The sequence below is a fragment of the Mytilus galloprovincialis genome, chromosome 8, assembly GCF_965363235.1.
Source record: "Mytilus galloprovincialis chromosome 8, xbMytGall1.hap1.1, whole genome shotgun sequence".
In the NCBI taxonomy this organism is placed as follows: Eukaryota; Metazoa; Mollusca; class Bivalvia; order Mytilida; family Mytilidae; genus Mytilus; species Mytilus galloprovincialis.
This window is the reverse complement of record NC_134845.1, coordinates 2,000,298-2,072,386: the sequence shown is the minus strand read 5'-3', so window position 1 is coordinate 2,072,386 and position 72,089 is coordinate 2,000,298. Positions and strand designations below refer to the sequence as shown.

At 34.5% G+C, this 72,089-nt stretch overlaps 1 protein-coding gene across 1 annotated transcript; it reads left to right on the top strand.

Annotated features, from left to right (window-relative positions):
• Nucleotides 1-22,097: 22,097 nt before the first annotated feature.
• Nucleotides 22,098-52,717, top strand: LOC143084848 (uncharacterized). The gene is made up of 4 exons (XM_076260902.1): nt 22,098-22,237; nt 25,952-26,054; nt 28,067-28,129; nt 45,263-52,717. Exons 3-4 carry the CDS (start codon nt 28,087-28,089, stop codon nt 49,066-49,068), a joined length of 3,849 nt encoding a protein of 1,282 aa, XP_076117017.1. The 5' UTR covers nt 22,098-22,237; nt 25,952-26,054; nt 28,067-28,086; the 3' UTR covers nt 49,069-52,717.
• Nucleotides 52,718-72,089: the final 19,372 nt, after the last annotated feature.

Below are 72,089 nucleotides of genomic sequence, written 5' to 3'. Positions count from 1 at the left end.
GACAAAAGGAAAAGTTACAAAAATTATACACAATGTTTATGACTACCAAACACAAATAAAGTTGAATAAGACTGATTTTCACTTTCATCAAACAAGAAACAAAACTGGCCGCAAACATATGGTTATATATGACGATAGTTAAGTTGAGCTTCAACAATCAATCAACCAAATTATATTTCAATCGTGATCAGTAGAGGAGACACAATACGCGTGTCTAATTAAGGTTATTATATAAACATGTATTGTGTAGTAGAAACATATATAAGCTTCAACTATTAATCAATCAATCAATCAAATTATAATTCAATCGTGATCAGTAGAGGAGACACAACATGTTTATCCACTGGTTATATGCGTGTCTGATTACGGTTATTCTTTGAACATGCGTTGTATGTTTAGCGTTTTTGTATCATTGAAAGGGTAACAAATTATCAGTTGGTATCAAATCTAGAAAAGAGTAAAAAAGCAAAAATACCGAACTTCGATTAAAATTCAAAACGGAAAGTACGTCATCAAATGAAAAAATAAAAAGCTCAAACACATCAAACGAATGGATAACAACATTTGTATTCCTGACTTAGTACAGGAATGTGATTGTAATTCGTGAAGGTATGTCTGGCAGGTATCATCTGACCTTGACCTCATATTTATGGTTCATTGGTCAATGTTAATTTATCATGAATAATAATTAAAGGCAACAGTAGTTTACCGGTGTTTTAAGGTCTTTTATCCATTGAGGGAAAAAAAATCCGGGATTCAAACCAAAAACCGATGGAAACACATCAACTGTAAGAGGAAGACAAAAGAACAACAGGAACACAGATATGCAACAAAAACATACACCAACACACATGAAAATGAACTATTTGATAACAATTGCCATATTTCTGACTTTAAACAGGACATTCAAAAACTCTTGGAAAATTGAACCTGGTTTAATGGCTAGCCAAACCTCCCGCTTTATGGCAATGTTAAAAAATATCGTTAAAATGACAAAACTACTTGACAGAAATTCACCACAAACACACACAAGAACATTCATTACATTGAAACGCAAAAACAAATAATATTAAAGTCGACACAACATGCAAACTTTAAAAACAACGCGCATATTCCATCAACGACATACACCATAGGTTATAAAAACAGAAAAAAAACATTTACTGAACTAACATGTAATCTCGGCTTTATACAGATATTTTCACAATACTCGTCCTAAGAATTTTCAGGGTAATGAAAAGGCAATTTTATAATTATTTGAATTACAAACGATAAAACAGAGCAGATTTTCCAACCGAAACCATAACAGAAACATCAAAAATAAATCATGAATGTTGGATGTGCAAAATATCGAGACACGTTTTAATGGCTATTCAAATTCCAAATCGGTAAACATGAGTGATTCCAGAGATTGGAACACTTGTTTACTGTCTTGATATGTTCCTTGAAATTATTTATAATCTACTTAATTTCAATCAATCGCCAAGCTTAAGTATTAATGGTTTAATTCGTTTCTTCTATACTAATAGCAAAATGTCTACTTTTTTTAATGCATAGATTGAATGTAAGATGTAGGTATCTATCTGGCATATATAATCTGACCTTGACCTCATTTCATGGTTCATTGGTAAATCTAAAGTTTTCCTGGTTAAGTTTGATTCTTAGAAACTATATGCAATAGGTCAACTATATTTTGTGTATGGATTGATTGTAAGATGAATATGTACAATGTATTTCCGGTTTAGTTTATCTGACATCGACCTCATTTTCCTGGATCATGTTAAGAAATTATACTTGTAGTGAAACGTTGTATTTAGGACTTTCAAACATAAAATCAATGGTCAGTAAAGCAGGCGAGACATCTCAGCGTGTGCACTCTGATTGCTTCTGCCATCACCATTAGATGAGATTGTAACAAAGAAACTCCCTTTTGGATTCATTAACATAAATATATCAAAACCTTATTTCTATTGATAACTGTAGCTGTGTTATTAGTGTCAGGGGTGATTACAATTTATTCAAGACGTTTACTTTATTTTAATTGCTTTCCAGGAAGCAATTCCCCCGACATATTTTCTGTATGCAAAGTGACCTCAGTGTGACCCATCTCGTAAAAATCCGGTGATCGCAAAACGCATGAATGTCCTTAAAATAAACTATTATCGGAATTTACAAACACGTGCTCAATTTCCATGCTTTTTTGTTGATTTTTTGTCGATTGTTGACAAACACAGATGACAATCGTTAATCTTCGGCTTCAAAACACGAACTTTATTAACCTGCCATATTTTCACAACAACACTGACCGATTTATGATGTTTGTATGCATTGCTTCAAGAATTGGAAGAACATTATTTTTCACCGGTCACTCGTTTCTTATGAATTTAAAATACTATTTAGTATATTTTAATAATCGTTTTCACCTGTATAAGAATGAGGTTTTGTGGATCGAATCAGTCAATCAAATGGTTTTCCTTTGTTTCACTTTAAATTTTGACATTCTTTTTCTATTTATAACTGAACACACGTAATTCATGTGTAATTTATCCCATTGCTAAGGGGTTATCAAGGTCACATGAATACGGATTCAATAAAGTCGAACAATTTACTTTTAATTATTAATTTATTGTTTGAATACAGAAAACATGGATATGTCACAACTCACTGAGCCACATGTGCTGCTTCTCCAATCAGTATACAAGCCAGACAACATAGACCGAGATCAGTCAAGCATCACAGAGTATGAAGAAGAGGCAGATAAGGGTACTTCTCAAAATATTCAACTAGATTTACCCAGTCCTAAGACAAGTATATAATTTTTTCATTTTTTTTCTGCAAATAAAACACCATTATACAATTATTAACTTAAATCAATGAAAAACTTTCAAATATCAGTCTGTGGCTATCTAAAAAATTTCACAAAATGGGTCTTTTTGTTAAAACCATCATTTGTCAGTGTGTAACTGAAGTTAACTTGGAGTTGAGGGTTTTATAACCTTTGTTCCTCTTCATCCCCCTTTCCATTCATCCATGCATCCTCAAATAATAATAAATCTGTATTGCAAAACTACACCCATAAGGGTCAAGCAATACAACCAAACAATTATACATTTTAAATACAATACAATACAATACTATGAAATACAATACAATATAATAGAACATATTTTAAGAGTTCAAATTATAAATTGATGTATAATGACACACCTTTCTAATGTATTCATCCGTTCATCCAACACATAGTTCTGATACAATTTTCTCATCTATTTACTTAACAGAACGACTTCATTGTAGACCCCTACTTATCGTTTTTTGCACAATCTTAGTTTTTCAAGTTGTTATAACTAAACTTAATCTTTAAAAACTTTCATCACACATTTCGCTGATACTATACTACTTCATATTTGGTTTGCAACTTCTTGAGTTTTAATTTTTGGGGGCCTACCATATCTCTCAGATACCTTATTCCAGATTTCAACTACTTTAAATTGTAAGTTGGATATGCTAAGCATAACAATGTGTGCAATATTGTTATCTGAGTTGCGCAATAACTAACAAACCTGACTGTCAAGGCAAAACAAAAATATAGAGGAGTACTAGTCGTGTATCTTGCAAAGAAAGGAAACTGAAGTTATCAAAGGGGTTGTCAAACTCTGAAGAAGAAAATGAACTGTCAATGTCATAGTAAAAAAAGAGAAAAACGACGAAAAGACAAAAAAAACAGTAAATAGTCAAAGGAATAAAATGTTTACAAATTTCTCCTATGTTTGTTTCTATTTTGACCAATAATATATTACTTAATTCGTAACAAAAGTTAAAGCTAGGCAACTCTGTATATCTAAAGATTTTTAATAGTCATGATATGGATGTTTAATTATTTTTAAGCAGAAATTCAAGGAACAGGAACACAACTTGGTTCCATTGTAAGTTGTTTTATTATACAATTTATATAATACATCGGTAACTAGATGTGAATAGTTAACACAAGTTACATAGGTAGTGAAAACCTTCTTTAGTGACGTCACGTCTTGATATATTTTTTTATTCAATGTGCAATTTAATAGATGACAAAGGAGTATGCTCGATAAAGGCCGATTTTGGCCTCAATTTTCAGGTTCATCTGATGAAAGATTTTGAACTCGTTTTAAACACATAAGAGTCGATTCAATTAGTTTGTGTGAACGATTTGAACTGATTTGGTAATTATAGACGCTCATATTCAAGCTTAAATATGAAAAAATCTATCAAATATGCAAAAATATGTCACTTTTCAGATGATCTCTGTCAAAAATGCAAGTGGTCGCATTCGTGTTCAGTCTCAACCTTTATATATGGTATGTTTTATCACCAAATACAAGTTACATTTAAATATAAAGAATGAACACAATTGCGGCAACTTCCATTTAAGACGGAAACCGTCTAAAATTTAACTCAAATGCTAAAATTGTGAAGATTTCAGCAATTTAGTATGACTTGATGATGCTAATACCCGATATATGTGCATTGTATTGTAAAAACAGCCCATATCTACGAAACAGAAGTATTCCACTTTCCAATAAATAGATAAAAGTTTACATTTTTACAATTTGGTAAATCTGCTATATTTTGGGGCCAAAAAGGGAGCTTATATCAATATATAGAAGGATGTCTGTTCGGAGACTCTTAACGAATAACTATGCACCAATAAATGGTAGAAAAACGCTCCTAAATTTATTTACAGTTGGATGTTTGGATTCATAAATATGTTCTAGTCAAAATATACAAATTGTCATCCGCCCTGATGAGGTATTAGTGGGGAGGGGTGTGCGAAACTAAGCCAGCCTCTTTATTGGACAATGGTGGTGTCAACAATTTGTCAACACTTGTAATAACATAAATTTTAGGGAAACCACTCATGATTAGCCAATGATATTTAATATCCAGTTGTATTAGCATATCATGTCAAAAGGGATTATTTGGCCTCAGTCATGGTCTATTGACTTTAAAACTATTGTATACTTTGTGTTTTAAAGCTTGTGGTTAATGTCAGTTTAAGGGGAAGTCAAAGATATGTATAACTACTAGCACATTTTTATTCCAAAAAGATGTTTTGGTCCTTGTTTAAATGTTTGACAAATTTACATGTTATGGTTAATGTGTTGTAACAACTAAAGAAGAACCAAATAAAGTAAGTCAATGACATTTAGTATTAAACTGTTTAAGCAAATGCATATTTTATTGCCAAAGAGGTAAACATTGGTTCTGCACCTTCAGTCATGGTTCATTAGTTTAAACATGTTTATATATGATAGACTGGGAAGAAAGTTATTGCAACTGATATTAATCCCTTTCCACTTTGCGAGTGCTCGTGCTGCCATGTAGCGGCATTAGCCTGCTCTTTTTCGAAATCTACAAGCCTAGGGTGTCTTTTACGTGCAAGAGATATGGCTCTCTCTTAACAAGGCCAGCCATTTATCGTCCCCTACCGATGGACTATCATCGTTTCTCAAGACCATACTCGCAAATGGTTTGTAGAGAGGGCTGAAAATTTAGTCCTTGTTCATTGAATTTGAAGAATTGGGCATACATCAATCAAATATCTATCACTCAATCAATCATTCACTTTAAAGTTTTGTATACTAGTAATCGTCATGTTATAGTGTTGCCATGTTACTTTCATTATTTACATTATACTATCAAAATTACATACACTCGAGACATATTACATGTCTACAGTTTATTATGTCAACCATATAAATTGATAGCAATTCATACAAATCCCTCCACCGTAACCAATACATGTGTTCTCTTTTTACTCCCTTTTGGTAAATTTTTACAGAAATTATAATATTTATTGCATCATTTAACTATATAAAACATGGTGAATATATTGCATTTGAGACAGACATTGAACATCACTGCTAGCTATCAATACAATTGAAATGGACATGATATATTTTATCCTACTAGTTATTACATATATTATGTACTAAATTTTACTATTGTTCGTGGGGTAATTCTCCGATATAATTATGTTTTAGGTAAAGATTGCATGAAATGCATTTAAAACCTTATTGGACTGACTTGATATCTTAATGTTCCATACACAAAATATATTGCATTGACCATAACATTCTATCCATAGTATCAAAGAACATTTCAGAAATTTTCCGATGTAATATATGCTGAGATATTCAAGGCACAAAAATTACACAACTTTTGCAAGGTGATCTGTTCTAAAAATATGAATTATGTCATTGTTTACCTCATCTTAAAAATTATTGCTATCTTCCTTTATCTAGAATAGCTGTTAAATAAACAACAACCAATGTAAAATTTAATTTTACTTCCCACTGACAAATTGAAGCCATCTTTACCATGTTTACCGTTCAGTGCTTTCAAGCCCTTTGATTTGTGGTTATGTGTGAACCACGATATTACATATTCAACAAAGTTCAAATGATCAAAAAGCTTGTGCATACTCCACAAAAACAAATATCCACACTTTTTACCTAAATACACAAAAATAAATGATTCCACATTATATTGAGAACTTCATCAAACTTGTTTTATTTCACTTAAGTCCTACTTTCCCTTTACATACATGCTATTGTGAATATTATATATTATACAGATTACCAGAAGATGAAGACAACCTGTTACACGCAGCCTATACTATTCTGTATACTGTACCTAGGGCTATTGAAAACTACATAGACAGAGAATACAGACTAAGGTGGTTTTCTCCAAGCTATCCGTGATTATAAAGATCAACTGATGGCCAAATTCAGATCTAAGGAATGGGATTTACTCAGCCAACTTATAGGTAAATTATTTACTTGTCTATAGTTTGGGCAATTAAATATTACAGAAATTGAAATATCTGTTAAAATTCGTTCTCCCTAAAAAGTCGAGGACTAAACAAGAATCCGATAAAACAAATTTTCTTTCTGCCCAAAATGCCATAGATATCAAATAAAGGTTCCATGGTATCAATAAATAAATATTTTCTAAAGATATTTTTTGAAGTTCTTCAATTGTACTAAAATTGATATTCATTATACTTATAAATTCTTCTGTAAATTAAAATAGCAAAATGTGATTTCTTTTAATCTTAAAGATTTCAATTCATTGGGAAACAGTTAAAAACATAAATTCGCTACTCTAGAAACAGATTTGAATGAAATGTAAATCCCATTAGAAATACAAACTGATTTTTATAAAGTTTGATACTATAAGCTGGTAGAGGATTTGTTCAGGATAAAAATAAGCTAAAAATATTGATAGGTCATGGATATCCTTTTTCGAGATATTTGAGACTTAAAATATGGCGGACAAAGGCTGACTCGGACTTTTACCTTATTTGCATTGGTATTATTTGGGTCTCAAAACAAAAGAAATAAAAACGAAAATCTTTTTAAATTTTAGAAAATGATCTTTCATGAGCTATTAAGTCTTATATGAAAAAATAAATGGGTGTTATAGGTTGCACTTTGTAAATACAGCTGTTTCTCAAAACACGCCTCTTTTGGGGAGTAATTGAATATTCATAGAAAATTCATTTTGTTTACATACTGGTTCCCAGTTATGCTCTCTGTGTTCCATATAGCAGAGACAGAACTTGGGAATGTTACCAGTAAATAAACACGTGCATATTGTTTACATTGAAATCTGTGGTAACCTTTCACTCGAGGTAGGGGTAGTTAAGAAAATTAGTGTAAGTTTAAACTCTGAGAAGTTCAGGGCATATAAACGTTGAAAATATGCCGCACAGCCCTATATTTTGACCTTTGAAAAAAATTGTGGTGCATATGAACTTTCAATTCTAGGATAAGATTTTTTTCAAAACTTCATAGTAAAAGTGGTACAGTTTTAGCCGTAAAAGGAGTTCCTATGGGAAATTGCATTGTCAATATTTACAGAAATGCAACCTATATAGGGTGAAAAAGGGGAACATTCAGAATTTAACCAAATTTGCTTTATTTCACAGATTTTAAAGAAATTAACTCAAATAAGAAGTTTTATAAATATTTAATGAAGATTGATAGAATCCTGGGCCTTAAATATGATGACTCAGCATAAATTCACAGTTTACAGTATGCATAGTTTACTTAAAGTCCTGGATACAAAATTAAATCATAATATTTGCATATTTGTAAGTTAAATTGTTAAGAAGTGCTTATATTTACTCTTCGCAGTCATTGAAACTCATAGATCCTTCCTGAATATTATTTATGGGGTATTTGTGTCCTTTCGATAACCCAAAAGTAAGCCGCAACACCTAAATCTGCTTTTTTGTCACCACAGCATAATAAATACAAGCTAGAAAAACAAAAATATCTCAAGAAAACTTACAATAGTGTGTTCTATCCTGAATATGTACTAAATATTCCAAATTGCTAGAAACAGCAGAATTATTTAGGAAATTTGAGGCCCCAGGGGCAAGAAACACAGAAAATTGCCTACCCCCTGGGTCATAAAACAAATAATTTAACTTGTAAATGCTATGATTTTATGATTTTAAAGTTCTTGATATAGAAAACAATAACTATGCTTGGAAGTTATGCAAAAATCAAATGTTAGCAGTCATCTCTACAACATTTTAAGTTAATTTATATCTCAGACTGGTATCTGCATATATACAACTATTACAAATATGGCTTTGTTTGAACACTTCTAGTATATATAGTAGCTAAATTGTGTCAGATATATGGTTAAAGATGAAACTGTTGTGACAAGAATTCTAAATTGACCATTTGAGGCAGAAAATGTGTTCTTTAATTGACAAATAGGCATACAGTAAGATGTGGACTGGAGATAGAGGCTGGATTGGATACTTTATATAATCTTGAATGTTGTAATGATTGACTGCTAAACATTACATTTATGATATTCTGATATGCTTTCAATATGTTATCAAAACAGTTTTTAACAGGTTCTAGGCATTTTTTATCAGAAAATATGCAAATAGGGTAAGCTGGCAATAATTAAAGTCTTGTTTTCAAATTCTTTAAAAAATTGAAACAGGGGAGGGGGTATAAAATGTATAGTAAAGAAAAACTTGAGTATACATAGTGATTTCTTTAAGACTTTAATTCTGATAAATGAGTATTAATGTGAGAAAAACTGATTTTAGAGAGTTTTCTATTTGAATAAATGTCTGTATAGGTTGCACTTTGTAAATACAGCTGTTTCTCAAAACACGCCTCTTTTGGGGAGTAATTGAATATTCATAGAAAATTCATTTTGTTTACATACTGGTTCCCAGTTATGCTCTCTGTGTTCCATATAGCAGAGACAGAACTTGGGAATGTTACCAGTAAATAAACACGTGCATATTGTTTACATTGAAATCTGTGGTAACCTTTCACTCGAGGTAGGGGTAGTTAAGAAAATTAGTGTAAGTTTAAACTCTGAGAAGTTCAGGGCATATAAACGTTGAAAATATGCCGCACAGCCCTATATTTTGACCTTTGAAAAAAATTGTGGTGCATATGAACTTTCAATTCTAGGATAAGATTTTTTTCAAAACTTCATAGTAAAAGTGGTACAGTTTTAGCCGTAAAAGGAGTTCCTATGGGAAATTGCATTGTCAATATTTACAGAAATGCAACCTATAGGGCAAAATATTTTACATTGTATTGTAAGGAAAAACGAACATTTAACACGAATTCCAAAACCTTACCCAAGTACATCCTTAACAAGAAAACCAACGGCCTAATTTGTTGATTGAGGCATGTTTTAACTTCCTAATTTTTGAAAAAAAGTAATAGATTTCTTAGTTAAAATGTATATTTAATTAGTCTGTGGTTGATCTGTTAATTAAAACAAACCGATTTAAGATAATATTGTATATAAGGATGATCTGATAATTTGTTAAAATTAATATGTCGTTCGTTTATCTGTTTATTTGTTAAAAGAACAATTTTCAGATAGGGAAATCTTTATTTTTTTTGGATGTATTTAACGGATCATTTCAGTTATTGTTATCTTCGGTTGGTCTGTTAATTAGTTGAAAGGACTATTTCAGATAGTGTTATCTTTAGTTAAATTACGTTTGAACTATAGTCTTCGGAAGTAAATGATAAATTGGGAGAAATCATTCATTATTTATTTGAACTTCACGTGTTAACAGGCTTTGCAAACATAAAAAAAAAGTCATAATCTGATAAATTCTGCAATTAACATGACGTGCATCCGATATTCAGCCGATTTGCAGAAAAATCGAACTCCGATTATTGTATGATGAAAGCTGTCTGCGGTCAGCATCAGGGTTAAAGACTAAATATTTCGATCCATTATTAATTTTATTTTGCCTAACTTGGTTTGATAATTACCCACGGAGAAAAGAAACCCTTATTAGTTTTGAGGTCTTTTGGTCAAAGGTCAAAACAGCTTCATATAGACCGAAATTTGGGCAAAATTTTGCGTTTCCGGCTGATATATCTTTGAACCATACTTTCAATTTTTAACTGACTTGGTTTGGTAATGATCCATATGATGAAGAAGACACTTATTGCAAGATTTTAGGTTTATAAAGTCAAAGGCCAAGATAACGGTGGCATTGATAGACTGAAATTGTGGCACCTTTTTTGTTTTTAGATGATGTTTGTTAAATAACAATGTCAAACTCAAACTTTCATAAGATTAACTTAAGAAGTCCCTTTCATATGAGAAGACTCTCATGAATTAATGGGTCAATAAGTCAAGGGTCAATGTCACTTATAAATATTAAATGACATGTTTGGAAAAGTTTCGTTCAAAATGATATCTGTTGAGTCATATACCATAAGTGAGTTCTCTACAAATCTTTAGTGGATAATTTGCCTTGAAGTGATAAGACCCCTATCGATTGTCTGTCTATGTGTAATGCTGTAGACATCAGGACATAGGCGCATTTTATTATATCGTTTTTTTGTAATTATGTTATTTTTGAAGATGAAACATGTGAAGTTACATAATACAGTATTAGACACAAGTATGAAAAGTTAAATAACACTTGTAAGGTCAATTAAATCATAAAGGTATAATAAGATATAAATATTACAATTGATTTTGTTAATTTAATGCTGCTTCTAACAATTGCCACTTCTGATCCAATTTTATTTTTTGTGTAGGAGTTAAGAAACAAACAGAGTATTTTTCTATTTTGATCCAATACTTTAGATATTCTATCCCACCATATTTTGTGGGCAATACGCTCTTACATCTACATTTGTATATATAGTATTTAAGTAACAACAAAATATGATTAACTGTTTTACTGTTGACAAAATCCTCAGACACACCTAAAATGACCTCTATTGCACTAAAAGGCAAGAAGATGTCATAATTTCTAATCCAATCTATAATGGAAAACCAGAAGTTTTTTGTTACATTACATTCCCAAAAAATGTGAAAAATATTTTCTCTAACTTCTGAACAAAATGTACAAAGTTCAGTTTCTTTTAATTTACATTTATATAAAAAGGAATTACATGGTAAAATTCTATGAACAATCTTAAATTGAAAATTTTGTAAAAACGAATTTCTTGTTATAATGAAGGGCATGGAATAAATAGCATTCCAATCTTCAATCTGTATATTTAAGTCTATTTCCCATTTGTTACGGGAAGATAGTGATAATACTTTATTCTCCTCCAGAAATAAATTATAGAAAAATTTACAAGATTTTGGTTCTTTTTTAACTTTATCTACTAATTTATTTTCAATATTATCAAGTTTAGAACTACCTTCTATCCTACTTTTCCATCTATTTGGAATAGCACTTAAAATACCATAAAACTCTACAAAATTAGTCTTGATATTATACTTTTTCTCAAATTCTTCATATGAGAATAATGTATTATTATCTGACACCAGATCATTGATAAAAAATATACAATTTTCAATATATTTACCCTTCAAAATCATCTTTCCATCCATTTTGATGTTTGGATTTAGCTATATGGACTGGGCCAGAATATCGGTATTGTTTTCAACTTTCAACTTATTTTTCAATTTTGAAAAATTTACCAGGATATCATGTCCAAAAGGGATTGACTTTTTTTTGCTAAATAAAGCAATCCTTCCTTACTTAAATGTAAAATTTTGTCCCCCCCCCCAATTTTTGTATATAACTAAGCAGCAAAACTTTCCATGGAGAATAATTTTGGGGGTCTAGTAATTTATACAGCCAAGACATTTTTACACTATAACAAAAATAGTAAATATTAGGCATCTTAAGACCGCCATCACAGTGTTCGAACATAACCACTGTTCTTTTCACTTTATCTGGTTTTCCTTTCCATAAAAAATTGAAAAATATATTTTGAATCTCCTTCAAAACCCCATCTGGGGGGTTAGGAAGGACAGTCAGAACTTGAACCAAAATGGGAAGTGCTAAAGTTTTAATAACAACCACCCTCCCAATATATGTTAGTTCTCTATAAGCCCAAGTATTAAGAAGTGACTTGATACTGTTTATCTTGGCTGTAAAATTACATAGAGTCTTATCCCTTTTAGCAAGCTCAAACCATATACCTAATAGTTTGAACCTCCCAGAAAGGTTCCACACAAGATTTTTTTCTGGCAAAAGTTTTTCCATACTACCCTTTTTTGACCCAATCCATATGGCCTCAGTTTTGTCAACATTACACCTAAGTCCAGCACATTCTGAAAATTTATCAAACAAATTGAGACATTCATTTAGAGACTTTTGGTCACCATCCAGGACTAAGGAAGAATCATCAGCATATTGACTCAATAAAAATTCCGAGTCATTAATTGATACCCCAGCAACATCAGGGTCATTTTTAATAGCTGCACTAAGTAGTTCCAAAACTAATATAAATAGATAAGGAGACAGAGGATCCCCTCGACGAACCCCTCTTTTCAATGAAAAGAATTCTGAAATATATCCGTTGTTTAACACTGCACTAGAGGCATCACAGTAGCATGCCTTAATCCAACTTATAAATGTATGGTCAAAGCCATAAAACTGCAAAGCCTCTAGTATAAAAGACCATTCGACCGTGTCGAAAGCTTTTTCAAAATCGACTAAAAGTAAAAGTCCAGGAATGTCGTCTTCCTCCATCTTTTCCATCAGATCATAAATAAATCTAGTACATTCGCCTATATACCTACCTTTAAGAAATCCTTTTTGTGTTTGACTAATTATATTTACCAGCACCTTTTTTAGTCTATTTGCTAAACTTGCTGTAGCAATCTTATAGTCTACACACAAAAGTGTGATAGGTCGCCAGTTCTTTAAATAAAATTTTGACTTACCCTCCTTTGGTATACAAGTAATGAGTCCCTGCCTTTGTGTGATTGAGAACTTTCCATATTCTAAAGCCTCATTTAAACATCTTACAAGTGGTATTTTAATATCATTCCAAAAGAATTTATAAAACTCAACAGTAAATCCATCTATACCAGGTGATTTGGAGTTTTTCATAAGTTTAAGAGACGACAAACATTCCTGCATTGTTAAAGGTCCCCCACAGGAACCCACCTCTTCCTCATTCGGTTTTGTAATAAAAGGATTATCATGTTGAAGAAATGTGTCCCTGTGAGTTTTCAGTAACAATGGTTTACAACTAGTATATAACTTTTTATAAAACTGTTTTTGTTCATTTCTAATAGTACTGGGATCTGTTATCTCAGTCTCGTCCTCCAAAATAAGTTTAGGAATAATTTTTTCTGTGTAATGTTTTTTTTCCAAATTACAAAAATAGTTACTTCCCTTCTCCCCCTCTACTTGCCATCTTGCCTTAGCTCTTGTTATTATCCCTTTTACATTTTTTTCCCTCAATATTTTTAATTCTAGTTCGATCCCTTCCCTTTCTTGGTATACTGATGGCAAGTTATTCTCCAAAAGTTTTTCATCTAATAATGATATCTTATATAGTAATTCTTTTTCTTTTTTATTTCCTTCTTTTTTCTGGAAAGACGAAAATGAGATTGCAGATCCACGGACTTTCATCTTAATCATATCCCATAAAAGCTGATAGCTTATATTAAACTGTTTATCCTCTGTCTCAATATCCATAGATGGATCAGACTCGTATTCTTCAATGACAGTTTTGATGTCCCCTTTTACTTTATCAATAAATTCAGTTTCCCTCAAAAGACTGTTATTAAATTTCCATGTACCCTTCCCTCTTATCTGACTAGAAAACCTTAAATTAATCAATACAGGAGAATGATCTGATCTATAACTTATCCCTATATCTGATGAAACTACAAATGCTTCTATATCCGAGGTAATCATGAAATAGTCCAAACGACTTTGTTTGTGATTTGGACCCCGCCATGAGTACCTATTATCAAAAGGGTGCTGCTGGCGCCATATATCTAATAAATCTAGTTCATGCATAATCTCATGAATCTTGGCTTTTGACTGGGGGTTATTTTCACTTCTATAATGTAATGTGTCCATGTCATAATCTTGAACAACATTCCAATCTCCCGCTACTACAATTGACGAATTGCCATAGTGGGATATTTTGTGTTTTATGTTCTCAAAAAAGACTGGGTCATCACTATTCGGTCCATATATAGCTGCCAAAGTTATACGGTAGTCCTGAATGGTGATATCTAGTATAATAAAATTACCCATCAGGTCTATAGTTTCCTCATGGATCTTGAATTCAAAAGTATTTTTGAAAAGAATAGCTACCCCTCTACTTTTACTAGAATAAGAACTAAATTTCCCCACATATCTCCATTCATGAAGCCATTGTTTTTCTTTTTCAGATGTGCTATGGGTGTCTATTAATATAGTTATATCATATAAGTCCTTATATTTTGTAAATATATCAATTCTTTTGACTGTTTCTGATAAACCCCTGCAGTTTACGCTACCAATAGTTATAGTCGACATAATATAATAAAGTGTTTAAAAATGAGTAGCATAAATAATATAAATATCTACAAGCACAATATATCAAAGCAGCATCAACAAAATATATACATATGCATCTATAATACGTAAAAGTTGTTTCACAATGTTTCAATTTTTTACTTAAAGTTACCCCCACCCCCCAAAGATTTTTTGTCGAAAGCACCATGCTTTAAATAGAATGAGCAATTAATTTTGTGCTAAAATAGAGATAAAAAATATATCATAAAAGTTCTGTAAATCTCCAATTTTTTGTTCTTCAATTTGCTCGTTTTAAATTTTAAATTTGTGTATTGTTTGTATAAAGGAGCAGATTTGCAAACTAAGATGAATTAATAATAATAAACATCATAATGGAAAAACTGAAGAAAAAAGTAAGTAACGAAAAAGAAACAACACAGAATATTTAACAACACATAAACATGATAAACTTGTTTTCACACAATGTAAACAAAACACATATAAACATATACACACATGCGCCCCCACATACATTTGCTGAAACCAGAACATACATCTATACATGTACATGTATATATATATATAAAAATATTGCTGACTCCATCTTAACTGTATATATGCAAGTCTCCAATTTTAAGAGTTATCGAGAATCAAAAACAGGTTCATGTATTATAACATTGATTGTTTTATAATAGAATACTTTCAAGTTTGAAATGGATAGCGGGAATCATAGGTTTCCTGCCTGAATCTTAAAGCGGCACAGAGATACTACCTTTCCATGAACATGAACATGTATATTCTCTTTATTTTGCATAAATATTGTAAGAAGAGTGCCAATTTGTAAGTATGAGCATACCCAGATTTCACGAATCTGTATATAGAAGTTATTTTTGCATACACATCAAAGATGATCCGTAATTTTAATAATGAACTATCTAAAAGTACACGTGAACCCATGACCTGTCACCTTTCACCATGTTGAAGTTGTAGCTACATGTACTAGTTCAAAGGGGAATTATAAGGTTAAAAAAACTTTGAACTGCATTTACACAGTCATATACTTATAGTCAGAACTGATTTACCTCTATTTGTTATTAATTACAATGTAATCCTGCTTGTGTACTGGTTATTTTGCTCACTATTTGGAAAGGGAAAAAGAATTCTGTTTGGAGAAAGCCTGTTTCAAATAAAATGCATGCTAGTATGTTTATGCATACATATAAGGTTTATCTCTAACTGGTTCATAATTCCATGTTATCAGACTAGTTTTATCAAAGTATCTAAACGGACCAAGAAAACACAAGTAATAGTGTTCGTTTTTACGTTTAGATGTTGCCGTGTAGAGTAATTAAGATTTTACTTATATTTCATAGAATACGCAATATTGGGTGCACTTTTGCATATCAGTGTAGTGCCATTTAAGTTTTTGAGTTAATAATCACAGTAAAAAACGATTAATTCCTACCAATAATCTTTAAAAAGTGTATTTTCAATGTGTGTTTTGATAAAAAATTGTACACCGGAAGTTTTGAAACGGATAGTAAAAGTATAGACAAACACGGAAATGACTTTTTATATTCCGTAAAAAATAAATTAAATTCAGATAATTCTGGCTACAATACAAATATTCATACTTTCAACTCTTATGTTAAATCAATATTCAATAGTAAAAAACAAAAATACTATAGGAATAACAACAAAAAACTAGTAACAACTTTAAATAGCTTGAAGTGAATGAACATCAAATATTGAATGGACATGACGAATCTATTCTATGATTTGAGTTTCTGCCTTATGTTGTCATAAATGTCAAAACGATGTCGTTCTCCATTATTGTCAGTGCCATATATGTGTCCGTTGAAATACCACGCGCTGGTAACATCCTCATGTAGGTATAACCGATTAAGAAGTCCTTGGTTTAATCTTGTGACATCATCAGAAATCCGAACTTCCAGCTTCTCGTTGATTAGTTTTCTATTTCGGAGTAAAGCAATTTTAGATTCCATGCGGAGAAATTTTACTAGAATTGGCCTAGGTTTGCCCGGTTTTCCAGGAATCCTGTGTGCTGCTACAATTTCTGATGGGTCAATTTTAACGTCCAGTTTACGTATCTCATTAAGAAAATTATGAGGCAATTTTTCCCCCCTTTTTTCTGGAAAGTCAAATATTTTAACGTTTTTCTTCCTTGAATATTGTTCATTCCAATTAGATAATTGCATTGCATCAGTTGCTCGCCTACCCGCATTTTCAATTTCTTCTTTCAGTAGTCTGTTTTCTTTATGAAGACTTGCGTTTTTTTCTAAAATGTTTGCATTGTCAAATTCTACGCTATCAATTCTTGCACTTAGCCTAGATACCTCTGATTTAAAGTGTTGTTCTATTTTCTCTTGGTTAGTTTGAATTTCTACCATCATTTCTTTTTTTAAGTCTTTTTTCATCTCTTTTTTCATTTGGGTAAGTAAGCTTGTTACAGTTTCTGTGACTATCAATTTAACATCTTCTTTTTTCAATATGTTTTTCATGGAATTTCTTATTTCATTTAATTCTGTTTCAATGCATAGACTGTGATCGCCATCGCTAGATAGACATGCATGCGGGCGTTTTGCAGATTTTGGTTTTGCGGGTGTTGAGTCACTAAATACAGAATCGTCATTTTCCTGTGTGGCAGATAGTTTGCCAACATTAGCTGTCGATACAAAGCTTGTAATTTGCTGTTGTAGTGCCATTATCGGAGGACGGAAAATGTTAATGTATAAATACTATAATATACAATATAGATATATGGCTTTGTTTTGTTTTTGTTTACAAAGTTAACGATCTATTTTTGAACTGCTATAATATAGTGAGTTTTGTTTACTCAATTAAGTCACTACCAATGTCTATATTTAGAATGTGTTTTCTATTGTTCCAACTTCAGAAGGCCTTTAAAGTATCTTTCTTTGAAAAATTCACCAAAATTGTTATTTAGAAAGACTCACATATTATTGCTAAAGTTTCCAAAATCCAAGAAAAATCATTTTCAGAACTATAAGACTTCAAACTAGCACAAAAACATCGGAGCGTCACTACCCTCGACTGACCATAGACGCCATATTTTCTGAGTCCCCATTTTATTATATCGTTCAGTGTGGGCAAAATTAGAAGATGTCTTTATCATTTCATTTTGATTTCCAATATTTTAATTTTTACATTTTGGTTTCCTTTAAATTGAGGTGCCCTTACTGAATGCTAAGGAATTAAAAAAAATAAAAATGAAGAAGTTTAAACACATTTTCAAGTCCTCCCTGTGGCCACACCAAATCATTACCTCGTTATAATCAGGGTTTAATTTAAATTTTGTTAAAAGCCAGTACTTCATTTGCCTATTAACATGAGTGTCAGAAAATTTACACATTCATTTTTTTTCGATTACACACATGGTTTATGTGTAGATTCATCTATTTTGTAATAACCAGATGTCTTCATAATCAATTGTATTTTCAAGCAACGGTTGAGATATTCATTAAAAACTTAGAATACGTCAATTTGTTAAAATAGATACCACGACAGAAAAAGCGTGTCCATTTCTTTTTATAAATGGTAATTTCCATTACATTTTTACAAATGTTTTTTGTGGGAAATCACAATTCCATATTTATAATCATCAACTACGCAGCAAAGCAGGATATGAAATTTTTTCATGCTCCAGTGCTTCGTCATCACGAATAAATAGATAGTCGACCATGGTCAAATGATGACTGAAATACGTCAACAGAAAACATCCGGTGTGTATTTTGTAATATCCTAGGATCCTGGCCAAACCTCTACTTTGCGTAAGTTACCTTATTTTGTAATATCTCGGTTTATAACACTGTGGGTGTTTCCGTTCTTACTCGAGTGTATCTGTATCCGTATCTGTAATAAATCTTCACCTCCAGTATAGGAGATGGAGGAGATCCTCATTTAAACCAAAACCCAAATAATATCACACAATACTGTACATGTAACTCTAAAGTATTAACAGTTAAACATAGACGTTGACCATTCATCAGTGTTTCTGGTGAGAATTTTGTAAAGGACCGGTCAGAAATCTATAGTATTTCAACCTTATACAACTACAGAATAGGATGCATAGGACACAAGGATTGACAAAAATGTGATACATCCCATCGTCTCTGTTTAAAAGGGGAAAAAAATATATAACAAATTAAAATAGATAAAAATAAAATGGTGGAAGAGGGAAAATAGGAAAAATGCACCAATTTAAAGTTAAAACTCAATCACCAGATAGAATATTTACAGCAATATATTACACAGAATTATATTTATAAATACACTGTTGTTATGTGACCGTTTGCACCGGGTAACATTTCTCGATATAGGGGTCTATTTCGAATGGTAGATTTATGAAATAAAATATATATAAAAAAAAAAGATTAATAAATTCGAAAATTAAAATGAAAATATGTTGATTTTTATAAATGTATTGGAGTAGCCCATCACTTTCTCGACTTTATCGCTGCCAGCATCTTATATTTATGTGTAATTAGGACAAATTCTCCCTCTGCGACCGAATTGTTGTCAACAAATGAACACCACGGTAACATATTATGTGTAATTATCGTTTTTCGTGCTCTCTCCATCTCATTTAAACTCCTTGGTTGAACAACATATTTTAAAAGATTGAATTTATTTTCTGATGGGGAATATTTTACATTCTTTTTTCTTTGTCAGCAATTAATACTAAATAGAATTACATTTAAATTCTATGTTCTGTCCACTGACCAGAAAACAGGCTATAAAAGCTTGTGTGTGCTACAAAGATATTATTGGCATGAACAATATTGAAAGTGATGTCTTTGTACTTATAGAAACACCTAAAAAAAAGTGGAGGCATAATTTTACAAACTTCCTCTGAAATTTTACATTTAAATTAAAATCCAACAAAAGAAAAATTGTTCAGATTAAAAATTATATCTGATTTCATAACCCTGTTTTACACAAAATCATCACTATTTAACAGCATACAAGTACATCCACACACCCCTCCCCCAAAAAAATAAATAAAATACAACTCAGCCCTTAAAATCAGTGGTGATGATAAATGACTTGTTATTACCATTTAGATATAAAGATGTATGCTAGTTATTAACTCACAACAAAATCAAAATATAGCACCACTGTGCACATCCTACATATTTTTGTTTTTCTACAGGGGGATGAATAGGTACAGTGGAGTGAAACATAGGCTCTGCATAAGTTTTATGCAGATAAACTTGAAAAATAATTTATAAAACGGCACAAACTAGTGAAAACAAACCTATTGCGTACATTTATTATATCAATTTAAAACTTAAAAAATAAATGACCATTACTTTTTCAAATCAAATAGGAATTTCATAACACTTAAAGCTATTTGCATTATATACTGTCCTTACAAATAGCCAAGTCTATTTTCATTAAAAAGATTTGTTGTTGTGAAATGTTATTAACTTAAATAATATGTGAACAAATTTGACTTTTCACTTTTGGGATTATATTCATATATTTCTTTAACAGTTTCAAATCATATGGCATTTTCATAAAACTTTACAGCTATCTCTTTTTAACACCATTCTTACAAATTGCAAAATTTGTTTTTCCTTTAGATTTTAGATTTGTTGCTGTCTTATTTTATGCTTTCAAATAAAAGATGAAAACTCTAATGTGCGTTCGAAGACAGTAACCAACAATGTCACACCAACTCCTGTCTGTAATAATATTCTTTAAGAGGAAATTAAACACAAAAAGTGACAACTAGGTAAAAAAGATAAACAGTTAAAAACCAAAGAAACATTCATTTGTAAACAAGATGCCGAAATCAAATTAATGAAAAAGGAACTGGCCACGAACAGAGCACGCACTTTTAAATGAGAACAATATAAAAGGAACTTAAACATTCTTTATTAATTCAGCAGCAGAAGTTTAACATCATAATCATGAATCATCTTCTTTCAATTGGGATGTAAACTCTAGATCATATGCCATGGAACAACATGTCCGATTACTGGAATCGAACTACTTAAACAGGGCAATGAAATTATAAATTTGGCTGATGCATTTATTGATTTCAAAATAGAAAATGGTCGCAAACAAACGAAAACCAAAAAGAACAAAAAAAAAAAAAAAGAGAATAGTAAACAATCAGCAGACCAGCACATATTTGATAACTCCACAAATGACACATGTACAAATGCATTTTTTGATCCAGAATTCGACTCGCGTGACGAGACGAACACATGCATATTCACAATATCTCTCATACCGAACAGTCTCATTGTTAAGACTATGCTCTAGCACAGAAGTGGCACTAACCACATATGTATAACTCACCACCAAAGAATCCAATGTAACAGCCACTATGCACCATTAAGACCGTGGAATTCGAAAAAAAGTTCGCCATCCACACGCCCAACAACAACAAATGATAAAAAATTACAAGATATTAGAACACTCTCAAATGGCAGAGGGTTGGAGTGGGAGTGACTCCTAGGGAAATAATTACCATGTACAAATGATGTATATCATTCAAATCATCTTGGCATGGCAAGTCCAGAAAAGCGATTCGAACGCATGAAATTTATAAACTGTTTTATTTTTACGATTGACAGATATAGCCGATCTGCATGGTTTGCCATCTACATGCCACCATCTGTAAAATTTTAACGGGAGCTCCATCAGAGGGACAGAAATGGCCGATCTACATGGTATTCCATCTAAATGCCACCATGTATAAAATTTAATGTAAGCTCCATCAAAAGGACAGATAAAGCCAATCTGCAAGGCATTCCATCTACATACCACCATATATGCCATATCTAAAATTTTAATGTTAGCTCCATCATAAGGAGCCAACGGAACATCACAACAAAGGAAAACAAGAATAAACAAAAGAAAATAAGAATACGAAAATGATCAAATATCGTCTGTTTATCAAAAATGTTGTTCTGAGACATTTTAACCCTTTTTTACCTTTTGAATTTGTTTATGTTTTATTTATGATTTATGTGAATATCCGAAAATTCTTTTTTTCAGCTCGACCGCCCGTCTCTACAGATATAACATTCTAGATTAATAGCTTTTGAATCGGCTCTTTATTATTAGAAATGACCAAAAGTACATTATAAGATGCGGTTGATTTTCTAAGGAAGGTTTTCACAACTACCACGGACGTAAACAGGATATTTGTCATTACACCTTGCATCCTATTTGTGGTTTAAACCATTAAATGTTTTTTGTATAATCGTTGTTTAAAAGGAACATTTATGGAAAATGTATTTCATTAGATAATGTTTTACAATCTATTAAAATACTGTACAGTAAACAACTTCCATCGGTGTGTATAAATAAAGACGTCGTGACTAAATACTAAAAAGCGAGGAGAGGTCGTGACAGGTAAGACAACTGAGTTAGTACTATATAGCGAGTAGACGTCGTGGCAGGTAAGACAACTGAGTTAATACTAAATAGCGAGTAGACGTCGTGGCAGACAAGAAACAGTCTGAAACAGTCTTCACCCATTCTCGACCTGTACTCGACCTATTTTTTCAGTCTAAGCCATACTCGACCAAAATTCTGAACAATACTCGACCAGTCTGAACCATACTTGACCAAATAACCTCTACTTGTTTTTATTTTTAACTGTTAAAATAAATTTCTTTTTAACTGACACGACAACAGCCACAATAAAATAAAGATATACTGTGGATCATTATTATTCGTTGGATACCAAATTCGTGGATTTCGTGGGTACAGGTGAACCACGAAATTAAATGTTCAGCGAATAACAATTTTTTATAGGATTGTATGCAGACTTCGCCAAAACCACGAAATTAAACATCCACGAACAATTAGATTTCTATAATCCACGAAAATTGGTACCCACGAAAATAAATGAATCCACAGTACATGTTTATAAAAACAGATTTTTACATCCTTACATGATTCTCAGATTTCTCAAAAAGAAAAAGTTAAATCAAATTATCTTAGATTTAATTTATCTTATTTAATAATTTAATCATATTAATTATAAAGTTTTAGAGTTTTCTTTTGCCTAAAAACCACACTTATACTGAGGGTATAAACCTTATTAAGGTGCTTCTTGTTTGGCATGTGTTTTTTTCGTTTCTGTTTTAAACTTAATTTTCCTAAATTCCTAAATAAAAACTACATAGGTTTCATGGTTACATAAAATAGTTATATAATTATCTTTTTAATGAGGTAATAACAACCAACAAAATCACTAAAAATGTTTAACCTTATATTAGAAATATAAGTATTATTATAATTTGGGATATCAAAAAGGGATAAACAAAATTTCTTCGGATTAGTGGTGAAGTATCAAGTCATACCTCCTGCTTGGAGCAAACTCATTAAAAAGATCACTCATGTTTAAAGATTATTTAATTCTAAATAACATTCATTCAAAATTGCAACATCCTGTTTAACTTAAATCGCAAGGACTTTTGAATTCAGTAGATAAGTAATACACGAGTTTAAATAAGATAGCTTTCTTTTTACCTGTAAAATACACATGTACTGAGGTAATCAAACCTGATTAAAGTGCCTCTTGTATGCCATGTCTTTAATTTTAACAAATATTATTTAAATTTATTTGAAATATATTTTTACTGTAACTTTGGAACACATTTCCTTTTTTAAAAGGTTAGCAAGAATTGCTATGGAAGTTCTATTATCATGATTATATTAAATTCTTGGTTTAACAAAACAAAGGTGTCATTTTTTAAATTTACTTAGTTGCTTTATATACTATTTTTACATGTATTTTAATAAAAATAAATGTTCACTGCATTAATAACTAAACTCAACTGATACCATAAATCTAAACTAGGCTTCAGTTAATGGTGAAAATAGTAAGGTAACCATAAAATATTTCTGAAACATTCAAAAACAATTTGAATAACATTGAAAAAATTAGTCGCAATTCAGTTTTGATATTATTTGATCAGCTTGTCTTATTTTTATTTTAAAGGTGATAAATATATATATATATGAGTAAGTATTGATGAATATAGTGTTGAAGTTATATTATGTTTATTGTGAAATTTTAGTTTCAATGCAATAGTGAATACATTTTTAATTTCAAATTGCTGTTCAAATTTCTAGCCAGGGGGAATAGCTGTTGTTAAAAACAGTTCCTAAATTGATGATATACAATAGTATATACAACAAATAGTTCAAGGTTGGTTGAGACTTGGTCGAGTATGGTTCAGACTATGTCTAGTATGGTTCAGACTAGGTCGAGTATGGTTCAGACTAGGTCGAGCATGGTTCAGACTAGGTCGAGCATGGTTCAGACGCGTAAAAAATGGTTAAGTACTGGATGAGTAAAGGTCGAGTACAAGTTCAGACTGTTAAGTATAGTTCAGACTACAGTCGAGTATTATCAAGTACATATCAGACCAATTCAGACTGGTCGAGTAAAAATCAGTACAGTCGAGGCCATTTCAAACTTTTACTGGTCTATGTGAGGGGTTCAATTTTTCCATGGTAGGGAGTTCAAAATATCATGGCTAAGTAAAAATGTTTAAACATCTTTTCTAACATGTTTTATTTGTACCAAATACTTATTAAAGCATTATTATTATATAAAGTAGTTTAAACATGTTAAATAGCTATGAGAATTTGAAAATCTGAGTTCTATAGGAGGGAGGGTCAATATTCCAAGGTAGGGGATACAAAATACCATTGCTGAGTAAAAATATTTGAAAATCTTTTCTAACATGTTTTATTCCTACCAAATACTTCTTAATGCATTATTACTATATAGTATTGATTACACACATTTTGTTTCTCTATCAATAAGCCTTCAGAATGTAGATTAATTCATCTCTTTAACTAGGGGATGAAGGGTCGCAACAGTCCCTTCAAAAATTCAAGATATGCTATTTTTTATAATTTTTCACGCATATTGTTGTATTTAGGTCCACCGTAAACCCTCAAACTAAACATTTTTAACGAGGATAAATGTGGAGATCGAAATGTTATTTTACCAATGTTTTATGTGGCTACATAAATATAAAATGGTGGAGGCGTAAATAGAATAATTTGTCACTGTATGCTGACATAAGATTTTTACTCTCTAATGGCCATTTTACTCATTTTAGTGTTTTGCTTATCATCATGAAAACTATTATAAATAGATAGACAGACACGTTAAATAACAAAAATGATCAATAAGATTTACAAATAAGTCAACATGGCCAAAATCATCAGTCGACTCCTTATTGGAGTTATTGATCTCTAATAACAATTTTTACCAATTTTGTGGGTTTTTGCCGATTATCTTGTAACATTATATAGATAGATAGACACTTTAAAGTTGATAGAGAGAAAAAGAGGGACGAAAGATACCAAAGGGACAGTCAAAATCATAAATCTAAAACAAACTGACAACGCCATGGCCAAAAATGAAAAAGACAAACAGACAAACAATAGTACACATGACAAAACATAGAGAAACTGCTGACCGAAAAAAAAAAGATCAGCAATACAAGATCAACAAAAAGAGATTATGTCATAAATTCTATTCTTGTCCACAAAGTCCATTGTTGAGGAGCAGATAAGGTAAGCAACACAGGCTCTTAATAGTTTCTAATTCTTATTATTGACTTTACTTTGATAAAAGTGTAACTGTATAAAAAATGTATGAAAAAGGAAAAAAAAAAAGTACAACAAATTAGTAAATGTCTGTTGTGAGACTTCAACAGCCATATCCAGAAAAAGTTTCATGGTTAAAAAAAAAACCTCCGCCCCCTTCCTGCCCACTTCCCCTCCCCTTGAAGCTCTGAAACTACTAAAGATAATGATGTGATATTTGTAGTTTCGATGCTTGGTCGTAAGATTTTCGATGTTCAACGCCACTTTCAGCTCCATTAGCCATTTTATGGCGGCCAGTTTTTATTGGTGGAGGAAGCCTGGTTGTCCTGAGAGAACCAAAGGAAAATGTTTATTTTATACAGTTAAAATTTAATGGAGGACATTTTGTTATAATTTATTTAGACAAGAGCTTACGGGACAAGATGTGTTTTCGTGTTTAAAATAGAAAATTATATCATCAATTCAATGTTTTGTTTGATTTGTAAACAGGTATTGGTAAGAATTGGTGGAAAGAATGATCCTGTTGTTATAGAAACGACATTGAACAATGTGGTGCAAAAACAAGTTCAGAAGATTCTTCATGGTTTAAAAGGTAACCTTAAGTGACATGAAATACATATAGCTGAAGAAAATGAATTATCCATCCTACGAAAGGCAGAGTAAAAGGGTACTATGAAGGGAGCAGCAAAATATGTTCGACAGAAAACTTAAGACTGATCAAGCACCAATCCCAAAACATTCAAAGGAAAGCCTTTCCTATTTTTTTAGTGGCACTCTTCTTTTCACTGATGTCTAAAATCTAATAAGTAGCTATTTGTGATTTATTTTTGATAAAAAAGAATTCATCATATTAGGCATATCCCTCGTCTTCATCAAATTCATTTTCCAGTAATGGAAATATATTTCCAGTAATGGTCAACCAAGTAATTATGGGATCTGTTATATTGGCGAGGCAAATATATACTCTTTTAATATATACATATGTTTTATTCTAATCTAAACTATATACATGTTTTGTCAAGTATAAAACACGCAAGTGATGCTGTTCTAGAAACAGTTCTCATATATAAAAGTGGTAACAGTAAGGATCTGATAAGAACTTTCGATAGTAAACAGATGCTGTGACCCTGGTGTTTCCCAGACTATAGTATTACATATAGGTCATTGACTTAATATGACATCTCCTCTTTTCAGCTGGTGAGAAAGTATAGTACTAATAAATCTTATCATGAATGGAACAGCTGATCTTTGTTTACAAATCTAATTTATCTGGAGGTTTGGATATTCTCCCTGACCTTGTTACATAGAAATCAGATTTATCAGATTGATCTGTTTTGTTCTCTTTCATTTCATTATTATAAATTGGTATTTCATCGGGGATTGTTTCAAAAGTATTTTGAGAAATTTTAGTATCAGGATTTTCAGGCAAATTTGAAAAGTGTCGCCGATTTCTACGAATTTCGCCACTGTCAGTTTCAATTATATAAGATCGCGGTTCATTAGATTCCGCTTTGATAATTCCCTGTTTCTTTTGACCTTTTACCCAAACGCGATCGTTTGTTTCTACCTTAGAATATGGTCGCGCTCGGTGTCAACAGTCATAGTATTGTTTTTGTTTAAATTTACATTCATCTTTTTTTTCAACAACTCACGAGTGTTAGGTAGTTTTGGAACAAGAGTTTTCGGAGCGAGTGGAAGCAACGTTTTTACTTTTTCGTGTTTTTCTATGGCGTTGTCAGTGAGTTTGAATGTCCCTTTGATATCTTTTGCCTCTCTTTAACGATAGTTTGGTCAATTTTGATCAAATAGCTCTTTTTAAACATTCCAGGCTTTCAAATGATTGAGTGTGAGCTTTCCTAATGAAGGTAATCCAGGAAAGCACTTCAGATGCTCAAAATTTATAATATAAAAAGAAGATGTGGTATGATTGCCAATGAGACAACTATCCACAAAAGACCAAAATGACACAAACATTAACAACTATAGGTCACAGTACGGCCTTCAACAATGAGCAAAGCCCATACCGCATAGTCAGCTATAAAAGGCCCGATAAGACAATGTAAAACAATTCAGACGAGAAAACTAACGGCCTTATTTATGTAAAAAAATGAACGAAAAACAAATATGTAACACATAAACAAACGACAACCACTGAATTACAAAATGTTATTTTCATTTTCAGCTTAGCTTAATTTACATGAAATCCAGGAAAATAAAATGATTGAAGATTATGAGGTTCAATTCTAATGTTATTTCCTAACTGTATTGACACCTCATTTTTTGTCCCATATTGAATATCCTACTTTTAACTTCTAATTAACTCATTTTCTGAAAATAAACTGTTAATAAAATAATAAGATTATTCCAGAAACAAAGGTTTTTCTAACCTCAGGCATAAATAGCCTTAGTCAGAGTTTGAACAACATTTTGAAATTTTTTATGCTCTACGTCATAGTCATTGATATGACCTTCTAACTGAACGTTACAGATCTAGATGAGTCTGTAGTAGACTAAACAAATGTCTGGCATGATAATTTCTTATAAATTTAATGAAATTTTCTTTATGAAATAGACCATATAATCAAAAGTATTTTCTAACTTCAGAAAAAGAGAGAATAGTGAAAATGGAAACTGAGCAGGAAGAGGTTATTCCAAGGAATATTAGAGGTATATTATAAGTTCATGTATTTTTACTTTTATAACAAAAATATAAACTGCACCCTTACAATCTCTGGACATGCTTTGCAGCTTTGTATGTTTAAATTTTGGTCAGTCCAAAGGCTTTCACCTTTATGATAATTTTTCAGTCGTGGAAATAAGGTGATAATTGTCCTGCTTAAAGCAATTATAAGACACACGTCGTATGACATTACAGGGACAGCTAAATACACAAGTTAATCAACATTAAAATGTGTTATCATGGTAGAGGGTATACAATCCATATCTTATTTCTTGTTGAATTTGACCTGTGTCAGGTTGGAATTGTGCTTCACTTTTCTTTCTCTTGTTTTTCTTTGGTGGTGGAGGTATATAAATACAAATATTCTGACACCCTATTGGTCCAACATCCAATTAGTCCAACACCCAAATAATCCGACAAAGATTTTATAGTTTCGTAATAAAATTAAATAACGTCGCATAATTGATGTTGACGTGATATATGATCTTCTTTTTCTTCTTATTATATTAACGAAACAATAATATCACACTATTTATCTGGTATCTTAGAAGCCAAACGAATCTAACACACATTTAATACAATCAAAAACATTCCAACATATTGGTTAACAAATACAAGGTGTGGTCTATGGGATAACATCACTCCACTCAAAAGTAAAATTTGAGGACCAATCCTCAGAAGTACAGTCCCCATGTAAATGTAAATGTTCAGATTGACAAACTACTGTCTGAAACGGTCCAAACTGATACAGTAGTATTGTATCATGAAAAGAAACTAGTTTAATCCAAACGTTTTAGTTTTTTCCATCTACACTGAAATGACTAATATAGAAAATGAAAATCTCAAATTGCTTATTTATAGTAATGACAAATAGGTGACGTAGTAAAAAGCTTAGTTATAATATCGATAGTTGAATTGTACAATAGATTATAATTGGTTTCAAATGTATATTATATTATATAGCATTTGACCTTTAACAAAAGGTAATGTGACATATGACCTTGAAAAATGACAACCGGAAGTGACCTTCAGAAAACCGGAAGTGACCTTCAGAAAACCGGAAGTAGCTATTTTTGCACTTTTTACATGGAAATAGTACTCGGAATCCATGTATTTTGTAATTGAAATACATTAACTTGTCAAAAAAGACTAGAAGATACTTTCCATCAACTGGAAGTGGCCAATTATCTCCTGGTTTACAAGCAAAAGTATAAAAAACTATAGTTTTTGAATGAGTGTGAAAGAAGCTATCATATGAGAGCGGAAGTAACATTTACTTCAATAGAAGAAGCATATTGTATCCCTTTTTTCACAAAAAAGTATATAGAAACTCTTTATAAATTTACCCTGCGCAACCAAATTTTCTTTGTAGGAGTTATCTCCCCGAACACTGTTGTGCCCGAATCTCCTCCGTAACCGTTCCACCCTGCTTAGACGAACCATGTCCTTTGTAATAGTTATCTCCCTATTCACTGTTTATCATATGTGTGCATCTCCATCGTAACAATTATCTCCTGGTTTACAGGCTAAAGTATATAGAAACTATATATTTCAGAAATCAGTGTTAAAAAACCTATCAAATGAGACCGGAAGTGACATTTACTTCACTGGAAGTAGCTTATTATCTTCCTTATTTCACTCAAAAGTATATCGAAACCATTTATTCATCTCATTAGTACGAAGAAACTAGCTTCTTTTTAAAATGTCTTTGATGTGAAAAGACCTTCAATTGTTCTCTAAACAATTGGTTTTTAATTATTAGGTCTTTCAACTTTTCGTAGAAAGACCTTTTGTTTTTCTTTTTATTATTTTTTTTCCCTCTGAGATGCTTTTTTGTCTTACAACATATCGAATAGATTTTTGGCCAATGATGTTGTACAGTAATGAGGGTTTTTAAACTCACCCTGTGTGACCGAACACTTATTCTTATAGGAGTTATCTCCCCGAATCCCCTTTTTCTTGTTATTGCTATATCTCTAAAATCGTAAAAGATTTTAGCAAACTGTTTTCACCAAATTGTTTGTCTACTCTTAAGACTGATTTGGTTAGTTTTGACTTGAGTGATCAGAAGACATATTATGGGAGTTATTTCCCTTTGAAAATTTACGATAGGCGATTTGTTGCATAAATTCATACATTATAAGTCGCAGAGGCCTACAGTCTTTTGATATGAAGTCCTTGGTCCATTTGAAGGAAATTGAGGTCAAGGTCAAAGGTCAAGGTCATGTAATAAATTTTGAATTTTGCTTGTTATCGTTATTCCAAAGACAATGTGACAGTAAATGATATGATGTCTTAGCCAAATAACTGTTTATAAAAAGGCGCAACTTCAACCTATTTGAGTCGAAGAGTTTTGGTTAACTCTTATAGGAGTTTTCTCCCCTTTTGTATTTGAAATCAGTATTTTTCCACAACCATACAAGTGATTGACCTGGGATCTTTTGATTTGAGATCACTGACCTATGACCTTGACATTGAGGTCAAGGTCAAAGGTCAATTTGACGTTCAAGATTTTTACCGTTGCTAAAAATTCTTTCTTGCTCATTATAAAACAGTTAAGTCTTCTGTATACACCTTTTAATCTTATTTTTTTATATCACTTTGAGGTACCAAATTACATCAACAAGGAGTGACATTTTCTATCATAGTTTTTTAAATTTCATACTTATTATCGAGGTGGAAAGACCTTCAATTGTTCTTTGAAGAATTGTTTTTTAATTATCATTATTATTATTATTTTCTTCCGCCTAATTTTGTTCTCGCATAAACTTTTTGTTATCCCAAGATGTCACTAAGATATTTTTATATAGTATCATACAGTTTATGCGCTTTTTTTGATTTTTACCCATTCTAAGCCAAACAATTTTCTCTGTCGGAGTTATCTCCACGAACACTGTTTTCCTTGTGACTGCATCTACTCAGTAACCGTAAAAGAAAGCGACATTTATTTTATAAAATTGTTCGTTATATCCTTTGCATGATTTGTCCAATTTTGACCGAAGCAAAATGAACGCTCCATATGTTATTTCCCCTTATGCATTTGATATAAGGGACATGCATTTCTATCTTGTAAACCATAAGTGATGGAGACCTAGAATCTTTTGATTTGAGGTCCTTGGTCCAAAAAAAATGAAAAATAGGTCAAGGTCAAAGGTCAAGGTCATATTATAAATTTTGAATTTGGCTTATTTTTACTCATTTCCAAAAAACAAGATATCAGCAAATTATTTTTAATAAATTGTTAGTTGCGACATGTCATAACACGTTAATTTTTATTGCAAGGGTACGTTAAACGTAAAAGGGAGTTTTCTCCCCTCTTGTATTTGAAAATACGCGTATGGTGATATAACTCATTAACCAAATATAATCAAAACCTATAGTCTTTTAATTTGAGGTACTTGGTTTATGACCTTGAAATTTATCCCTAAGTCATAGCTTTATTTAACGTTCTAGATATTGACCTTTGCTTTTACCTCATATGTATACATGATAAAGCCATAAGACCTTTTGCAATAGGTTTCAAACCATTTAACCTTGTAAATAGAATAACCGGAAGTGACCTTTTGTAAACCGGAAGTATCTCTTTTTGGTACTTTATTAGTATAAAAGTATTTAGAACCAGATATTTTTGGAATCAGTGTCAAGTTGATATTCAGATAGTATCGGAAGTTACATTTTTCAAACCGGAAGTAACAAATTATCTCCCTTATTTAAAATATATTGTATAGAAACCATATATTTTTGGAATCAGCATACAATTAGCTATCATCTGACCATTGAAATGACATTTTAAACCTAATTTTACTACTTTCATATTAAAATTCATGGTTTTTGGTGGAAAGACCTTCAATTGTTCTCTGAACAATTAGTTTTTAATTATTATTATTATTTTTTTTTCTTCCTTCAAATTATGTTATCGCATAAAAGTTTTGTTTCGCAATATGTCGCTAAGATATTTCTTATATAGTATCATTCAGTTTATGCGCTTTTTATTTTCACACATACTAAGCCGAACCATGTCCTTTGTAATAGTTATCTCCCTATTCACTGTTTATCATATGTGTGCATCTCCTTCGTAACAATTATCTCCTGGTTTACAGGCTAAAGTATATAGAAACTATATATTTCAGAAATCAGTGTTAAAAAACCTATCAAATGAGACCGGAAGTGACATTTACTTCACTGGAAGTAGCTTATTATCTTCCTTATTTCACTCAAAAGTATATCGAAACCATTTATTCATCTCATCAGTACGAAGAAACAAGCTTCTTTTTAAAATGTCTTTGATGTGAAAAGACCTTCAATTGTTCTCTAAACAATTGGTTTTTAATTATTAGGTCTTTCAACTTTTCGTAGAAAGACCTTTTGTTTTTTTCTTTTGATTATTTTTTTTCCCTCTGAGATGCTTTTTTGTCTTACAACATATCGAATAGATTTTTGGCCAATGATGTTGTACAGTAATGAGGGTTTCAAAACTCACCCTGTGTGACCGAACACTTATTCTTATAGGAGTTATCTCCCCGCATCCCCTTTTTCTTGTTATTGCTATATCTCTAAAATCGTAAAAGATTTTAGCAAACTGTTTTCACCAAATTGTTTGTCTACTCTTAAGACTGATTTGGTTAGTTTTGACTTGAGTGATCAGAAGACATATTATGGGAGTTATTTCCCTTTGAAAATTTACGATAGGCGATTTGTTGCATAAATTCATACATTATAAGTCGCAGAGGCCTACAGTCTTTTGATATGAAGTCCTTGGTCCATTTGAAGGAAATTGAGGTCAAGGTCAAAGATCAAGGTCATGTAATAAATTTTGAATTTTGCTTGTTATCGTTATTCCAAAGACAATGTGACAGTAAATGATATGATGTCTTAGTCAAATAACTGTTTATAAAAAGGCGCAACTTCAACCTATTTGAGTCGAAGAGTTTTGGTTAACTCTTATAGGAGTTTTCTCCCCTTTTGTATTTGAAATCAGTATTTTTCCACAACCATACAAGTGATTGACCTGGGATCTTTTGATTTGAGATCACTGACCTATGACCTTGACATTGAGGTCAAGGTCAAAGGTCAACTTGACGTTCAAGATTTTTACCTTTGCTAAAAATTCTTTCTTGCTCATTATAAAACAGTTAAGTCTTCTGTATACACCTTTTAATCTTATTTTTTTATATCACTTTGAGGTACCAAATTACATCAACAAGGAGTGACATTTTTTTTTTTTTTTTAAATTTCATACTTATTATCGAGGTGGAAAGACCTTCAATTGTTCTGTGAAGAATTGTTTTTTAATTATCATTATTATTATTATTTTCTTCCGCCTAATTTTGTTCTCGCATAAACTTTTTGTTTTCGCAAGATGTCGCTAAGATATTTCTTATATAGTTTCATACAGTTTATGCGCTTTTTTTGATTTTTTACCCATTCTAAGCCAAACAATTTTCTCTGTCGGAGTTATCTCCACGAACACTGTTGACCATTGAAATGACATTTTAAACCTACTTTTACTACTTTCATATTAAAATTCATGGTTTTTGGTGGAAAAACCTTCAATTGTTCTCTGAACAATTAGTTTTTAATTATTATTATTATTTTTTTTTCTTCCTTCAAATTATGTTATCGCATAAAAGTTTTATTTCGCAATATGTCGCTAAGATGTTTCTTATATAGTATCATTCAGTTTATGCGCTTTTTATTTTCACACATACTAAAACGAACAATTTTCTTTGTAAGAGTTATCTCCCTATTCACTGTTTATCATGTGATAGCATCTCCTTCGTAACAAAAAAAGAAAGCGACAAAATCCTTTTTTTAAATTGTTCGTTACATCCTCAGGAATTTTTGGCCTATTTGGATCGAAGCGATTCTATGATATTTTATAGGAGTTATCTACCTTTACGATATAAATTTGTCTGACTTTTTTTTAACTCATAAGGATATTTTTATTTGAGGCTATTAGGTCTGAACTTAGAAAATGAGGTCAAGGTCTAGGTCAAGTTCTCAATTTTGACTTTTGCTCATTTTTGCATCTTCTCAAACACTTTTAAAGATATATATAAAAGTACGAGTGCAAAATGTTTGCTTTATAATAATGAAGATATGTTACATTTGATCTGATACAATGTTTTGGCATCTTATAGGTGTTAGTGCCCCTGAAATGTCTAATTATAAGGTTAATTGACAATAACTTGAAATTGGTTCATTATAAAGCCAATTGACCTATAACAAAAGGTTGGGTGACATATGGCCTTGAAAAATGAGAACTGGAAGTGACCTTAAGAAAATCGGAAGTAGCCTTGTTTGCACTTTTTATCTGATATAAGTACTCAATATCCATATATTTTGAAATTTTGATACATTTTCTTATCACTTAAGGTAGATCGGGTGTCTAAATCATAATCCATATATTTTTTTTAATAATTTGCCAAAATGTAGTTTATATCATGCTTTTAAAAAAAAATTAATATAAAGAATGGGTCACAGGGCTTATTTTCACGCTACACTGTGTTCAAAATTGACAGAATTTGTATAAATTAAGCATGGAAAACCAATTTTCTGCAATAAAACGTAAACTACACCATTGAATTTTGAGATAACATACGAGAAGATAGCTTTAATAGTATGCTTTCAGTTAAGAAAAAGAAAAAAATGGGGTCACTGTACCCGTTTTCTTGCTACATTATAAAATAGGTAAATTCCTAACACATTCTATTGTAAAAGTACCTAAATCTGAATTATCTTGCCCTTAAGTTGCATCCCCTTATGTGGCAAAGTTGGAAAAATTTAATCAAACAAAAGTTTTCTGTTTATTGTAAAAAACAACCATAAATATTATAAAACATGTCATTTTCTATATTGAAGTGAAAGTTCTTACAAATGGATTACCTATACTCTAAAATTTTGCACATTCTATTAAAGATCTAGACCTTGCTTTCTGGTATTTACAAATCCAAGATTGGGGAAGACACCCTAACTACCTTAAGACAAGAACTGACTTTTGATCAACCGGAAGTGGCCAATTATCTCCTGGTTTACAAACAAAAGTATAAAAAACTATGTATTTTCGGAATCAGTGTGAAAAAGCTATAATATGAAACCGGAATAACATTAATTTCACCGGAAGTGGCAAATTGTCTTCCTTAGTTCACTGAAAAGTTTATGGAAAACAATCATTTATGCTCTTCAACTTCGTACTTTATTTGACCTTTTTTTAACTTTTTTGCATTCGAGCGTCACTGATGAGTCTTTTGTAGACGAAACGCGCGTCTGGCGTATATACAAAATTGGGTCCTGGTATCTATGATGAGTTTATTTATTATCCCATCAGTACGAAGAAACTAATGATTGGATGCCATTTTTAACTTTGAGTAAACAGGAAATAGCTTCTTTTCAACAGTTTTTTCAAATTGTTGTGGAAAGACCTGCAATTGTTCTCTGAACAATTGGTTCTTAATTATTATTTTTTTTTATTTTTTTCCGCCTAATTTTTTTCTTGCAATAAATATTTGTTTCGCAATATGTCGCTTAGATATTTCTTATATTGAATCTTATAGTTTATGCGCATTTAAATTTCACCCTGCTAAGACAAACACTTTTCTTTGTAAGAGTTATCTCCCTATTTACTGTTTATCAAATGTGTGCATCTTCTTCGTAACAAAAAACGATATTCACAAAATTCTTTTACAAATTGTTCGTTACATCTTCAGAAATTTTTGGCTCAATCGAATCGAAGCAATTCGATGAAATTTTATAGGAGTTATCTTCCTTTACAAAATAAATTTGTCAGTATTTGTTTTCAACTCATTAACCATTAACCGTATAACCCTGGAATATTTTTATTTGAGGCTTCTAGGTCCTAGCTTAACAAATGAGGTCAAGGTCAAAGGTCAAGGTCTAGTTCTCATTTGACTTTGCTTGTTTTTGCATTTCCTCCGACACTTTGAAAGATACATATAAAATAACAAGTGGAAAATGTTTGCTTTATTGTAATGAAGATATGTTACATTGGTCTTATACTATCTAATGGCATCTTATAGGAGTTAGTGGCCCTGAAATATCTAATAATAAGGTTATTTGATTATAACTTCAACTTGATTCATTATAACGCCATATGACGAAAGACTAGAAATGACTTTCGATAAACCGGAAGTGACCAATTATCTCCCGCTCTACACACAAAAGTATACAGAAACTATATATATTTGGAATCATTGTGAAAGAAGCTATCATATGAGACTTGAAGCGACATTTACTTCGACGGAAGTGACATTTACTTCACCGTAAGTAGCTAAGTATCTCCCTTATTTCACTCAAAAATATACACATGGAAAAAAGTATTGCAACACCTTGATTTTTAAAAACTTGAAAAAATCAGCCTCTTTTTATGGATAAAATATAATAGAATGTGTGTATAATAATATTGAAACATAGTTTATGATAACATTGGCATTGAAACGAACAAAAAATGTTTAAAAAAAAAATGATTTTAGAACCACAATTTTAATAACAAAATGAAGTGTTTTTTGTACAAAAAAATGCATTTTACAACTTTTACTGTAGTCGAACTTTACAATGTCAGACATTTCAAAATTAATCTTCATATTACTGTTCACATTATGGTTGATCGTTATACGCCAAAGACTTAGTACTTTGTGTGCAGGCTCCATTCAAACGGATAACCGCATCTTAACGTCTTCTGCTTCCTGCCATAAATCGACTAATTTGTTGCTAATGTAGCAGCAACCATTTCGGATGTTTATTTCATGATGTGTTTGAACTGGGGTGTCCTTTCGCGCACTTTCCGCCCAATAGTGTGCCATATATGCTCGATATGGTTCAAAGCCAGGCTATGATCGGGCCAAGGAAGTTGAACCAAATTCCATTTGAACATTGGATCTACCTCCACGATGCTAATTTCCAACTTTGGCGAGCTATGCACTACATTGGAAACGGAAAACTGTGTGTCTGTTCGTCAGCAAAGGTCTCCGAAATGGTCTTATCGCACAACAACCAGTAGCGATGAGTTGATCTCGAACAGTTCTTGTTAAAAGGCTCCTGTATGGCCACCACTCTCTTTTAAGGATTGTCTTGTATGCAATGGGTTTCCTTCTGACCAACCTTCATTATGCTTCATTTTCTCTAGCAAATGGTATAGGGGGTCTTTATTATCTCGGAAGGTCTTTAACAGCGTTTATTTCCTGATTTTTATTCTCAAAACGACTTATAACGGAATGGTGATGACCAACAATACGTGCAGTTGTTACAGCGACATCCCTGCTTCTCTTATGCTGATAATCTACCATCTTGCTGCAGTTAAGAGTTGTCAAAGACCCATTACAAGGTGTTAATCAAATAACTTTAAAAACTTTGTTATTTAAAGTGTTGAAAACAATGAGGATAAAAACATCTGTTTTGCTGTTTACGGGTGCAGTAGCTGCATGTGCAGATAAAAACTTATCGAGTAGATATTTATTGATTAAACTCAGGTGATACTTAAATAATGTTAAACTAGTTCTATTTTATCAAATTATACCACAAAAAAATAAAGAGTGTTTTTTTAATTTCAATTTCAATTTGGTGTTGCAATACTTTTTTCCATGTGTATATATAGAAACCATTTATTTATCCTATCAGTATAAGGATACTTATGTTTGGATGCCAATTTCAACATTGAGTAAACCGGAACTAGATTCTTTTCAATAACTTTGATGTGGAAAGACCTTCAATTGTTCTCTGAACAATTGATTTTTAATTATTATAATTATTATCATTTTCTTCCACTAAATTTTGTTCTCGCGTAAAATGTTTGTTTGGCAATATGTCGCTAAGATATTTCTTATATAGTATCATACAGTTTATGCGCTTTTTATTTTCACCCATTCTAAACCGAACAATTTTCTTTGTAAGAGTTATCTCCCCGAACACTGTTTACCTTGTGACTGCATCTCCTCCGTAACCCCAAAAGAAAGCGACAAATTTATTTGTTATATCCTTCGCATGATTTGTCCTATTTTTACCGAAGCGATATTAACACTCCATATGAGAGTTATTTCCTCTTATGCAAGTGATAGTTATATGCATTTCTATCTTGTAAACTATAAGTGATAGAGACCTTGGATCTTTTGATTTGATGTTCTAGTTCCAAAAATAAGAAAAATAGGTCAAGGTCAGAGGTCAAGGTCATATTTTAAATTTTATTTTGGCTTGTTTTCAGTTCTTTTCAAAAACCGTTTAAGATATTGACAACATATTTTTACTAAATTGTAAGTTGCGACATGTCGTAACACATGAATTTTGGTTGAAAGTGTACGCTAACATTAAATTGGAGTTTTCTCCGCTCTTATATTAAAAATTAGGCATATAACTCATTAACCACATATAATTAAGACCTATAGTCTTTTGATTTGAAGCCCTTGGTTTATGACCTTGAAATTGAACTCAAGGTCATAGGTAAAATTGACGTTCTAGATTTTGACCTTTGCTTTTACCTCATATGTATAGGTGATAAAGCGATGGGACTTTTTGCATTACGTTTCAAGACACTTACCATGGAAAAGCCAACCGGAAGTGACCTTCTGTAAAGCGGAAGTACCTATTTTTTGTACTTATTCAATGTAAAAGTATATTGAACAATATATTTTTGGAATCAGTATCAAGTAAACTATCAAATAAAACCGGAAGTGACATATTTCAAACCGGAAGTAACAATTTATCTCCCTTATTTAGAAAAAATGTATAGAAACCATATATTTTTGGAATCAGTGTACAATAAGCTATCATTTGACGCTGGATATGATATTTCAAACTAAATTTTCATAGTTCAATATCAAAATTGATCTTATTGGTGGAAAGACCTTAATTGTTCTCTGAACAATTGGTTTTTAATTGTATCTATCTTTAGTCCTGAGACTGAAATTTTTCGAAATAAAAATTGTTCTCCTTTAAAGAATCTTCACTTCTATCAAGGGTAAGAAACGTGTCATCTGCATACTGACTAATGAGTGGCTCATTCCCATTTATATACACCCTTTTATTTTTGTATTCTCTTATAGCTGTAAAGCAAATAATTCCAACCCAATGATAAACAAATAGGGAGACAGTGGTTCATCTTGGCAACAGCATCTTTCGGGTTGAAAAATTGGGACATATTACCATCATTAATGACATAGCTCTTTTAAAAGCATCTGCATAAAGCACTTCAAATCATTTACAAATTGATGGACCAAAATTAAAACTAGTCAAAGCCTGCTTTAAAAAAAACTCATTTTATAGAATCAAAATTTACTAATAATAACGATCCTTCTATATCATTTTTTTTCTAGATAGTGCATTAAATCATATAGACGTCTAGTGTTCTCTCCTATAAATCTCCCTTTCACAAAGCACTTTTGTGTGCACGTGTTACTAATAAAAGCAAACAGTACCTGTTGAGCTCTACCAACAAGAACTGCAAATGCTATTTTCATATATGTAAAATTGAGAATGGAAATGTGGAATGTGTCAAAGAGACAACAATCCGACCATATAGCAGACAACAGCCGAAGGCCACCAATGGGTCTTCAATGCAGCTAGAAACTCCCATACCCGGAGGAGTCCTTCAGCTGGCCCCTAAACAAATATGTATACTAGTTAAGTGATAATGGACGTCATACTAAACTCCGAATTATACACAAGACACTAACATTAAAAATCATACAAGACTAACAAAGGCCAGATATTCCTTACTTGGGACAGTCGCAAAAATGAGGCGGGGTTAAACATGTTTTTTTGAGATCTCAACCCAAATATTTGTTTTGAAATATGTTCACAACATTGTTAAAACTTTCAACATAAAATGTGCCTTTTGCAAGAATGTAATCTTGAGGATATTTATAAGTAGTTGAACTTTTTATAGCAGACTGTTACATTTTTCTGAACTTTTCCATTTGTAATTAAAATCTAGATTGCTCATAGTTTGAATCAACCTTGCACCTTGATGAATGATGACAATTTACATTGTTATCACAATAATGTTCGACAATTTTATTCAAAATTTTCTTAAGTTTTAGAGAATTTTGCTCACAGTTACGGACGGCCCAGTTAATGTGTGTTGCTATGGGTTCAACTTTATCTCCCAGATGTACACTCCAACTTGTACCCTCTGAACGTTTTATAGTACCTTTTGAAATCTTGGTGACAGCTTTTTTTACAGCCTTGAAAGCATGCCATAAGTCATTCTGATTGACAGTAAATTGAGTGTCCTCACAACTTTATTTACAAATTTCTATAATGTGCATGAATTTTAATGGACACATTTTTATTCTTCAAATTTTCATAAATTATTTGTGTTCCCAGTCTTTCATGTGTTTTATAACAATACGGATCTGTACTTGAAGTGAATATACTGCGTCAAAAGGATTAACACAGCTAGTTGTGGAGTATTTGTGTATGGGTAATATGGTTCAAAAATTTATAAATGTATTTAGTTTCGTACTTCCCGTGTGTGATGTGGTATATGGTGGTGTACTAGTTGCGTACCATATGTGCAATTTCGTAGGAATATTTAGTGGTTGATATACTTTCCAAGTATCCTTGTTTGAATTGCAGAAAAAAGAAGATTTGTTTATACAATCATTGCATAAATACGTTTTGATGATGAGCTGAATGAAACTGACGCAGCATAATGAACATTGAACAGTAGAACTAATGATAGTTTGTTTACTAGTGAATAAAAGTTTTCTCTTTTCAAAGGTTTATTGCTTGTTTATAATTAGCTGGTTCTTTCAGACATATGTTTTTGTTGATGTTTTGTGAATAAAATCTCTCATACATATAAGTTAAATTAAACTTTACACTGTCTTCTATTTCTATATTGTCAACTGAGAACATATGATTTAGTGTTGTATCATAATATCTCTCTTTGATTGCTTAATATACTACTCTTATCAACACACATACAAAATATGGAAGATAAGTCATTTTCATTTGCAATATCATCATTCAAACACATATAATCTAATATAATATCGCATTCTTTTTGTTTTTGTACATAATGAGTAAAAGCAATGAAAAAACATAAAATGAAAACACTATTTATGTTTACCATAATATTAACTGGACACATACAATCTTTAATTGCAAAATGCTCTTTTTTGTTTGTTTGTTTTTTACACTATAAATAAAAACACAGAAAAAAAGAAAATACATACAAATGTTCATGAAAATAGCTAGATAATCATACTATTTAATGTATATACAGTGTATGTACATTAGTTGAGATTGCTGATAGTTAGGGTCCCTTTGGTTTCTGAATATTTGATGTGCGTTCATGAATTTGGTCGTTTGGTGTTGTTGCTAACATTGTCGTTTCCTTGAAAATGAAAGAATAATGTAGGTTGAGTGGGATTCTCCTCGTTGTCTTTATTCAGTTGTTGACTGTTTTTTTTTTTGCCAGACTTTTTTCTAGCTTTAGCTTTTGCTTTTGCTTTTCTAATTTCATTGTTATGTTTAGCTGCTGAATTGCCGTGGTGTTCAGGATCGTTCATATCATGAGCCGCATCACTTTTATTTGAAGCATTATAGCTGAAACTTGCGCTTGTGACATTGATATTTTGTAAAAAAGACGGAGACTGATTAGTGGTTCCCATATTTGTAGTGTTTGTTTGTTTATGTTCAGTTATATTATCATCTTCACTTGCTGAATCTTCTGATTCTGGTTCATGTGTGCCATCATTGTTGACATTGACTGGCTGGTCTTGGACGTTGTCACTTGTGGTTTCAAAATTGAGACACTCAGCTTTCTTATGTCCGGGATTATTACATAATGTACAAACCCATTAATTTGGACATTCTCTGAGCATGTGCCCAGTTTGCAGACATTTGTTACATGTGAGCTTAGAGGAATCAGTTCTTTGCTCTTTGTGTAACAAAACAGCCATATATGTACCGATTTTTAGGGTTCTAGGCAAGACTTTTTCCATAGGTTCACAGTATGATATCCTGTCACCTGTTTGGCAATTGGTGAGTAAACCGTCAACTCCGAGTCGCTCTCTGTCTAATGTGTGGACTATTCCTCCTAGGTTTTCTACTGCCCTCAAAATCTGACCATCCTAACACGCCAGTCGTAAGGTTTGTCGTGATCGTATACCTTTGAATTAGGATTGCGTGTATAAATTTTCAAAATCCGTTTCCTTACTACCAGTACCTCTGTTATTAAAGTGTCTCTGTCAGGTTCAGAGTCGGGATAAATGCGCCACATCCCTTTTATCCTTTTCAAACCTTTTAGGTGACTAGAATTAACAACATGATTGATAGCTTTGTAAAGTTCAACATGGTTTAGAAACTGATCTTTGTTTGGTTTAACGTCACCAAACAGATCTTTCTCTAGCAGGAAAAGGGGTTAACAACACCTAGAATCTCATCTGGATTCATAGGGTTTTCAACCAGATTATCGGCCATCAGACCATTTGTCACTGCGTTTTTGTATGACTCAGGTAAGTTTTTAATAGGGCTGACATTAGCACTGTTGATTTTCGAACTTACCATCATCAATATGTTTTTTGTCTGTAAATTTGCAAAAAAAATTAAAACTAGCTAGCTTTAATTCAACTATCTACCTAGTAGGCAACTATTCAGTATAATTCTTATACTCTATATCACGTCTTTGATACTCCGATTTGACTTGGATTTGTAGGAGCCAAAAAAAATCAATCCGTGGAATACCTTCGGTACCTTACGTCCTTTTTTCCCAGTCTTTCATGTCGTTGGGCAACTTTATCCTGTGACTTTCTAACATGTTCACAGTCCATCACTTTGTGAGGTTTTTTTTTCTCCCAATGATACAACATTGGGAGTATCTTTCGCATTTCTCCTCCAACCGTGTCTAGCATCTGTCATGATGTTGATGCCATCTAGGTCCTCATATGAAGAAAGGAGTAGGTTCAGTAAGACACCTTTTTGGCCCCAGAATATAGCAGTTTTAAAAAATTGTGAAAATGTAATCTTTTAGATATTTACTGGAAAGTAAAATGCTTCTGCTACATAAATATGGGCTGTTTTTGACAATAAAATGTACATATATCGGGTAATAGCTAAATTACTGAAATCTTCACAATTTTAGCATTTTAGTTAAATTTTAGACGGTTTCCGTCTGAAATGAAAGTGGCCGCATTCGTGTTCATTCATAATACTGAAATGAAAGTTGTATTTGGTGATAATACATAACATATATAAAGGTTGAGAATGAACACGGATGCGGCCACTTTCATTTTTGCCAAAAATCATCTGAAAAGTGACTACATTATCTTCGAAGTCATATACATATTTTGTTTGTGTGCATTCTACATAATCCTAAAAATGAGTGATAAGAAAGTTACTATGGAATTAAGCGATCTTCAATTAGAAACTATAAACATTTATTTTGGGCATACTGATTGGGAAATTAAAATTCTTCATGACTCTGCTGTTAATAATGAAAAAGCCTGGAATGCACAAAATCAACAGATGACCACAGAACAGAGTACTCAAACAGACAATGATGAAAAAGAATTAGACGATGATCAGCCTGGATTTGTGATACAGCAAGACCTATTCCAAGAAAAATGCAGATATTTCTTTTGTAAGCCATGCATTACGTAATGGATGAATAAAAAAGACATATCTGGTGACCCCAATAAAGAAACTCAAGTTTGAGAAAGGAACACTACAAAAGATTTTGGACTATGCTTCTCCATTGTGGTGCGTGGAATGATGAAATATATATGGTTATGAAAGCAGATGCCATTACCAGGGACCACAGAACCAAAAGATTTGAGTGGCACAAGAGAGACATTGGGCCAAAATGTGTTGTGACACTTGTGCGTTGTTGGTTTCCTAATCCTGGTGGGTTTCCGTATATGAGACACATGTGGGAATAATTTTCTTTATTTTCCTGCAAGATTTTTATTAATTTAAATGTAAGTCCTTTGTTCTGTATATACCACAATTTTGGAGGGAAAATTATTGTAACCGCATAACATTGAATATTATGACTGTAGTTGCATATTTATTTGGTTCTTTGAATTATGAAAGAAATATAAAATGGATATAAGGATTACATTGGAATGGAATAATTTTAACACAACAGGTAAGGTGTTTGTTGATACTTTGCATAGAAGCATGGCTGCATGGCAACATTTACTTCCAGTGTAAACAAGAACAATGCTTCATGATTTGTTTTAGGAATATAACAAAATAAAATTAGTTAATAATTTTTATTTAAGCTGCAACAGATTATATAGTTCATTTCTAGGTTCTGTGACAATTTTTGATCTAAAAATCACTCTTTGAACAAGGTAATTCTAAAAAATATGTCCTGAAATTTGAAGTTACCACTATTTCATTCATTGGCTGCTATTTTTATTCTTTCCCTGGCCTTTAAGGTACATGTACCCACGGCATATGCATGCAAATTTGATCGCTCAGTAAGATCTCTGAATGCTTATAATACAACCTTGCCAATGCCAAAAGTGTTTTCTTTTGACACTGGCTTATGATACTTGCTTTGAAAGTGTATTACTATATGAAAGTGTGTCATGAATTGTCAAAACCTTTATGTGACCTTGACCTTTGACCTAAGGTTCTGTATCTATTGTGTTGGGACATTTTCTTCGTTTGACTTTTCATATTTAGTATATATTGGTTCACCACCTCAAAATGCATTCCATGGAGAATGACCTCTGTCCTTGACTGGTTCTATCAAAGGTCAAACAATCATTTAAAGAACACTAAAACAATGTATTTTCATGTAATCTTGATTGATTTTGCTATCGCTTATTTGTTATTGTTTTGCAATTAAGTATATATTTTAGGGGGGTATTTTCAAATAAGATTTAATAAAAACAAGTAGATGTGGTATAATGGGCTATAAGACAACTATCTATCAAAGAACAAACATGTAAATTATTACAGGTCACCATTCAGCCTTAAACCATGAATAAAACCGATACTGTTTAGTAACGTATAAAAGGCACGATGAAAAAATGTAAAATAACTTACAACAAGGATTTAATCCACTATTTTATGTCTGTTTTAAATAATAATGCATACTTCATATAAATAGTCAGATTTTAATTTTAAATTAGCTACACTTTTATATTTTTCAGATAAGATAAAAAAACAAATAGAAGACTGGGAAAAGAAAGATAAGATGTTTGTGCCTACACGAGCCAGTGATTATGTCATGGAATGTTTACAGGACAAAGGTTGTGTGATTTTAACTGCCCCATCAGGAGTTGGGAAATCTTTTATCAGTAGACATACAGCTCTTATTTTACAGAAGGAAGGGTACAATATAATACCGGTGGAATTACCATCAGACATTAAAACTTATTATCAGCCTGGTAAACAGACAGTCTTCATTGTAGATAATATTTGTGGAAATTTCACTGTTAACCAACTACAGGTTGAGAACTGGAAACAATTGTTACCTGTGATTTACACAATTATTGCAGACAAATGTAAGATTATTGTATCTTGTAGGTTACAAGTCTATAAAGATGATAAGTTTGATATAGAATTCCCTTTAAAATTCTGTGAATGTAATTTAGTATCAGATAAGTTATGTCTTACATCCGTAGAAAAGAATATTATAGCAAAAACCTATATTGGTACAAGCGTGGACGATATGGATGATTTATCACAAAATAGTGAATTCTTTCCACTTTTATGCTCTTTATATCACGGAGGAAAAAATGGAGATGTTAAAGAATTTTTCAAAAATCCGTTTAATGTCTTTCAAAATAAACTAGACAACTTAAGTAGGCACGGTGATGGAGGAAACTATGAAATATGCAGTCTAGCTTTATGTGTTCTATCTAATAATCACCTAAAAGAAAAATGGTTCCAGGGTAAAGTGACAGATGAACAACAACATATCATAAAAGACATATGTGATGCTTTTGAAATCAACAGAAGTACATCAAAGACAAAATTAAAGAAAGCCCTTGATACCCTAGATGGTACTTTTATATGTGAACAGAATGGTATGTATAGAACTGTACATGATAAATTGTTTGACTTCCTTGCTCATTATTTTGGTCAGAAAATGATAGAATGTTTGATAGATCATGGTGATTACGGTTTAGTACATGAACGTTTTATTTGGCAGAAATCACAAGCTGACAAGAACAGTTACACATACTTCGTTATTGAAATACCAGATGATTATTTGGAATCATATTTTAAAAGGTTTATAAAGGAATGGTCAGCAGGAAATGTAAGAATTATATTCATTAACACCAATATGACAGTATTATTATTTAGACAACAGTTATTACGGCACTTAAAACAACTGGACAAATCACAGCAAGTAACATTGGTCAATACCAAGGATACAGTGTTACCAACAGAGCACATTGAATCAGGTACTACTTCACTGATAATGACTTGTCAAAATGGTTATACTGGTATGGTTCAGTGGATGTTACATAATGATGTGGATGTGGATCAGTGTAGAGGTGATGGGGTTAATGGACTGTACATGGCAAGTCAGAAAGGACATACTGATATAGTAAAGTTACTGTTAGAGAAGAGCCCTAATGTTGATTTATGTGACAAGAAATTTGGCTTCAGTCCTCTGTACATGGCAAGTAAGAGCGGATATACTGATATAGTAAAGTTACTGTTAGAGAAGAGCCCTAATGTTGATTTATGTGAAAATGCATATGGCTTGAGTCCTCTGTACATGGCAAGTCAGAGCGGATATACTGATATAGTAAAGTTACTTTTAGAGAAGAACCCAAATGTTGATCTATGTAATAAAATTGGTTGCAGTCCTCTGTTCATAGCAAGTTTGACTGGACATACTGATATAGTAAAGTTACTGTTAGAAATGAATCCTAATGTTGATTTATGTGAAAATGCATATGGCTTGAGTCCTCTGTACATGGCAAGTAAGAGAGGACATACTAATATAGTAAAGTTACTGTTAGAGAAGAACCCAAATGTTGATCTATGTGACAAGGATGGTTTTAGTGCTCTGCATTGGGCAATTCTGAAGGATTATACCAATATAGTAAAGTTACTGTTAGAGAAGAGTCCTAATGTTGATCTATGTGACAGATATGGCTACAGTACTCTGCACAGAGCCTGTCAGCAGCCAAAACATACTAATATAGTAAAGTTACTGTTAGAAAAGAACCCAAATGTTGATCTATATACCAATAACGGCTTGACTACTCTGTACATGGCAAGTGAGGAAGGATATACTGATATAGTAAAGTTACTGTTAGAGAAGAGCCCAAATATCGATCTATGTAACAGTGATGGATGTAGTCCACTGTACATAGCTAGTCAAAAAGGACATACTGATATAGTAAAGTTACTGTTAGAGAAGAGCCCAAATATCGATCTATGTAACAATGATGGATGTAGTGCCCTGTACATAGTAAGTCAAAAAGGACATACTGATATAGTTAAGTTACTGTTAGAGAAGTGTCCTAATGTTGATCTATGTAACAATGATGGATGTAGTCCCCTGTACATAGCTAGTCAGAAAGGACATACTGATATAGTTAAGTTACTGTTAGAGAAGAGCCCAAATATCGATCTATGTAACAATGATGGATGTAGTCCACTGTACATAGCTAGTCAAAAAGGACATACTGATATAGTAAAGTTACTGTTAGAGAAGTGTCCTTATGTTGATCTATGTGACAAAGATGGCTGGAGTCCTTTGTTCGTGGCAAGTCAGCAACAACACACTGATATAGTAAAGTTACTGTTACAGAAGAGTCCTAATGTTGATCTATGTAACAAGGATGGCTGGAGTCCTTTGTTCGTGGCAAGTCAGCAACGACACACTGATATAGTAAAGTTACTGTTAGAGAAGTGTCCTAATGTTGATCTATGTAACAATGATGGATGTAGTCCCCTGTACATAGCTAGTCAGAAAGGACATACTGATATAGTTAAGTTACTGTTAGAGAAGAGCCCAAATATCGATCTATGTAACAATGATGGATGTAGTCCACTGTACATAGCTAGTCAAAAAGGACATACTGATATAGTAAAGTTACTGTTAGAGAAGTGTCCTAATGTTGATCTATGTGACAAAGATGGCTGGAGTCCTTTGTTCGTGGCAAGTCAGCAACGACACACTGATATAGTAAAGTTACTGTTACAGAAGAGTCCTGATGTTGATCTATGTAACAAGGATGGCTGGAGTCCTTTGTTCGTGGCAAGTCAGCAACGACACACTGATATAGTAAAGTTACTGTTAGAGAAAAATCCAAATGTTGATATATGTGAACAGGGTTATGGCTTGACACCACTGATATTGTCATGTATCAGTAACAACACCAGTGTACTCCAGCTATTGATAAATCATAAAGCAAACATTAATGCCCAGACAATTGATGGTAGTAATTCCTTATATTTCAGTGCACTGAATGGACACATAGAGATAACAAAGATACTGTTAGAGAACTATGCGGACTGTAATATGTGTATCTATAGTAAACAATATATAACAGATACATTTACTAACCATGAACAGAAAACATTAGACAAAGGAAAACAAATTGTACTTGATAGCCTGGTAGAGAATACATCATCACATGTAACAGATTATGTCAGTAAGAAGTCAGTGGATTATGCCTTTGATGTAGTAGCTGGTTCTTCGCCATTACACATAGCCTGTTTTATGGGTAGGACAGATGTAGTATGTTGTCTTCTGGACCACAATGCCAACATCAACATGCAGAAAGAAGATGGCACCACACCACTATTTTATGCATGCGAAGTAGGACATGAGGATATTGTACGTTTATTGTTAGATAAAGGAGCAGTTACAGAAGTATGTAGACTTGATGGAAAATCCCCTTTAGACATTGCAACAGATAATGGACATACATCTATAGTAGTGACTGTAACAGAACATATGAAGAAGGAGGAAACTCTTGTTCTATAGTCATGATAGTCTACCATAGACTACCATTGTATGACATAGTTAAACTGTATATAAGTATGGACTACCATTGTATGACATAGTTATACTGTACTTGTATATAAGTATGGACTACCATTGTATGACATAGTTAAACTGTATATAAGTATGAACTTTTATTGCATGACATAGTTACACTGTTTACAAGTATGGACTACCATTGTATGACATAGTTACACTGTTTACAAGTATGGACTACCATTGTATGACATAGTTATACTGTACTTGTATATAAGTATGGACTACCATTGTATGACATAGTTAAACTGTATATAAGTATGAACTTCTATTGCATGACATAGTTACACTGTTTACAAGTATGAACTACCATTGTATGACATAGTTATACTGTACTTGTATATAAGTATGGACTACCATTGTATGACATAGTTAAACTGTATATAAGTATGAACTTCTATTGCATGACATAGTTACACTGTTTACAAGTATGGACTACCATTGTATGACATAGTTACACTGTTTACAAGTATGGACTACCATTGTATGACATAGTTATACTGTACTTGTATATAAGTATGGACTACCATTGTATGACATAGTTATACTGACTTGTATATAAGTATGGACTACCATTGTATGACATAGTTAAACTGTATATAAGTATGAACTTCTATTGCATGACAAAGTTACACTGTATATAAGTATGGACTACCATTGCATGACATAGTTACACTGTTTACAAGTATGAACTACCATTGTATGACATAGTTATACTGTACTAGTATATCAGTATGAACTACCATTGCATGACATAGTTACACTATATACAAGTATGAACTACCATTGTATGCCATAGTTATACTGCTCTAGTGTATAACTATGAACTATCATTGTATGACATAGTTACACTGTATATAAGTATAGACTATCATTGTACGACATAGTTATACTGTACTATTATATAAGTATGAACTACCATTGTATGACATAGTTACACTGTATATACAAGTATGAACTACCATTGTATGACATAGTTATACTGTACCAGTATATAATTATGAACTACCATTGTATGACATTGTTACACTGTTTATAAGTATGGACTACCATTGTATGACATAGGTAAACTGTTTATAAGTATGAACTACCATTGTATGACATTGTTACACTGTTTATAAGTATGGATTACCATTGTATGACATAGGTACACTGTTTATAAGTATGGAGTACCATTTACATGTTATTGATTTATCTCGTCATACTCATGTAGATTCAGTATACAGACTATAATGCAGATAGCCTGTCATAAAGAAAGTATCAATTCTGTTAGAAAAGTTAAACCCTAAATACAAACAGATATGAAGTATGGCTCAGTTTTAAATAGCGACCAAAAATAAGTTGAGACTTGCAACTAAGCTTCAAAGCACCAGAGTTCTAAGAAGATGTTGATAGATAAAACTGATATGACAGAATCTTATGTAAAGATTCGTTGAATTTCTTAAATCGAAGGATCAAAGACTTATATTTATGATAACTAAATAAAGACAAACATTACTTATCTTTATGTCTACTTTGATCTGTATTCCCTGTGTTTAAATATTTTGTAAATTTTATATTTCTTGTATCGCTTATGTCTTACACTCACAGAATAGGAGTAGTATTTAAAACACTTATTACATTGATATGAAATAAGCATACATTCTATGGAAACTCCAATATTTTAATCAAGTCTTAAGATACAGGTAAAATATGACAGTTTTATTTGTTTTGTGAGGGTCTCGATGGGAGGTCATTTAAAATAACGCCTATTCTGTAAAATTCTCATAAAACGATTTTACTGTTACATCTGTAATTACATTGTACATGATTTCTTTATGTTTGTATATCGTTTAAATCTGTAATCAGTCTTGAAATACTTAATTGGTTTAATAACCAAAGTAACTTTTTTTAATTTTTTTTTTTTTATACTTTTACAGACTGTTATTCGCAATACTTCTCCATATGTATTATCACATAATTGTTTATAGCTTTATTATGTTTTTGTTTTATCATTGAGCAGTTTTATCAAGTGGGTGTTATTATACTGAAGACAGTTTGTTATTTGTATTATGGAACTGTTTTACCAAGCTGGTGTTATTTTACTGAAGACAATTTGTTATTTTTTTTTTTTATCAAAGAACAGTTTTACCATGCTGGTGTTATTTTACTGAAGAGTTTGTTATTTTTTATTTTTTATTTGAAGAAATTTTTTTTTTAAAATGGCATCTATTTCATAATACCAGTTTTAACTTGGCAGCTTCAACTATTTGATATAAACATCCATGTGAGAACAATTTTCAAATTGGAAACTTTTAACATTTCTTTGTCATGCCTCTAGGTATCTGTAGGAAATACATTTTTACATGACAGCGTCTACTGTTTTGGAGAAATCCCCCGTGGAAAGTTAGCCTTAAAAAAATAGCGTCCTCTGTTTTGGAAAAATTCCCTGTAGGAAGTTAGCTTTCAAATAACAGCTTCCGCTGTTTTGGAGAAATCCCCTGTAGGATGTTAGCTTTCAAATAACAGCTTCCACAGCTTTGGAGAAATCCCCTGTAGGATGTTAGCTTTCAAATAACAGCTTCCACAGCTTTGGAGAAATCCCCTGTAGGATGTTAGCTTTCAAATAACAGCTTCCAATGTTTTGGAGAAATCCCCTGTAGGATGTTAGCTTTCAAATAACAGCTTCCACTGTTTGGGGGAAATTCTCTGTAGAAAGTTAGCTTTCAAATAACAGCTTCCACTGTTTTAAAGAAATCCCCTGTTAGCTTTCAAATAACAGCTTCCACTCTTTTTGTGAAATCCCCTTTTAGGGAGATAGCTTTTAAATAACAGCTTCTACTCCTTTGGAGAAAATCCCTGTACGAAGTTAGCTTTCAAATAACAGCTTCCACTTTTTTTTGACAAATCCGCTGTAGGAAGTTAGCTTTCAAATAACAGCTTCTCCTGTTTGGAAGAAATATCTTGTAGGAATTTAGCTTTCAAATAACAGCTTTTACTGTTTGAGGGTATTCCTTACCTCAACAAAATTAATATTCACTGATTTAATGTTTCTTTAACTTCATTTACAAAAAGGATATACAATGCTTGAGTGTTTACTGTCAACAAAAATTGTAACTAATTTAGAATTAATTTTTTTTAACAATTGCATATATTTTTAAGGATCTGTAATATAGCAAAGCCTTCAATTCCAATATTTTCCAAGACTTTAATCCATAAATTAATCATTTGGCTAAACCTGTCAGATTCTGGTACCCTCTTATCTTAGTATTTATACTGATAGTCAAGAGGTGTCATACGACCAATGAATGCTGAAGTCTATAGTGAAAGTCTTCGTAAATAACCACAAAATCAATCTTCAAATATTGTGATAAAAGGACTCTGAAGGTTTGATGGATTTATATAGATTTGTAATTAAGTAAAAATACATACTGATATTTTATTACCATTTTGTAATTTTGTAATACTAGTTTGAAATTTATATTGTTTACATCATAATAGAGAAATACATGTATTATATATTGTTTACCATATAGAAATACAAAATGTAGATGTATTATGTTGATGCAATCAGAGACATAAACAATAATCATAATAAAATGAGTTATCATTATTATTTATGTTTCATTTAATTTGAAATGTGATAAAATATAAAACTAGGGAGATGTGGTATGATCGTCAATAATGACTTAGATGTACGCATTTATAATTCAGTGTACCAGTTTCCTCATGAAGGTCAATCCAGAAAAGAGCCTCGGACGCATAAAATTATTTAACTAGTTGTTTTCATTTTTGTTTATTAATGAGCAAATCCCATGACTTGACAAAATGTGGAAAATCCCATACAAGAAACCCAACGGCCTGATTTATGTAAAAAAACTAACAATAAAAAGAAAACAAAAATTACAGAAAGACAGTAACCAATTGCAAGAGGAACGACTTACTGAAACATATGTTTGCCTTGAGGTGGTTAATCAGTGTTGTTAAAACTCCTACTCAGTGTGTCGCTAATACAAAGCAGGGTTCACATTTGATATCACTTTATCATGTTATCGGCCTGGTATTCATGTAATATTTGCCACTGGATGCTGACAGTCATTGTAATCATGAATACATACATGGCGTATATAGTCAGTCTATTCCATTATATAATCAATGATCATTACTGACTTAATTGGAGGTTGATAGTTATTTTGTTTTTTACATTGTACAGGCTTTTTATAGTTAAATTAGATGTCATTAAAATTATCATCCAAACAAAATTTGCATGAGGTTACCTTTAAGATACTTCATATGTGCAAGCCTTATTTCCTTTATTTAAGTAATTAAATCCCGGATGAACTGGACATTAGAAATGAGCAAAAATTCACACCATTTATCAAATCATAGTAGCAAGTAACTAAAGCATGTCAATAGGCAATCTGGCGGATTTTCTGTGATGAAGTTTCAACTCAAACATAAGCTACTACAGATGAATAAGAAAAAAATAATTGTTATACTTTTAATTTGGAGATCGAGCAAACCTAGAAAGAAGTACAAATGTACAGATTGCAAGTAAACATCATAAACAAAGAGTCGTCATCAGTTAGGCGCCAGTACACATGCTATACCTCAATCAATTACATGCAGTGACACAGGTCCATACCTAACTAGTGTGGATCTAGCCGTCGATAGCAGCCGGCGTTAATATTCATGAGGCCAGCCTTCAATAATATTCATGAGCCGTCAATAATATTCATGAGATGACTTGCGTTCGAAGAAGTGTTGTTAGAAACTATGAACGATAATTATAATTAAATAACGTTCCTATTTATATTTGATATTACTTCAAATAGGCATGTCAATGGGTGTCTTCTTCGAGGTCCGCGTTTATTGAATCAACTTTGGGTCTTCTTCAAGGTCTGCGTCTTTAAACAACATTGTAAATGTAATAAAAACAATGTAAATGCCTCCATAAATATAAAACAAAGAAATGGTCTTTTAACATTCTGTGATTAGAGAAATAATGTAAACTAAAGCAATAACAAGTTTAAAAAAAATATAATTAAATATAAAAATTAAATGGGACATTACAACAAACAAATAAAGTAAAGAACAGTTCTTATTAAAATTTTGTGATAATTAAATCAATGTAAGCTACAATAAATTTAAAAAATTGATTAAATATAGAAATTTAGGAATGACAGAGAATTGATGGTCATTTGTTCGTTGTCTACAAATATAGTCCAATCATGAAACTAAAACATACAATATTACGATAGTATTTTCTATTTAAACATATCAGAAAAATAGAAACATAGTTAATTGCAGAAATAAAAATAACAGAAAAATAACAACTGTCAATAACTATTTCAATGACATATGATTCTTCAAAATTATGGAGACCAATCTGAGTCATTATTAACAATTCATATTATTGCCTCTAAAATGGCCCATAGCACTTATGCCCTAGACCCGTACGAGTTAGTCAGGAGAGAATAAGGGGGTACCCTGGTATATCACAAATTCGAAAATGAACTATTGCCGGCTGGCCAAACGAAGAGATTCTCCACGTGGGCAATGGTATCAGACGAAGAGGTACTTATTGCCTTTAAAATGGCCTATAGCACTTGTACCCTAGACCCCTACGAGTTTGTCAGTAGAGGGTTAAAAGGGGGGATATGGTATCCGGTTTACAACGAATTCTTACTGAACTATTGCCGGCTGGCCAAACTAAGAGATTCTCCACATCGACCATCATACCAGAGGTAGAGGTTGGTATTGCCTCTAAAATGGCCCATAGCACTTATGCCCTAGACCCGTACGAGATAGTATGAAAAGGATAAGGGGGTACCCTGGTAAATCACAAATTCGAAAATGAACTATTGTTGGCTGGCCAAACGAAGAAATTCTCCACGTAGGAAATGATACCAGAGGAAGACGTATTTATTGCCTTTAAAATGGCCCATAGCACTTATACCCTAGACCCGTACGAGTTTGTCAGTAGAGGGTTCAAAGGGGGGATATGGAATCCAAGATACAACGAATTCGAACTGAACTATTGCCGGCTGGCCAAACTAAGAGATTCTCCACACCGACCATTATACCAGAGGTAGAGGTTGGTATTGCCTCTAAAATGGCCTATAGCACTTATGCCCTAGACCCGTACGAGTTAGTCAGAAAAGGATAAGGGGGGTACCCTGGTATATCACAAATTCGAAAATGAACTATTGCCGGCTGGCCAAACGAAGAGATTTTCCACGTGGGCAATGATACCAGAGGAAAAGGTACTTATTGCCTTCAAAATGGCCCATAGCACTTATACCCTAGACCCGTACGAGTTTGTCAGTAGAGGGTTCAAAGGGGGGGATATGGAATCCAAGATACAACGAATTCGAACTGAACTATTGCCGGCTGGCCAAACTAAGAGATTCTACACACCGACCATTATACCAGAGGTAGAGGTTGGTATTGCCTCTAAAATGGCCTATAGCACTTATGCCCTAGACCCGTACGAGTTAGTCAGAAAAGGATAAGGGGGGTACCCTGGTATATCACAAATTCGAAAATGAACTATTGCCGGCTGGCCAAACGAAGAGATTCTCCACGTGGGCAATGATACCAGAGGAAGAGGTACTTATTGCCTTTAAAATTACCTATAGCACTTATACCCTAGACCCGTACGAGTTTGTCAGTAGAGGGTTCAAAGGGGGGATATGGAATCCAAGATACAACGAATTCGAACTGAACTATTGCCGGCTGGCCAAACTAAGAGATTCTCCACACCGACCATTATACCAGAGGTAGAGGTTGGTATTGCCTCTAAAATGGCCCATAGCACTTATGCCCTAGATCCGTACGAGTTAGTTAAAAAAGGATAAGGGGGGGGGGGTACCCTGGTATATCACAAATTCGAAAATGAACTATTGCCGGCTGGCCAAACGAAGAGATTCTCCACGTTGGCAATGATACCAGCGGAAGAGGTACTTATTGCCTTTAAAATGGCCCATAGCACTTATACCCTAGACCCGTACGAGTTTGTCAGTAGAGGGTTCAAAGGGGGGATATGGAATCCAAGATACAACGAATTCGAACTGAACTATTGCCGGCTGGCCAAACTAAGAGATTCTCCACACCGACCATTATACCAGAGGTAGAGGTTGGTATTGCCTCTAAAATGGCCCATAGCACTTATGCCCTAGACCCGTACGAGTTAGTCAGAAAAGGATAAGGGGGGTACCCTGGTATATCACAAATTCGAAAATGAACTATTGCCGGCTGGCCAAACGAAGAGATTCTCCACGTGGGCAATGATACCAGAGGAAGAGGTATTTATTGCCTTTAAAATGGCCCATAGCACTTATACCCTAGACCCGTACGAGTTTGTCAGTGGAGGGTTCAAAGGGGTATATGGAATCCAAGATACAACGAATTCGAACTGAACTATTGCCGGCTGGCCAAACTAAGAGATTCTCCACACCGACCATTATACCAGAGGTAGAGGTTGGTATTGCCTCTAAAATGGCCCATAGCACTTATGCCCTAGACCCGTACGAGTTAGTCAGAAAAGGATAAGGGGGGGGGGGGTACCCTGGTATATCACAAATTCGAAAATGAACTATTGCCGGCTGGCCAAACGAAGAGATTCTCCACGTGGGCAATGATACCAGAGGAAGAGGTACTTATTGCCTTTAAAATGGTCCATAGCACTTATATCCTAGACCCGTACGAGTTTGTCAGTAGAGGGTTCAAAGGGGGGATATGGAATCCAAGATACAACGAATTCGAACTGAACTATTGCCGGCTTGCCAAACTAAGAGATTCTCCACACCGACCATTATACCAGAGGTAGAGGTTGGTATTGCCTCTAGAATGGCCCATAGCACTTTTGCCCTAGACCCGTACGAGATAGTATGAAAAGGATAAGGGGGTACCCTGGTAAATCACAAATTCGAAAATGAACTATTGCCGGCTGGCCAAACGAAGAGATTCTCCACGTGGGCAATGATACCAGAGGAAGAGGTACTTATTGCCTTTAAAATGGCCCATAGCACTTATACCCTAGACCCGTACGAGTTTGTCAGTAGAGGGTTCAAAGGGGGGATATGGAATCCAAGATACAACGACTTCGAACTGAACTATTGCCGGCTGGCCAAACTAAGAGATTCTCCACACCGACCATTATACCAGAGGTAGAGGTTGGTATTGCCTCTAAAATGGACTATAGCACTTATGCCCTAGACCCGTACGAGTTAGTCAGAAAAGGATAAGGGGAGGGGGTACCCTGGTATATCACAAATTCGAAAATGAACTATTGCCGGCTGGCCAAACGAAGAGATTCTCCACGTGGGTAATGATACCAGACGAAAAGGTACTTATTGCCTTTAAAATGGCCCATAGCACTTATACCCTAGACCCGTACGAGTTTGTCAGTAGAGGGTTCAAAGGGGGGATATGGAATCCAAGATACAACGAATTCGAACTGAACTATTGCCGGCTGGCCAAACTAAGAGATTCTCCACACCGACCATTATACCAGAGGTAGAGGTTGGTATTGCCTCTAAAATGGCCCATATCACTTATGCCCTAGACTCGTACGATTTAGTTAGAAAAGGATAAGGGGGGGGGGGTACCCTGGTATATCACAAATTCGAAAATGAACTATTGCCGGCTGGCCAAACGAAGAGATTCTCCACGTGGGCAATGATACCAGCGGAAGAGGTACTTATTGACTTTAAAATGGCCCATAGCACTTATACCCTAGACCCGTACGAGTTTGTCAATAGAGGGTTCAAAGGGGGGATATGGAATCCAAGATACAACGAATTCGAACTTAACTATTGCCGGCTGGCCAAACTAAGAGATTCTCCACACCGACCATTATACCAGAGGTAGAGGTTGGTATTGCCTCTAAAATAACCCATATCACTTATGCCCTAGACCCGTACGAGCTAGTCAGAAAAGGATAAGGGGGTACCCTGGTATATCACAAATTCGAAAATGAACTATTGCCGGCTGGCCAAACGAAGAGATTCTCCACGTGGGCAATGATACCAGCGGAAGAGGTACTTATTGCCTTTAAAATGGCCCATAGCACTTATACCCTAGACCCGTACGAGTTTGTCAGTAGAGGGTTCAAAGGGGGGATATGGAATCCAAGATACAACGAATTCGAACTGAACTATTGCCGGCTGGCCAAACTAAGAGATTCTCCACACCGACCATTATACCAGAGGTAGAGGTTGGTATTGCCTCTAAAATGGCCCATAGCACTTATGCCCTAGATCCGTACGAGTTAGTTAAAAAAGGATAAGGGGGGGGGGGGGGTACCCTGGTATATCACAAATTCGAAAATGAACTATTGCCGGCTGGCCAAACGAAGAGATTCTCCACGTTGGCAATGATACCAGCGGAAGAGGTACTTATTGCCTTTAAAATGGCCCATAGCACTTATACCCTAGACCCGTACGAGTTTGTCAGTAGAGGGTTCAAAGGGGGGATATGGAATCCAAGATACAACGAATTCGAACTGAATTATTGCCGGCTGGCCAAACTAAGAGATTCTCCACACCGACCATTATACCAGAGGTAGAGGTTGGTATTGCCTCTAAAATGGCCCATAGCACTTATGCCCTAGACCCGTACGAGTTAGTCAGAAAAGGATAAGGGGGGTACCCTGGTATATCACAAATTCGAAAATGAACTATTGCCGGCTGGCCAAACGAAGAGATTCTCCACGTGGGCAATGATACCAGAGGAAGAGGTATTTATTGCCTTTAAAATGGCCCATAGCACTTATACCCTAGACCCGTACGAGTTTGTCAGTGGAGGGTTCAAAGGGGGTATATGGAATCCAAGATACAACGAATTCGAACTGAACTATTGCCGGCTGGCCAAACTAAGAGATTCTCCACACCGACCATTATACCAGAGGTAGAGGTTGGTATTGCCTCTAAAATGGCCCATAGCACTTATGCCCTAGACCCGTACGAGTTAGTCAGAAAAGGATAAGGGGGGGGGGGTACCCTGGTATATCACAAATTCGAAAATGAACTATTGCCGGCTGGCCAAACGAAGAGATTCTCCACGTGGGCAATGATACCAGAGGAAGAGGTACTTATTGCCTTTAAAATGGTCCATAGCACTTATATCCTAGACCCGTACGAGTTTGTCAGTAGAGGGTTCAAAGGGGGGATATGGAATCCAAGATACAACGAATTCGAACTGAACTATTGCCGGCTTGCCAAACTAAGAGATTCTCCACACCGACCATTATACCAGAGGTAGAGGTTAGAATTGCCTCTAAAATGGCCCATAGCACTTTTGCCCTAGACCCGTACGAGATAGTATGAAAAGGATAAGGGGGTACCCTGGTAAATCACAAATTCGAAAATGAACTATTGCCGGCTGGCCAAACGAAGAGATTCTCCACGTGGGCAATGATACCAGAGGAAGAGGTACTTATTGCCTTTAAAATGGCCCATAGCACTTATACCCTAGACCCGTACGAGTTTGTCAGTAGAGGGTTCAAAGGGGGGATATGGAATCCAAGATACAACGAATTCGAACTGAACTATTGCCGGCTGGCCAAACTAAGAGATTCTCCACACCGACCATTATACCAGAGGTAGAAGTTGGTATTGCCTCTAAAATGGCCTATAGCACTTATGCCCTAGACCCGTACGAGTTAGTCAGAAAAGGATAAGGGGAGGGGGTACCCTGGTATATCACAAATTCGAAAATGAACTATTGCCGGCTGGCCAAACGAAGAGATTCTCCACGTGGGCAATGATACCAGAGGAAAAGGTACTTATTGCCTTTAAAATGGCCCATAGCACTTATACCCTAGACCCGTACGAGTTTGTCAGTAGAGGGTTCAAAGGGGGGATATGGAATCCAAGATACAACGAATTCGAACTGAACTATTGCCGGCTGGCCAAACTAAGAGATTCTCCACACCGACCATTATACCAGAGGTAGAGGTTGGTATTGCCTCTAAAATGGCCCATATCACTTATGCCCTAGACTCGTACGATTTAGTTAGAAAAGGATAAGGGGGGGGTACCCTGGTATATCACAAATTCGAAAATGAACTATTGCCGGCTGGCCAAACGAAGAGATTCTCCACGTGGGCAATGATACCAGCGGAAGAGGTACTTATTGACTTTAAAATGGCCCATAGCACTTATACCCTAGACCCGTACGAGTTTGTCAATAGAGGGTTCAAAGGGGGGATATGGAATCCAAGATACAACGAATTCGAACTTAACTATTGCCGGCTGGCCAAACTAAGAGATTCTCCACACCGACCATTATACCAGAGGTAGAGGTTGGTATTGCCTCTAAAATAACCCATATCACTTATGCCCTAGACCCGTACGAGCTAGTCAGAAAAGGATAAGGGGGTACCCTGGTATATCACAAATTCGAAAATGAACTATTGCCGGCTGGCCAAACGAAGAGATTCTCCACGTGGGCAATGATACCAGCGGAAGAGGTACTTATTGCCTTTAAAATGGCCCATAGCACTTATACCCTAGACCCGTACGAGTTTGTCAGTAGAGGGTTCAAAGGGGGGATATGGAATCCAAGATACAACGAATTCGAACTGAACTATTGCCGGCTGGCCAAACTAAGAGATTCTCCACACCGACCATTATACCAGAGGTAGAGGTTGGTATTGCCTCTAAAATGGCCCATAGCACTTATGCCCTAGACCCGTACGAGTTAGTCAGAAAAGGATAAGGGGGTACCCTGGTATATCACAAATTCGAAAATGAACTATTGCCGGCTGGCCAAACGAAGAGATTCTCCACGTGGGCAATGATACCAGAGGAAGAGGTACTTATTGCCTTTAAAATGGCCCATAGCACTTATACCCTAGACCCGTACGAGTTTGTCAGTAGAGGGTTCAAAGGGGGTATATGGAATCCAAGATACAACGAATTCGAACTGAACTATTGCCGGCTGGCCAAACTAAGAGATTCTCCACACCGACCATTATACCAGAGGTAGAGGTTGGTATTGCCTCTAAAATGGCCCATAGCACTTATGCCCTAGACCCGTACGAGTTAGTCAGAAAAGGATAAGGGGAGGGGGTACCCTGGTATATCACAAATTCGAAAATGAACTATTGCCGGCTGGCCAAACGAAGAGATTCTCCACGTGGGCAATGATACCAGAGGAAAAGGTACTTATTGCCTTTAAAATGGCCCATAGCACTTATACCCTAGACCCGTACGAGTTTGTCAGTAGAGGGTTCAAAGGGGGGATATGGAATCCAAGATACAACGAATTCGAACTGAACTATTGCCGGCTGGCCAAACTAAGAGATTCTCCACACCGACCATTATACCAGAGGTAGAGGTTGGTATTGCCTCTAAAATGGCCCATATCACTTATGCCCTAGACTCGTACGATTTAGTTAGAAAAGGATAAGGGGGGGGGGGGTACCCTGGTATATCACAAATTCGAAAATGAACTATTGCCAGCTGGCCAAACGAAGAGATTTTCCACGTGGGCAATGATACCAGCGGAAGAGGTACTTATTGACTTTAAAATGGCCCATAGCACTTATACCCTAGACCCGTACGAGTTTGTCAATAGAGGGTTCAAAGGGGGGATATGGAATCCAAGATACAACGAATTCGAACTTAACTATTGCCGGCTGGCCAAACTAAGAGATTCTCCACACCGACCATTATACCAGAGGTAGAGGTTGGTATTGCCTCTAAAATAACCCATATCACTTATGCCCTAGACCCGTACGAGCTAGTCAGAAAAGGATAAGGGGATACCCTGGTATATCACAAATTCGAAAATGAACTATTGCCGGCTGGCCAAACGAAGAGATTCTCCACGTGGGCAATGATACCAGAGGAAGAGGTACTTATTGCCTTTAAAATGGCCTATAGCACTTATACCCTAGACCCGTACGAGTTTGTCAGTAGATGGTTCAAAGGGGGTATATGGAATCCAAGATACAACGAATTCGAACTGAACTATTACCGGCTGGCCAAACTAAGAGATTCTTTACACCGACCATTATACCAGAGGTAGAGGTTGGTATTGCCTCTAAAATGGCCCATAGCACTTATGCCCTAGACCCGTACGAGTTAGTTAGAAAAGGATAAGGGGGGGGGGTACCCTGGTATATCACAAATTCGAAAATGAACTATTGCCGGCTGGCCAAACGAAGAGATTCTCCACGTGGGCAATGATACCAGCGGAAGAGGTACTTATTGCCTTTAAAATGGCCCATAGCACTTATACCCTAGACCCGTACGAGTTTGTCAGTAGAGGGTTCAAAGGGGGGATATGGAATCCAAGATACAACGAATTCGAACTGAACTATTGCCGGCTGGCCAAACTAAGAGATTCTCCACACCGACCATTATACCAGAGGTAGAGGTTGGTATTGCCTCTAAAATGGCCCATAGCACTTATGCCCTAGACCCGTACGAGTTAGTCAGAAAAGGATAAGGGGGTACCCTGGTATATCACAAATTCGAAAATGAACTATTGCCGGCTGGCCAAACGAAGAGATTCTCCACGTGGGCAATGATACCAGAGAAAGAGGTACTTATTGCCTTTAAAATGGCCCATAGCACTTATACCCTAGACCCGTACGAGTTTGTCAGTAGAGGGTTCAAAGGGGGTATATGGAATCCAAGATACAACGAATTCGAACTAAACTATTGCCGGCTGGCCAAACTAAGAGATTCTCCACACCGACCATTATACCAGAGGTAGAGGTTGGTATTGCCTCTAAAATGGCCCATAGCACTTATGCCCTAGACCCGTACGAGTTAGTCAGAAAAGGATAAGGGGGGTGGGGGTACCCTGGTATATCACAAATTCGAAAATGAACTATTGCCGGCTGGCCAAACTAAGAGATTCTCCACACCGACCATTATACCAGAGGTAGAGGTTGGTATTGCCTCTAAAATGGCCCATAGCACTTATGCCCTAGACCCGTACGAGTTAGTCAGAAAAGGATAAGGAGGGGTACCCTGGTATATCACAAATTCGAAAATGAACTATTGCCGGCTGGCCAAACGAAGAGATTCTCCACGTGGGCAATGATACCAGAAGAAGAGGTACTTATTGTCTTTAAAATGGCCTATAGCACATATACCCTAGACCCGTACGAGTTTGTCAGTAGAGGGTTCAAAGGGGGGATATGGTATCCCGGATACAACGAATTCGAACTGAACTATTGCCGGCTGACCAAACTAAGAGATTCTCCACATCGACCATTATACCAGAGGTAGAAGTTGGTATTGCCTCTAAAATGGCCCATAGCACTTATGCCCTAGACCCGTACGAGTTAGTCAGAAAAGGATAAGGGGGGTACCCTGGTATATCACAAATTCGAAAATGAACTATTGCCGGCTGGCCAAACGAAAAGATTCTCCACGTGGGCAATGATACCAGAGGAAGAGATACTTATTGCCTTTAAAATGGCCCATAGCACTTATACCCTAGACCCGTACGAGTTTGTCAGTAGAGGGTTCATAGGGGGGATATGGTATCCCTGATACAACGAATTCGAACTGAACTATTGCCGGCTGGCCAAACTAAGAGATTCTCCTTATCGACCATTATACCAGAGGTAGAGGTTGGTATTGCCTCTAAAATTACCCATAGCACTTATGCCCTAGACCCGTACGAGTTAGTCAGAAAAGGATAAGGGGGGGTACCCTGGTATATCACAAATTCGAAAATGAACTATTGCCGGCTGGCCAAACGAAGAGATTCTCCACGTGGGCAATGATACCAGAGGAAGAGATACTTATTGCCTTTAAAATGGCCCATAGCACTTATACCCTAGACCCGTACGAGTTTGTCAGAAGAGGGTTCAAAGGGGGATATGGTATCCCGGATACAACGAATTCGAACTGAACTATTGCCGGCTGGCCAAACTAAGAGATTCTCCACATCGACCATTATACCAGAGGTAGAGGTTGGTATTGCCTCTAAAATGGCCCATAGCACTTATGCCTTAGACCCGTACGAGTTAGTCAGAAAAGGATAAGGGGGGTACCCTGGTATATCACAAATTCGAAAATGAACTATTGCCGGCTGGCCAAAGGAAGACATTCTCCACGTGGGCAATGATACCAGAGGAAGAGATACTTATTGCCTTTAAAATGTCCCATAGCACTTATACCCTAGACCCGTACGAGTTTGTCAGTAGAGGGTTCAAAGGGGGGATATGGTATCCCGGATACAACGAATTCGAACTGAACTATTGCCGGCTGGCCAAACTAAGAGATTCTCCACATCGACCATTATACCAGAGGTAGAAGTTGGTATTGCCTCTAAAATTGCCCATAGCACTTATGCCCTAGACCCGTACGAGTTAGTCAGAAAAGGATAAGGGGGGTACCCTGGTATATCACAAATTCGAAAATGAACTATTGCCGGCTGGCCAAACAAAGAGATTCTCCACGTGGGCAATGATACCAGAGGAAGAGGTACTTAATGCCTTTAAAATGGCCTATAGCACTTATACCCTAGACCCGTACGAGTTTGTCAGTAGAGGGTTCAAAGGGGGTATATGGAATCCAAGATACAACGAATTCGAACTGAACTATTGCCGGCTGGCCAAACTAAGAGATTCTCCACACCGACCATAATACCAGAGGTAGAGGTTGGTATTGCCTCTAAAATGGCCCATAGCACTTATGCCCTAGACCCGTACGAGTTAGTCAGAAAAGGATAAGGGGGGGGGGGTACCCTGGTATATCACAAATTCGAAAATGAACTATTGCCGGCTGGCCAAACGAAGAGATTCTCCACGTGGGCAATGATACCAGAGGAAGAGATACTTATTGCCTTTAAAATGGCCCATAGCATTTATACCCTAGACCCGTACGAGTTTGTCAGTAGAGGGTTCAAAGGGGGGATATGGTATCCCGGATACAACGAATTCGAACTGAACTATTGCCGGTTGGCCAAACTAAGAGATTCTCCACATCGACCATTATACCAGAGGTAGAGGTTGGTATTGCCTCTAAAATGGCCCATAGCACTTATGCCCTAGACCCGTACGAGTTAGTCAGAAAAGGATAAGGGGGGGTACCCTGGTATATCACAAATTCGAAAATGAACTATTGCCGGCTGTCCAAACGAAGAGATTCTCCACGTGGGCAATGATACCAGAGGAAGAGATACTTATTGCCTTTAAAATGGCCCATAGCACTTATATCCTAGACCCGTACGAGTTTGTCAGAAGAGGGTTCAAAGGGGGATATGGTATCCCGGATACAACGAATTCAACTGAACTATTGCCGGCTGGCCAAACTAAGAGATTCTCCACACCGACCATTATACCAGAGGTAGAGGTTGGTATTGCCTCTAAAATGGCCCATAGCATTTATGCCCTAGATCCGTACGAGTTAGTCAGAAAAGGATAAAGGGGGGGGGTACCCTGGTATATCACAAATTCGAAAATGAACTATTGCCGGCTGGCCAAACGAAGAGATTCTCCACGTGGGCAATGATACCAGAGGAAGAGGTACTTATTGCCTTTAAAATGTCCCATAGCACTTATACCCTAGACCCGTACGAGTTTGTCAGTAGAGGGTTCAAAGGGGGATATGGTATCCCGGATACAACGAATTCGAACTGAACTATTGCCGGTTGGCCAAACTAAGAGATTCTCCACATCGACCATTATACCAGAGGTAGAGGTTGGTATTGCCTCTAAAATGGCCCATAGCACTTATGACCTAGACCCGTATGAGTTAGTCAGAAAAGGATAAGGGGGGGGGGGGGTGGTGGTACCCTGGTATATCACAACTTCGAAAATGAACTATTGCCGGCTGGCCAAACGAAGAGATTCTCCACGTGGGCAATGATACCAGAGTAAGAGATACTTATTGCCTTTAAAATGGCCCATAGCACTTATACCCTAGACCCGTACGAGTTTGTCAGTAGAGGATTCAAAGGGGGGATATGGTATCCCGGATACAACGAATTCGAACTGAACTATTGCCGGCTGGCCAAACTAAGAGATTCTCCACATCGACCATTATACCAGAGGTAGAGGTTGGTATTGCCTCTAAAATGGCCTATAGCACTTATGCCCTAGACCCGTACGAGTTAGTCAGAAATGGATAAGGGGGGGGGGGGGGGTACCCTGGTATATCACAAATTCGAAAATGAACTATTGCCGGCTGGCCAAACGAAGAGATTCTCCACGTGGGCAATGATACCAGAGGAAGAGATACTTATTGCCTTTAACATGGCCCATAACACTTATACCCTAGACCCGTACGAGTTTGTCAGTAGAGGGTTCAAAGGGGGGATATGGTATCCCGGATACAACGAATTCGAACTGAACTATTGCCGGCTGGCCAAACTAAGAGATTCTCCACACCGACCATTATACCAGAGGTAGAGGTTGGTATTGCCTCTAAAATGGTCCATAGCACTTATGCACTAGACCCGTACGAGTTAGTCAGAAAAGGATAAGGAGGGGTACCCTGGTATATCACAAATTCGAAAATGAACTATTGCCGGCTGGCCAAACGAAGAGATTCTCCACATGGGCAATGATACCAGAAGAAGAGGTACTTATTGCCTTTAAAATGGCCTATAGCACTTATACCCTAGACCCCTACGAGTTTGTCAGTAGAGGGTTCAAAGGGGGGATATGGAATCCAAGATACAACGAATTCGAACTAAACTATTGCCGGCTGGCCAAACTAAGAGATTCTCCACACCGACCATTATACCAGAGGTAGAGGTTGGTATTGCCTCTAAAATGGCCCATAGCACTTATGCCCTAGACCCGTACGAGTTAGTCAGAAAAGTATAAGGTGGGTACCCTGGTATATCACAAATTCGAAAATGCACTATTGCCGGCTGGCCAAACGAAGACATTCTCCACGTGGGCAATGATACCAGAGGAAGAGGTACTTATTGCCTTTAAAATGGCCCATAGCATTTATACCATAGACCCGTACGATTTTGTCAGTTAAGGGTTAATAGGGGGGATATGGTGTCACGGTATACAACGAATTCGATCTGAATTATTGCCGGCTGGCCAAACTATGAGATTCTCCACGTGGGCCATTATACCAGTGGTAGAGATAGGCATTTCCTCTAAAATTGCCCATAACAATCATGCCCTAGACCTGTGCAAATTTTTCAGCAGACGGTTTAAAGGGGGATATAGTATCCCGGTGTACAACGAAGTCAAAATGAAATATTGCCGGCTGACCGACTAAGATAATCTAAACGTGGACCATATTAGCAGAGGTAGAGGTAGCCATTGACTTTAAGATGGGCCATATCACTAACCCTGATTGCGTTGTCAAACATATCAGATGTATGGAATAATGTTGCCTCGAAAATTACCCATGGTTCTTATGTCCTAGACCCGTACCTGTTGAACAGCAAAGGGAAGTACTCTTGTATATCACAAAGACCAAACTAAGAGTTTCTCCTTGTGGGCTAACAAAAAGATAAGCGTAGGTGTTTTCTCTAAAAAGGCCCATGTATCGTATATCATAGATCCGTACGTATTGGTAGGAAAAGGGTAAGGGAAGTACTCTTGTATATCAAAATATTCAAGCATACTTTTACTTGCTGGTCATTTTAAAGGTAATTAGTACCTTAACCTCTGTATCATGGTCCACGAGGAGAATCTTTTAGTTTGACAAGTCGTCAAAAGTTCAATTCGACTTTGAGATATATAAAGGTGCCCATCTTTCTCTTTGCTGACTAGGTCGTACGGTCTAGGGTATAGTAGTATGGGTCATTTTAGAGGCAATTCCTATTTCTTCCTCTGATATAATGACCCACGTGGAGAATTTTTTAATTTGACCATCCGGCAATAGTTTTTTTCTACTTCGTGATGAATCGGAGTACCACAACCCTTGTTATCCCCTCCTGACAAACTCGTACGGGTCTAGGACATAAGTACTATGGGCCATTATACAACTACTACATATACCTCTTGTGTCATGACCCATGTGGAAAATGTCTTGGTTTGGCCAGCTGGCAATAGTTCATTTCGACTTTGTGATATATAAAGGTACCAACCTTATCCTTTCCTGGCTAAGTCGTACGAGTCTAGGGCATTACAGATTTTTGTCATTTTTGAGGCAATGGATACCTCTCCCTCTGATATAATGACTCGTGTGAATAATTCTTTCTATTCAAGCTCTAATGTCAACATGTCACACATGTTACAATGAATATGGGCAGCGAGAACGTTGCGTTTGTGATTTTGCTCTTAACATACTTGGGCCGCACATGAATTACTTTAAAATAAATGAAAGTGATCACAACATTAATTATTAAAGTTCTAATAAAATAAATTACTAGTAAAATTTCAAAGTTTATATGTAAAATATTTAACAGCCCACGGTTTAAATTCATTTTAATGTCCATATGCTAATCACACGTTATCATTTTACTTTTCACGATTTATATTTAACACATGTTAGTCTATGTTTTTATTTTCGTCTTTTCCTCACTCTGAGCTGCTATATTTTCAAGTTCCAAAGAATTCAAGTTTGATGATTGGTCTAGATATAAAACCAGTTTTTGTTCGAATTATGGCTGATCGTGTAAGTCCATCTTTGCCGTAAAATAATTTGTCAATGATCGCCAAAGTCCAATTTACTCTAGATACATAGTCCTGAATCTGAACTACATATTTCCGACGTTAATGTTCTATGTGTTTCGATCTGTGTATCGGTAATATTTCCTAAGCGAATTTATGTATTCCTGCTTCCATCTTTTTATGTAGTTTTTAAGAATTAATGAAAGAAACTTTGATTGTCTAGCCAGTTACTGGTTCATGCGTAGTGTCTTTGGTTCCTGGTTGTAAACTACAGTCTTTAAGGCCGTTATACGGTAGCGTCTTAGTCCGTTTTCAATATAATAAATTTGACGGAGTAAGGGGTTCGTAGTCCGCGTTTGATCCGATGAAACGTATGTTAGTGGGCGATCACTGAGTAAACGTTCTACTTCAGTCATTATCGTGTTGAGTGTTTTATTGTCCATATGTGCTCGTTTAATGCAGTTTTTCGTTATTCCTCTCAATCTCTCCCACCATCCACCGAACAAAATTGTTCCATAAGGATTAAGCTTCTCGGTTACATGATGATTTTGATAAATGTTCAATTTCTTATGCTCTCGCATCATACAAATCATTTACAAATACTAAACGTGATGCATGGAAGAATTCTAACAAAGCTCTTTGTTAATTAAAGCTCGATATAATATTGTCAACATAAAAGTATTTCTTTAACATTGCTGTCCAGTCTGTTGAATTGCAGTCAAATGTTTACGTATAACAGCATTTAGGATAAACGGAGAGAAAGTTGCTCCAAATTATACTGACTTGAATCTGTTTGTGGTTAGTTGACTATTTGGGTCATCCGGGTTACTACGCATAAGAGAATCTGGTAACATCACGATCCTCTTCATCCAGCCCATAATAAGTAAGGCTTTTTTCTATACCTGTCGATACGGCGTATTTGTGCATTCTAAATCGGAGAAAAATTCCGGTTAAATCATTAATTTTGGCCAAAGATCCATCAAACAATCATTTAAGCTTGGATTAATAGGTGAAGGTTTGCAGCTACAGTCAAATACAATTCTGATTGGCGTGGTTGACGCCTCTTTACGGAAATGATGGTGCGGTATGGAATGAACAATTGTTTTGGCTGATCGTTCATCAACTCTCTCGATAAATCTACGTTTTTCTTGTTCATTAATAATTTTTCTGTTTTTCTGTAAAAGTGTAAGTTCACGATTAAGACGCTTAATGACATTTTCTGTTCTCCGTTATTCAATACTTCTGTTGTCTAGTAAGGTGTGGTGTTCCTCCTTACAAGGTAACTTATCAACATATCTTTATGTTTCCATATGGTAGCCTCTACCATTTGATTTATATACATCTTGGAATTTTCTGTTTTCAGATTTGTTGTCACTATTATTTATACTAGCAGCTTCAACTTCCATAAATTTCTCCATTATAAAAGTTCTACTCTTCAACTTTGTGACCTACTAATATGTTCATCATTGACGTAAGTGTGTGATCTGGATTTGCAGGTATTCAATTGATGGTGCCGGACAGAAGGTTACGGATTTCCGACTTTACGGTAGTAGGTCCTGTTCCTCATACTATTCTATCATCGACAATTGACCAGTAATAATCGAATTAGATATAATTCAATAGAGAATCTTCAACCATTGGGTCATGTGAGACCGGATGGTCTAATTTCAAGCCAAACAAATACTTTAAATTTGTTATATTACGTACATAAGTCTTCATTGGTACAGCTATTTCTGGTACAATCAAAACGTTGATAGGTAATTTGCCGTTGTTTGTGCAATCACTTGTGTCACAAAATCCTGACAAGTTTATGGTCTTCTGTCTGGTAATTGTCAAATCAAGCTCTGTAGCTTATTTTTCTGTGATGAGGGCATCTGTGCGTCCTTGTCAAATAATGTGTTTGTGTAAGTACATTGAATGCCCGAACTTACTTGCGCTACGACAGTTTTTAGTCTGTGTCTGTGAGTGAAGAACTGTACAAGTTTTCTTCGCGTTGTGTTGTGTTTACTGAATTGTGTTACTAATATATTCATTAGTGTTACTCTGTTTTTCATCTTTTTAACCTCGTCTTTGCATAAACTAGTATGCTGCTTTATTTTAACATTTCCTGCAACTTTTGTGTGATTTGCAATCAGCTATATTGGGGGTCAAAGACAGTTAAAACATAAACGATGCTGTTTAACAACAGAAATATTTGCTGTTTGATCAATTATCTTAGTGCAATTAACGGGAACATGTGATTCGTTACAAAAGTACGCATGATTTTACGTTTATTTGTGTTGATTTATTTTGTACGTACCTTTGCATTGGTGTGAAATGCTGCTGTAGTGGTTTAAGTTTCCGTATGATCAGAGGAATTGCCTCTCTCCATAATGTTCAGTTCTTGAGATAGTATATGTAGTAGTTCATTTAATTGCCAACTATTTGATTCATGGTGTCTTGTAAGATTTATGCGTACGTCCCCGGTAACTTTTTCAATATGATAGGGACCAATAATGGGTCATATGTATTCTCTGTCTGACCAAGGGATTCTAAACCACGTACATATGTTTCAATTTTGTCGTAAAAAATAACGTAAGCTCTTGTATGAAGGTATGTAAAATTATGCATTCATGTACGTTTGCGTGATGTTGCGAACTTGTGGCATTTGTGTTTAGCGTTGATGTTTGTACTTAGATAAATTTTGCTATTGGCTATATTTTTTTTCTAAAATAAATAATCATCAGAGTTAACGATTTCTGTTTCGAAGGTTATTGGAATCAACAAGTTTTGTGCCGCTCTCCCCATTTTTCGTCGAATTTCTGGAATATTCCGGAGACGGCACTTCTATGTCCTGCTAGTATCGATTTCAGCTGTAAATTCATCCTGGTCACTTGACACCAATATCGTTAAGAGGTTCACTTGACACCAATATCGTTAAGAGGTTACATCGGACAACTATATAGCTAACAATAACAAAAGCGAATAGAATGTATGTATATCTATTTTGACTCTAATGTCAACACGTGACACTTACGTAACATTACAATGATTAACAACAGCGAAAACTTGATCAATTACTCCTTAACATATTGTCTAAGTATCGGTACTCAATACGATTGTAATACGTAAGTAAGCGTAGCATTGAGTCCGAATTAAGTGAACGCTCGTGTGCGTCTGTCACTATCAGTTTGGTAAGTAAATGATTCGCAGGTAATAAATACGGAAATTTGGTATTCTCTAAAATGATTCCGCTGTGAATCCTTCCATTGCATCTCAAAAAGCTACCGTCATCTATGAAGAGTCACAATTGTCTAGTGCTAGGATATTGCTTTGTGTTTTTATCTCAGATGTTTGGTATATCGGTATATTGGTAGTTAAATATGAACCGCTGAACGTAAGCAGTTACTCAAATCACTTTCCTGAAAATTTCAATATTTCCAATTGT

Excerpts from the sequence above, each read along its gene's own strand:
- LOC143084848 (XM_076260902.1), top strand. The coding sequence starts at position 28,087 with ATGGAAACTGAGCAGGAAGAGGTTATTCCAAGGAATATTAGAG. Across the intron at positions 28,130-45,262 it reads TATTCCAAGGAATATTAGAG|ATAAGATAAAAAAACAAATA; the intron begins GTATATTATAAG and ends TATATTTTTCAG.